Source organism: Armigeres subalbatus, chromosome 3, assembly GCF_024139115.2.
Source record: "Armigeres subalbatus isolate Guangzhou_Male chromosome 3, GZ_Asu_2, whole genome shotgun sequence".
Classification (NCBI taxonomy): domain Eukaryota; kingdom Metazoa; phylum Arthropoda; class Insecta; order Diptera; family Culicidae; genus Armigeres; species Armigeres subalbatus.
Genome location: NC_085141.1, coordinates 246558187 through 246619166, shown reverse-complemented (window position 1 = coordinate 246619166; position 60980 = coordinate 246558187). Strand labels below are relative to the sequence as shown.

The window sequence follows — 60980 nt, the reverse complement described above, 5'->3', positions numbered from 1 at the left end:
ATAAATTTCCACGATAATTTTAGCTGAATTTTCAATTTAAATTCTCTTAAATTTAGAAAAGAAGTTCGTCATCGGAAATTCTCCTTATAAAATTCACAAAATATTCTTTTAAATTTTCACTGAGAAGTCTTTCAAAAATCCACGGAAAATTCAAAGAGTTTCCCGGCGGATATTTAGAGTAATGTGGAATGATGGTATGCATATGTTATTCAGAATGAATTTAGAAAAAAAAACTGGTGCTAGCTCAAAGGTTGAATAGATTAAATTTTGCCGCAAATTAGATAGGTCATTGCGATCCGAATTGATCGAAATACCTTTTTAAAGACGCCGCCAAGAAAAATACAAACGAATACCATCGGGATTTTTTTCACCAGCGCACAGCTCAAAGTTAAGTGAGGTCTTAAATGCGTTGCAGTTATCAACCGGCTAGTGTGAATGTATTTTATGCTTGAGATTCTAAGCTCGAGACAAAGACTATTATAACTTTTGTAATATTTATATACCTAGTTTACATAGAGGTCGCAGAATTTATAAGCTTATCAGTCAGTAATGAAATTGTATTTTCTATTCGCTGGCTTATTGATTGTCTTCAAATAAGTAGACAAGTCTTGAAATATTTTGAAAAGTCTTCAAAATGTCTTCACGAAATAAATGTCTTCACAGAGATTCAAATGCCTTCAAATTGAAGACATGTCTTCAAATCTGGCATCTCTGCTTCTTATATGCAACATTGGTCAGAATGCTAGGAGCGGTGGGTGCAGTTGACCTCCACAAACGTCAAATCAGAGACTGACCCGCAGCCAATCTGGCGGCCATTACTATAGAGGTTGCTGACGTTTAATCATCTCTCTCTTTCACGCGCATAGAAAGGATAGGATTTGTTTTCATCGGGAAACGTTTCCCGATGAAAACAAACCCTGTCCATCGTATGCGCTTGAAAGAGAAAGGTGATTAAACGTCAGCAACCCTTATAGTTTAACGAATACAGTGAACAAAAAAACACTCAATTTGGCATCACTTTCATTTGATCGACTACACCGTCGCATGTTGATCGTCAAATTCACGTTCATTCATGTGTTATCGCGCGACGTTTGTGCTTGACCTCGCGAGTGAAAGTGCAGAGTGTCCAATCATTTTCTAGCGAGCGTGTGTTTCCGAATTAATCGCAGTTTTTGCGTGGAAAAATAATCTGTAAAACGGCTAAAATTTACGGTAAAAATACTGAACATCGTTAGTTCCCGTGCAGATGGTTCGATTGCTGCAACAGGCCATTTCCGGTCGGTGTTGGTTCTGGTGGAAAAAGTGATAAAAAAAACAAGCGAATTGAACGAGGAGTCTGGACGAAGGAAGACGTCCATCAGCAAAATCCACGACGAAAAAGCGAACCATCGCACAGTGAGCGCGGTTGAGGTTAGGGTAGGCAGTGTTCATTTTGCTTCGTGCGTGCGAGCGGATCACAACATCTGCTTCGTCGGCGGTTCTCAAAGTTCATTCTGGGTTCGCGTTCCGTCACATCAGCTGGCGCAGAGATTGTGTAAATATTTTGGTTTTTGGATGATAGCGCTGATTTGCGCTTATTGGACTACAGTAGCGAAGGATTGTGAACAATGGCATCCCCACCTGATCAGGTAGAAGTACTGCGTGGTCGGGATTTATCTCGGATTTTCCAGATATGGGAGGAAAGACATAGCGTACCAGGATACGACCCGGAGCCGGTGGTTACAAGGTATGCATGGGATCTGTGAAATTTAATTCCAATGATTATAAAAGCATATGTAATAATGTTATGAAATTTAGTTTTTGATGGCTTGAGAAGGTGTACATGGAACTTAATCCAAAGGATTGAAAATCATTAATTCTATCATTCGATACAATTTCTTTACATTTTGACTATTGTCTATTTACGAATCCCGTTACAGGCTAGCGGAAATCTTTGAAGAGGAAACCGAAGTGTACATGCGAAAAGATCCGGACCCATTCGATGAACGACACCCGTCGCGAACGGATCCGAACAGTGAGTTGGGTCGCATGCTCAAAACTCTATTTCGAAAAGACTACTTTATGACTCGGCTGGTAAACGATTACCTTCGAGATAATTTTTTTACGCGACAAAATATTCAGCAATGCTCCCAGCCACTGAACATCGCTGCCTGCCGCTTGATCCTGGTGATTATGCCGGGACTGGAAACATCAGCCGTCTTTCAGGCGGAATTCGATCATCTAATTACCAGGCTGTACGGTTGGGCTGAATCAAGTCCCGAACCGCTCCAGAGCTACGCCACTGGGCTGTTGGGTGCCGCAATGGAAGTGCAAGAAATCGCAGTTAGTTTTCGGGAGCAGAACATACGGCTTTTGCCGATAATGTTGCGGCGATTGCACGTCCTGCAGCTGGCTCACAGAAATCGCGATCGACTGGCGGAGGCCGGAGAAGGAATGTCCAGTACAGCGTTTCAGAGAATGTTTCAGGGTGAAGCCGAGCAGATATCCAAGAGGAATTCTACCGAAGGTCAGAACGATTCAGATATGTCGTCGGATGGCGATGTGGGTGCAAGCCCGAAGAGGCCTTTCGCCCATTTGGGACCATCCGACGGGAGTGGGGACCCACCCAATGGGGTCTCTTCGGTATCGAATTTGAACACTCTTTTTCAGAATGAAAACAGTCAAAACACGCAGGACGCCCAGGCTCGACTGGCGCACCGTAACATGATTCCCATCTACCCGGCCACAATTGCCACAAGTCAGATGCTGATTCTGCGATATCTCACGCCGATGGGAGAGTATCAGGAGTTTTTGCCGCATGTTTTCGAACACAACGCGATGAGTTTGATCTTTCGCTATATAGAAAATCTGGACGCCAAGGACACCTGTTTGGCGTTCGAGGCTTTGAAATATTTGGCATCATTATTGTGCCATAAGAAGTTCTCGTTGGAGTTTATCGCAAACGGAGGTCTGGAACGGCTGTTGAAAGTTCCTCGGCCCAGTTTGGCAGCTACGGGAGTGTCAATTGCGTTCTATTATCTGGCGTACTGCGAAGACGCCATGGAGAGGATATGTTTGATGCCCCAGAAGATTATCACGGAACTGGTAACGTATGCTTTGTGGTTGCTGGGATGCTCTCACGACTCCGGTCGATGCCATGCGACAATGTTTTTTGGTCTGAGCTGCCAGTTCAAAACAATGATGGACGAGTTCGACAAGCAGGATGGGCTGCGAAAATTGTACAACGTGATTGCCGTGCTTCCGATATTGCTGCCGGATGATTATCACCTAAACGACGACGAGGAATGCGCAGCTCGGCAGGTGGTTCGGCATGTCTGTGTTGCATTGAAGAAGTACTTCGAAAATCATCTGTACTATAAGTACAATCAGGTTACGAGGCAGCAGTGCCCATCGGGAACGTTGGCCCAACCGGTCTTCAAATCGGTAAAGAATTCTCCGGAGGTGATTAGTGATCAGATAAGGACACTGCAGGAGCTGCTTCCAATGAAGGCACGGTGGTCGCCGATAGATGAGTTCTTGGATCTTGGAGGAGTCAACCTTTTACTGCGTATCATCGCATTGGCTTATGAGTGGAACTACAGTGGGCGGTGAGTATTTGATTGTATTTGTTTGTTTATTGATTGTAAGACGTTTTTGCTGGTGATTCATGGCATGATTTTTTATCCTATTGCGCTCATTTTAACTCTCTGCTTTTCGTGCTATTTTTTTTATTTATGTCACGCTTATTCATTCTTTTCTTTGTTTGTCTTGAATGATTTATCTGAACGTCATTTAAAGAACAACTTATTTATGTAAAAGTTCTGGAAGGAAGGATCATTTGTTTTATTTAAAGTCAAGATGTTGCGAAATCTTTGTTTATTCCTTCTGTATTTCCGGCAACTATCATTCCTTTTATTTTCATTTTTTACCCAAATAAATTCAATTGCAAATAATTCATCGAAAAATATTGTTCGTACAATCAATTATCCTATTCGGACCGGAACCCGCTTATCGAATGTTAGTTTTTCCAGTGGTGAGACAGTGCGAGCCGCCCTGGACGTGCTGAACGTGTGCTGCGTGATTCCACGGGTGCATGCCGTTTTCTGCGAACGCATCGAGTTCCCCGAAGGGGGTTCCGCGGCCGGAATAAACATCGTGCTGGGAGCCGCGGAAGGCGAAATCGTTGCAGACGCCGAGGTACAGAAGTCATCCCTCGCCGTGCTAGTGCACACGGTTTGTGCCCCATTGCACCGACCGAGTGGATCGCTGGCCCGATTCGGGTCAGCCAAGAAACGAATGCCAAACAAGAACTCGGAAGAGCTGCTGCAAAAGGTGTGGGAGAGCGTCCGATCGAACAACGGAATTATAGTGCTGCTATCGCTGATGTGCGTCAAGACACCCATTACCGATGCGGATTGCATACGGGGGATGGCCTGTCGGGCGATGGCAGGTCTGGCCAGATCGGAAATGGTGCAGCAGATTATCGGAAAATTACCGTTGTTTGTAAACGGCCAGCTGCAAGGTATGTATTAATTGGTTGCTCTCTTCTAATTAACGTTCGCTTTTTTCGTAATGTCGTTGGGAATGTTGGAAACAACAGTTCTAGAGATAAACCCGTGGCCGTTAGTAATATTGCAATGTTTCTTACAGGTCTAATGCGCGATCCGATTCTCCAGGAGAAACGAGCTGAACACGTCCAATTTCAAAAGTATGCGCTTGAACTGCTGGAGCGTGTCTCAGGTAAAGCGAAATCGGCCAACAATCAACTGGACACTTCCCTGGCCGACATTCACAAGGCGAATGTGGTGGCGCAGACGAAAATTCAATTCAATGAGCAGCAGTTGCTTGAGTTGATCCACCAGCATCTGATGGCTCGGGGCCTAACCGAAACGGCAGCCACCCTGGTGCGGGAAGGTGGCATCAGCGTTCCGAATCCCATCCTCCAGCAGCACCAACAGGCCGCCATCTTAAGTCGAAACTTACATCACTCGCCATTTACCTTTCGGTCGCCGAATACGACCCTCATACAACGTTCAAGGATACGAAGTAAAACGACGGACGGCACATTCAGTCATTCGACGGCACAAGCCAATCTTCAGGCTGCGCTGGCTGCTGCCAGTATAGACACAGCTACTCCGACGAATGGCGGTTCCGGTGGTGAACATTTGAAGGTTGATACGACTGCCGGTGGTAACATTGGTTCTGGCATGGATTCTCCACCAGTAGATCCATTCACGCCCATAAAGCTTATCAAAAAGACGACCGCCGGAAGTGTGAGTGCAGGTGTACCAGCTGGAGGCAGTACCGCACACGGAAATAGTTTAACCACCCCAGCCGGCAATAGCAATCAGCGTCCGCTGCAGAAACAACTCTCGGCAACGACGGACACGGCCTCGTTCCTAGTTCCAGCATCAACGTCTTCCAAAACCACAACCATAGAACCGCTCGGGAGCTCCGTCACGCTGGACACCATCATAACCGAATACCTCACCAATCAGCATGCCCTGTGTAAACATCCAATGTCGACGTGTCCGCAGTTCGATTTGTTCATACCGCACAAGTGTCCGGATCCCCGCCCGAATAGAACGTCGGGGATGAACATCAACTTTGCCACCAGGTTTTTCAAACGGCATGCCGGCTATTCATCGCAGCGGTTCGATCGGCGGTTAGTCCATTCGAATTATTCCGCATCGCGGGTGCTACGACCGCAGGATTCGGAGTTTTTCTTTACGTGTTGCGATTTCACGGTAAGTATTTTTTTATCCGTTTATTAAAGTTTATTTAATTTTTTTTTTAATTTTTAAGTTTTAAATTTTAACACGTAATGCAAAAATTGGCATCAATCAACTCGTCGTTTGCTTTATTAATGCATTTTCAATATAAATAGTTCAATAAATAGTTGCTGAAGTAAAAACTCAGAAATTATGATCGGGTTTACTCAATCCGATGCTTGAAATTTTTGGTCGAATTGCTTCAGCAGATTGTATAACATTTCACCGAAAACTATTTCGCGGAATTCATTTTCGCGGTTGAACATTTCGCGGAATAACATTTGGCGGTTTGTAACTTTTCGCGGTACGACATTTGGCGGTTTGTACCTTTTCGCCGAATGACTTTTGGCGGAATGTACCATTTCGCGGAATGCACCATTTCGTGGAATATTAATAATAATAGCCTTTGTTCATTCAGCATTCCGACATTATTACCTGCGAGGTCTCTAAGCCAAGTTACCATTTTGTTTTGCATTTGTTTAACACGAGATTAACGAGACTATCCTTCAGCATAGGCTTGCTTTGCAGTCACGCATCTTCCCGCACGGCTAAGGAACGCCTCCCAGAATATTTAGAAGTAGTTTTCAAAATTTCAGTTGCCCCTTATACTGCCCATGATCGCATATTTGTAACATTTGCATTTTGGTTGATTTTGTAAATCGTTTGTCAATCCTTCCCACAAACACAATCATTTTCAGCTTACCACAGATAAGCAAGATAGTAAAGCCTATTTTCCTGTTGTGGGATTAGCATTAGATGCAGTAAATTAAGATTCCTTAACGATTCACAGGCTTTTTACAAAATGATCAAAAATGCGATCATGGGCAGTATACCGGGCAGATACATCCATTTAAAGAAGACGTTACCCCTCCTTTCGCCTTATACCGGGCAGATGCGTTCATCTAAAGAAGGCATTATCAACTCCTTTCGCCTTATACCGGGCAGATGCATCCATTTAAAGAAGACGTTACCCATCCCTTCGCCTTATACCGGACAGACGCATTCTTTTAGAGAAGGCCTTATCAACTCCTTTTGCCTTATACCGAGCAGATGTATCCATTTAAAGAAGGCGTTACCTCTGTCTTCGCCTTATACCGGGCAGATGCATTCTTTTTAAAGAAGGCATTACCAACTCCTTTCGCCTTATACCTGGTAGATGCATCCATTTATAGAAGACATTCTCCGACATTATCGACGTCAGGACATATCGTGGCGCTAACATCGACTCGGACCACTATCTGGTGATGGTTAAACTGCGCCCAAAACCATCCGTCATCAACAATGTTCGGTACCGACGACCGCCGCGGTACGACCTAGAGCGACTGAAGCAACCTGATGTCGTCACTGCATACGCGCAGCATCTCGAGGCAGCGTTGCCGGAAGAGAGTGAGCTCGATGGGGCCCCTCTTGAGGACTGCTGGAGTACAGTTAAAGCAGCCATTAACGACGCAGCGGAGAACAACGTCGGGTATATGGGTCGAAGTCGACGGAACGATTGGTTCGACGAAGAGTGCAGACAGATTCTGGAGGAGAAGGACGCAGCGCGGGCGGTCGCGCTGCAGCAAGGTACCCGGCAGAACGTGGAACGTTATAGACGGAAGCGGAGACAGCAGACCCGCCTTTTTCAGGAGAAGAAACGCCGCCTGGAAGAAGCGGAGTGCGAGGAGATGGAACAGCTGTGCCGTTCTCAAGATACACGCAAGTTCTATCAGCCCAGCCAACCAGCCCCCACCTTGAGGGAAGTTAAGGATGCCATTCAACAGCTGAAGCCCAATAAAGCAGCTGGTAAGGATGGTATCGGAGCTGAGCTCATCAAGATGGGCCCGGAAAAGCTGGCCACTTGCCTGCACAAACTGATAGTCAGAATCTGGGAAACCGAACAGCTACCGGAGGAGTGGAAGGAAGGGCTTATATGCCCCATCTACAAGAAAGGCGACAAACTGGAGTGTGAGAACTTTCGAGCGATCACCATCCTTAATGCCGCCTACAAAGTGATATCCCAGATCATCTTCCGTCGTCTGTCACCATTAGTGAACGAGTTCGTGGGAAGTTATCAAGCCGGCTTCGTTGACGGCCGCTCGACAACGGACCAGATCTTTACTGTACGGCAAATCCTTCAAAAATGCCGTGAATACCAGGTCCCAACGCACCATCTGTTCGTTGATTTCAAGGCGGCATACGACAGTATAGACCGCGTAGAGCTATGGAAAATTATGGACGAGAACAGCTCCCTGGGAAGCTTACCAGACTGATCAAAGCAACGGTGGATGGTGTGCAAAACTGTGTGAAGATTTCGGGCGAACACTCCAGTTCGTTCGAATCGCGCCGGGGACTAAGACAAGGTGATGGACTTTCGTGCCTGTTGTTCAACATTGCGCTAGAAGGTGTCATGCGGAGATCCGGGTGTAACAGCCGGGGTACGATTTTCAACAGATCCAGTCAATTTATTTGCTTCGCGGATGACATGGACATTGTCGGCCGAACATTTGCAAAGGTGGCAGAACTGTACACCCGCCTGAAACGTGAAGCAACAAAAGTTGGACTGGTGGTGAATGCGTCAAAGACAAAGTACATGCTTGTGGGCGGAACCGAGCGCGACAGGCCCGCCTGGGAAGCAGTGTTACGATAGACGGGGATATCTTCGAGGTGGTCGAGGAATTCGTCTACCTCGGATCCTTGCTAACGGCTGACAACAACGTTAGTCGTGAAATACGAAGGCGCATCATCTGTGGAAGTCGGGCCTACTACGGGTTCCAGAAGAAACTGCGGTCGAAAAAGATTCGCCACCGCACCAAATGTGTCATGTACAAGACGTTAATAAGACCGGTAGTCCTCTACGGACATGAAACATGGACAATGCTCGAGGAGGACTTACAAGCACTCGGAGTATTCGAGAGACGGGTGCTTAGGACCATCTTTGGCAGTGTGCAAGAAGACGGTGTGTGGCGGCGAAGAATGAACCATGAGCTCGCCCAACTCTACGGCGAACCCAGTATCCAGAAGGTAGCTAAAGCCGGAAGGGTACGATGGGCAGGACATGTTGCAAGAATGCCGGACAGCAACCCTGCAAAGATGGTGTTCGCTTCCGATCCGGCAGGTACGAGACGGCGTGGAGCGCAGCGTGCGAGATGGGCAGACCAGGTTCAGAACGACTTGGCGAGCGTGGGGCGTATCCGAGGATGGAGAGATGCGGCTTCGAACCGTGCATTGTGGCGTCAAATTGTTGATTCAGTGTTATCTGTTTAGATGTTAACTAAATAAATGAATGAATTATCAACTCCTTTCGCCTTATACCGGGCAGAAGCATCCATTTAAAGAAGGCGTTACCCTTCCCTTCGCCTTATACCGGGAAGACGTGTTCTTTGAAAGAAAACATTAGCATTTCCTTTCGCCTTATAACGGGCGATAGATACGGTTGAGTCGAACCCGTACCCGATGGGTTCGGGTTTGAAAAATTACTACAATATCGGGTTCGGGTCGGGTACGGGTTTGAGAAATAAAATACTGCAAATTATTTTATTCAGTTTTGTTAATTGTGAGGCTAGTTTGTTGTTTGGGCTTACATTTTTGTTTTTCAATTTTAAGAGAACCAGAAAATATTCTGGGAAAAAATGTGTGCGGGCTAAAATAATTAAATTAAGTCGGGTTCGAATCGAAATACTCGGGAACGGCTCGGGTTCGGATTTGCATTAAATGCAAGCAAAAAAATTGCCCGGATTTCATGTAATTAAGCAGAAATCGGTAATTATTTGCATGATAATTCTTCTAACAGAATTCCGCCAAATGGCATTCCGCGGAATGACTTTCGGTGAAAAGGTACATTCCGCGAAATGTCTTTCGGAAAAAAGGTGCATTCCGCGAAATGTGTTTCGGTGAGTTGATACATTCCGCAAAATGTCGTACCGCGAAAAAAAATTCCGCCAAATGGTTTTCGGCGAAATAGTATACAACCGCTTCAGCATACTCCTTCACTCTTTCTCTAGTTCAGCATGACATAGACCAATATTCTCCCGCAACTTTTCTAATTTAATTTAATCTAAAATCTTTCCTGCGGCCGTTGGTTAGCAAATCAGCAGCAATAAGTTCCGTGGTACAATACAGTAGTGACCCGATCTTGTCAAACCCTGATTTTGTCTACAACACCCGATTTTATCACGTTTCCGATGGTTGTCCGACATTTCGCGGTAAAACATTCCGCGGTAAACCATTTCGCGGTGTACCATTTCGCGGTCTGTATCATTTGGCGGTAATCTGTTTCGCGGTTCATACAATTTGGCGGTATTCTGTTTCGCGGTATTCAAGCTTAGCTTATCTTTTTAATTTTTTTTTTGTATTTTTAAGAGTTTGCCATTCTCTTCCACCAACTATTAATTTTCTCTTCTTCATATGGCCGTTTCTTTCATTGCGTTTCCCTTTCAAGTATTTTCCTCTTTTCTTTTACGCATTATTTTATGTTATTTCCAAAAGACATATACATTATTGTCAATATTAGATGTGTGAACTTTGTCATCAAGATACACTATATCATATGGTAAAGGTCGCTGTCTTAATACCTTAAAAGGCTATGGAATTCTGGTAGAACTCAGAAGATGGAATGACTGAAAATTATGCATAAAGCAAAATGTATCTTCTTTAAATGTTAGCCGATATTAGGCTAAATATCATGTGCTGTCTTCTTCAAATGTTCGCATTTGCCCGATATAAGACAATATGTGTTGTTTCGTCTTCTTTAAATGTTCACATTTGCCCGGTATAAGGCAAATTGTGATGTTTTACCTTCTTTAAATATTTGCATTTGCCCAGTATAAGGCAAAGTGTGTTGTTTTGCTTTCTTCAAATGTTTGCATTTGCCCGGTATAACGAAAAATCAGTTGTTTCACCTTCTTTAAATGTTTGCATTTGCCCGGTATAAAGCAAAATGTTACGTTTTGCTTTCTTTAAATGTTTGTATTTGCCCGGTATAAGGCAAAGTGTGTTGTTTCGCATTCTTTACATAACGTCATCGGGGGTGACAATGGGTCAAATGGGGGTAAGAATGGGTCACTGTTTCAATGCTTGTAGATTGGATTAAATGCATCTGAGGGCAAGTAGATTAAAATATAGAGACCTTTTTAGGCGATTTTGCTCTTCGACCTCCTGACTGCCGGTGAAAGCGATGACCCATTCTCACCCTCAGACCCATTGTCACCCCCGATGCGGTGGCGGTAGTCGTATTTAAAAATATGTTTTGCTTCAAAACATTTTTTTGTTGGGATTTGAATTTATATGAGTCTGATGTAAAGAACACATTATTGAACTACTTGTAACATTAGTAAAATTAAACCTGTAAATTGGTATTGACCGCGAAAAGTTTCACCGCGGAATAGTACTAACCGCGGAATGGTATACCGCCAAATAATATAAACCGCGAAATGTTATACCGCGATATGATACTGAACGCGAAGTGGTAGACCGCGAACTGGTACACCGCGAAATGGTTAACCGCGGAATGTTTTACCGCGAAATGTCGTCCAATCGTTTCCGACCCAACTTTGACACCCCCTCCCACAATTTTTAAAATCGTCGTCGTTCGTTTTATTAGCGTAGGTAAATAATACCGCAAACAACAATGATTTCCATGGAATAACTTCTACCATCTGTGACAGTGGCGTAGCCAGAAAATTGGTCTGAGGGGGGAGGGGGTGTTTTTCTGAACATTTTTTTTATTCGAGATTGTTCAAAAAAAAAATTTCTTCTAGAAATTTTGTCTCTGGGGGGGGGGGGGGGGTTATGTCCAAAACAACCCCCGTGGCTACGCCACTGATCTGTGATATATTATGAAGTATTTATGAGTGTCTTTCAAAGCTTTAATAAGCATTTTCGATTCAAAATAACAAGTATGGTAAGGTGGGCAAGATAGATCACGGGGTAAGATAGGTCATGTTTCCTACGTCGTCAATGTCGAGTCGAGTCTAAAGCTCTTCCCGGTAGTGATGATGGAAAGCAACATGCCTCCTACGCTTCTACAGATTTCCAAGGCCAACACATTTAAAATTCTAAGTTTACCGATTGCCGAGAATCCAACAGCCGAGATATTGGTAATAATTTCGACGAATTTCGGTAAAAATTTTACCGAGATTTCGGTAAACTTTACCGAGTCATCGGTAATCGGCAAAATATTGACGAAATTTCGGTAAAGGAATTACCGAATTTCAGTAAAAAATGTTACCGAGATCTCGGCTGTTGGAATCTCGGCGAAAATTTCGCCGAGGTCTACAAAATAATTTAAGTGTGAAGGATATCCCCAAGAGTCCGAGAAAAAGCTAATTAGCATTTCATTGCAGCTTGTGGATTCCTGAAGATGCTTTATCGATTTCTCTGAATGTGTAACAATAGTAGAAATAATCAAATCAATAATACATCACTAGTCAAGGTAAAATAAGTTTCAAGAACTGAAAATAGATCGAGGAAAAAATTAGAGATAGGTAACAAGCAATAAACATGAAGGTTATTATTATTGTTATTTTTATTAAAGTAATTTGCAGCAGTTTAAGAGATGAGCCAGCCTGGAACTGCAAACCTCTATTTTAAAAATCTCTATAGGGGTGATCGGGGCAATATGGGCCACCTAAAGAAATCGTTCCGAAAAGCGAATACGGGGCAAAATGAGCCACCATTAGGGGCAGTATGTGTTAGAGTTAACGAATCGTAGCAATCATAATCTATTGATGTAGTCTATATGAAATGAAGAGAACAAATAAATTAGTCTTTAGTTAACCGTCATTCAGTTCAGTCGAACTGTGTTTGTCTTCCTATTCCAATAGGTTATGGTCCCCAGTTACAGTAGGCCTTGCGCGAAACAGAAGTTTTCTTTTATCGTCGGTCCAGAAAGTTCTGGAAGTCATGGAAGCAAGCAAGATTTCGATAGTGAAACTGAATAATTCCAACTACTCTGTATGGAAATTCAAGGCGGAAATGCTGCTGACTCGAGAGGACTTGTGGAAGTACATTGAAGATGCCGCTCCGGAGCCGGTGACGGACGCATGGAAGGGTGGAGATCGCAAAGCAAGAGCGACCATAGCACTGCTAGTTGAGGATCAGCAACATACCCTGATACGCGATACGAAGACGGCTAAGGAAGCTTGGGATAATCTCAAGAAACACCACGAGAAAACTTCCCTTTGCTCGAAGGTTGCGGTGCTGAACGGATTTGCAACAAAACGTATAAAGACGGGGACGGCATGCAGAACCATTTTTCGAACTGGAAGAGCTATTTGCAAAGCTGTCGTGTGCTGGACTGGACCATGGTGAACCATTAATGGTTGCGCTAGTACTTAGGAGCCTCCCCGACTCATTTGATACGCTGACAACGACATTGGAAAGCCGTGGATGACGAGCTGAAATTGGAACTGGTGAAAAAAAAGCTTCTAGACGAAGTAGCGAAGCGAAGCAATGGACTTTCGGATTCAGCACTTGAAGCAAGTTTTGCGAAGAAAAAGAAGCCTATAGTGTGCAATTTTTGCAAGAAAAGTGGCCACAAGCAAAAAGAATGCAAGCTGTATGCAAAGGATACGGAAGCGGAAAAAGGTAGGTCGCCTAAAGCAAAAACGGCTCGTAGTGAAGAATCGTCCATAACATTCGCTCTGATGGCGGGAGCACATGAAGATTCCGGTGAATGGATCGTGGACTCAGGAGCGACCAGGCACATGTGTGGCTAACCAGAATTGTTCAAGAATATGATGGAAAGCGCAGTGAAATCCATCAGATTGGCGAATGGAAAAATTGCAAAGGTGGAAGGTGTTGGCTCAGATGAACTGTTATGTTACCATGACAACGGTGAACCTACGACGGTTACTCTTAGCAACGTGCTTTATGTACCAAGCTTGGAAATCAATCTCCTTTCTGTAACGAAGCTAGTGGATAAGGGTGCTGCTGTGATGTTCGATGAAATTGGGTGCAAAATTCTTGTTGGTGGTCAACTAGCAGCAGCAGCTGTCAAGACTGGCGGACTGTAAAAATTAAGAACAACGAAAGAAGTGCTGATGACGACCAGAGACCACCACAAAGTTGATTGTCAGCACGTATGGCACCGACGCTTTGGACATCGTGACCCAAATGCCCTTGATGAAATGGTAAGGAATAACCTCGTGGATGGTCTGAAGATATACGACTGTGGTGTACGCGAAGGGTGCGATTGCTGCCAGAAAGCGAAATTGAGCAGAAAACCGTTTCCGAAATCAGTAAGTAAAAGTCGTTCAATTCTCGATCTAGTGCACACTGGTGTTTGCGGGCCTGTAGAGAATGTATCGGTGTCTGGTTATCGTACCGTCATCGACGATTATAGCAGGTTTTGTGTGTTGTATCTGTTGCGGAAGAAGGAAGAGGTACCCGAGAAGATAAAAGAATATGTGGCCATGATGAAAACACAATTTGGGCGAACGCCGAAAGTGATCAGAAGCGACCAAGGTGGCGAATGTACGGGAAGCGAACTGAGGAACTTTAGCAAAAGTGAAGGCATACGGGTGCAGTATACAGCAAGCTACTCACCTCAACAGAATGGTGTAGCCGAGAGAAAGAACCGGTATCTAATCGAGATGAGCCGGTGTATGCTATTCGACGCTAAACTACCGGAGTGCTACTGGGCGGAGGCGGTAAGTACTGCCGTCTATTTACAGAATATTCTTCCATCGAAATCAGTTCCTACAACGCCGTACGAAATTTGGCATGGGGAAAAGCCAAACGTGACCCAACTGAAAATATTTGGTAGTGTTGCACATGTCCATATCGTGAAGCAAAAAAGAAAGAAGCTAAGCCCTGCATCAATGAAGCTAACTTTCGTAGGGTACTCGTTGGAGCACAAAGCATACCGTTTTTTGGACCGATCGACTCGGAAAGTAATAATCAGTCGAGATGCGAATTTCGTTGAGGAGGAGGAAAGCGTCGTACCCGAAGAAGTTGTCAGTAAGGAATTAGAAAACATGTTAAACTATGAGTTGTCCATGAAGCCAGCTGAAGTTCAAGCCACTCCACTGGTCAATGAAACTGAATCGTTGGATGAGTCGGACGTGGATAATGATAACCCAGATGAAGACGATTTTGATTATGACACTGCGACCGAATCTACGGTAATTGAATGTAGCATCGATGACAACCCAGGGTCGATTCGAAGATCTTCTCGAGGAACCAAGGGCATTTTGCCAGCTCGCTACCGTGATACATTGGGCATGGCATCAGATGTAGTTTCTGAACCACGAAGCTTTGAAGAAGCAATCAACGGCCCGGAAAGTGCATTTTGGAAAACAGCGATGGACGACGAATTCCGTTCACTGATGGAAAATGAAACCTGGGAAATCACAACGTTGCCGCCGGATCGTAAGAAAATTGGATGTAAGTGGGTGTTCAAACGAAAAACAGATGAAACCGGTATGGTAGTCCGATTCAGAGCCAGGTTAGTTGCTCAAGGGTACTCACAAAAATACGGGGCGGACTATGACGAGGTTTTCGCGCCGGTGGCTAAACAAGTCACTTTCCGTACACTGTTAACGGTAGCAACTGAACAGAGACTTCTAGTCAAACATGTAGATATCAAGACTGCATATTTATACGGCACACTAGAAGAAGAAATCTTCATGAAGCAGCCCCGTGGTTATGAAACTGGCAATCCAGCCGGTGTGTGTCGCCTAAAAAGAAGTTTATACGGACTAAAACAAGCGGCTCGAGTTTGGAACAAGACAATTGACGACATTTTCAAGCAAGCTGGTTTTGTGCAGTCATTAGCCGATATGTGTCTATACGTTCGAGTTAGGAAGTATCGGCGATCGTTTATCCTTATTTATGTGGATGATATACTAGTATTCTGTTCCAGTGAAACCGAGTTTGGTGAGATAGTGAACCACATGAAAAAATGTTTCAAGCTTACGGTGTTGGGCGACATCAAGCACTTCGTTGGAATGAAGATCACCAAGTTTCAAGGTGGATACCTTATCAACCAGCAGGCATACATAACCAAACTAGCTACTAGATTTGGTCTGTCAAATGCGAAAGGTTCGAGAATTCCGATGGACCCTGGTTACCAGCAAAAGGAGGAGAATTCAGCTGTATTAGCCAACAGCGACCAGTACCAAAGTCTGGTAGGTGGTTTGCTGTATATTGCAGTAAATTCACGACCGGATATTTCCATTAGCGCATCAATTCTGGGACGATCTGTTAGTCATCCCCGCGTTCGAGACTGGACTGAAGCGAAGAGAGTGTTAAAGTATCTTGTATACACGAGCAACTACTATTTGAAGCTAGGATCCACAAATAGAGAATTAGAAGTTTACTGCGACGCAGACTGGGCTGGAGATATGCTGGATCGAAAATCAACATCAGGATTTCTTATCTTTTTCGGCGGTGGAGTTGTGAGTTGGGCCTCCCGGAAGCAATCCTGCGTAGCCCTATCATCCACCGAATCCGAATTCATTGCTCTAGCCGAAGTATGTAAAGAAATCCAATGGATGCTGAAGCTGCTCAAGGATCTCGAGAAAATCGTGGATCATCCGATCTGCATACGTGGGGATAACCAAAGCTGTATACGACAGGTGGAGAACGAGAAAGTGGACCAACGTTCGAAGCATGTTGATACGAAGTATTGTTTCATCAAGGACCTGAAAACAAGAACGTCATTAGCTTGTTGTATTGTCCTACGGAAGATATGCTGGCAGACATGATGACGAAACCGTTAACAAGCGTGAAATTGGGAAAGCTACGTGAAGCAACAGATGTTTTAGCTATCGATGTCGAGGAGGAGTGTTAGAGTTAAGTTAACGAATCGTAGCAATCATAATCTATTGATGTAGTCTATATGAAATGAAGAGAACAAATAAATTAGTCTTTAGTTAACCGTCATTCAGTTCAGTCAAACTGTGTTTGTCTTCCTATTCCAATAGTATGGGCCACCCATCCAAAATGTTTTTCTTGGACAGAAAAGCGTTTAAATATGGATGAATATGATATTCCTACAACAGTTTAGAGTATTCTATACAAAATGAGATTAATAAACCGCACAACTCCGGACCGAACCGATCTGGAACTCTTCACCGTTTGCACAGACACATTTCAATTGGTGAATAGTCATTTTATCTGTTCCGATCCCAGTATTGCGGTGTTGTAATTTATCCGTAATGAATCTAACATAGATGATAATATTCTTGTATTCGGCACCTGGAATTTGAACTTGTTAGCATATTAAGGTTTAATATCTTGCTCTGTGCAGGTATGCCCATATTGCCCCATAGAGAGTGGTTTTTGAAAACACAAGTTTTATGATAAATTCAGATTTGTATCAGTGCAAACATGTGTGCACAATATTCAATTATAATAGATCTTTTGATTGAGATGCATTTTTGACCTGTATTTTAATCAATTTTGTGTCAAAACCTTATTTATAAACTTCAAATCTTATAATAATTCTGCCTATGCAGCAAAAATTTACATTTTCAAGTGTATTTTCATGTTTGAATTAAATTTTAATGCGGTTTTCATGTTGAGGCATATGTGGAGCATTCTCTTAAAGATCATATAACTTTTACATGATAAAACTTGTCAATAAGCTCAAATTGAGGGTGGCTCATATTGCCCCGTATGTTCATATTGCCCCTATTGCCCCTAATGAAAATAAACGATTTGTTAAAAGGTGAAAATGAAACCATCAAAAGCTTCAGACCAATCTCTTTGTTGAATTTTGATTATAAACTTCTTGCACGTATTCTTAAACAGAGAATGGAGAAAATTATGACAGCCAACGACATCCTAAACGCTAGTCAAAAGTGTTCAAATTCGAAACGAAATATTTTTGAAGCCGTATGTTCCATCAAAGACCTAAAGAGTAAATCTAAATTTTCTGTTCCATGTGATGCGTAGTATGCATTTTTGTCCGAATTTTGTGCCTATTGTTGAGAAAATTATGTCAATGTCCAATTCACGTGTACTTGTCAACGGAAATCTCGGCCCTGAGATCCAAATCCAAAGATCTATACGCCAAGGAGATCCTTTGAGTATGCATCTCTTTGTCCTATATCTCCATCCCCTCCTCCAGAAGCTCACATCCATATGCAACAATCCTTTAGAACTCGTCGTTGCCTATGCTGACGACATATCCATAATCGTCGTTGATGAAGCTAAATTGGCATTGATCAAGAAAACTTTTCTGGACTTTGGATTATACTCGGGTGCGAAGCTTAATCTAACCAAGACGACATCTATAAACATAGGACCTCAAAGGAAGAGAATGCAGTACGTGGAATGGCTTAACACTACGGAGTCGATCAAAATCTTGGGAATCGTCTACTTCAACTCACAAAAGCGCATCATTGATTTCAACTGGGCGGATGTTATAAGAAAAACTTCTCAACTAATGTGGCTTTTCAAGCAACGAGTTCTCTCTTGCACTTGTCAACACTTATGTGACATCGCGACTATGGTTCATGGCATCAGTAATCAGCATCTCTAACTACGCAGCAGCCAAAATAACATCTCGCATCGGAAGCTTTATTTGGTCTCGTTATCCATGTCGGATAGCTTTGGAACAACTATCTCTACCAGTGGACAAAGGTGGGCAAAATCTCCACCTTCCAATGCAGAAATGTAAAGCTCTTCTGCTTAATCGTTTTCTGAAGTGCCAGGAATATACCCCCTTCGCAGTATCGTTTCTGGAACAAATGCAGAATCCTCCAAACATCAATGGAATCCCAACACTGTACCCTTGTCTAAAGCGGATAGCCAAAGAGCTGCCCTATCTGTCTGAAGTCATAATCAGGACTGCATCAGCACCAGCAATACTATCTGTTTTCCGAAGCACTGTTAAGGTGCCTAAAGTAGTAGAACAAAATCCGAATGTGCTGTGGTGTGAAGTATGGCGTAATATCAGAAATAAACTTCTAACTACGGCAGAGAAATCCACCTACTATCTTCTTGTCAATGGAAAAATTCCACACGCTGCGCTTTACCATAGACAAAATAGAGTGAATAATCCAATGTGTGTAGTCTGTGTCCAAATGCAGAAGAGGATCTTGAGCATAAATTAACAGCCTGCGTACGAGTGAATCATCTATGGCATCATCTTCGTCCAAAATTGGAAACAATATTGAACAGAAGAATAAATTATATTTTTCTAAAAAAACGCAAAAGTCAAAGCGTACATATGATTTCTTTTCTACTCATACGATCGGAATAAGATAAATGAGCAGATGATTCCACCTTTCAAAGCACTCGATTAGCATGCATTTGGTTGGATATTATGATTCTAATGAGTAGACCGTTCCTTCATTCGAAGCACGCATTTGAAAAACAAAAACTTCGAAAGATCACATTTTTCAGGAATAAGGCAAATTAGCACATTATTTCTTCATTTAAATCCATTTACATTGAAATTTTACCCGGAATTAGGCGAAAAAGTAAATCACTCCTTAAAACACGCATATGCCCAGAATAAGTCAATAATACAGATGATATGGGAATGCTAATATCCTCTTCCAAACTTAGACGTACATGTTTATGATAGAATTAGAGGCGAAAGTATAGAATTGATAGGCAGCTAAGTTGGTTGCGACGAGACGGACGCATGGAGAAAACAGAACTGTGCAATAAAAATCCTATTCGACTAGATGCTGATGTCATATTAGAAATTTGGAGACAGTACTCGTCGATAGGAAATCCTTCCGCACGCGATGGCATATGAGCAACCCTTTTGCCTCCCCTTTTGCCAGTGGAGATATATCACCTCCCTTTTGCCAGTGGAGATATATCAGCTTCCACACTGATATTGACACAGTTGGTGATCGGCGGTGGCGGCGTGGCGGCGTAGGTCGGCGTGAACCAATTTAATGAATTAAATATTTTCCGAATTTTTCTGAGCAATTTTTTCACTCTCAGGAATTCATCCGGTAGTTCCTCTAGGATATACTCCGGAAGGTCCTTTAGGAATTCCTCCAACAATTCCTCTGGAAGCTCCTGCAGGAATTCCTCCGGAAGTTCATCCAGGAATTTCCCCGGAAGTTCCTTCAGGAATTCTTTCGGAAGTTCCTTCAGGAATTCTGTCGGAAGTTCCTTCAGGAATTCTTTTGGAAGTTCCTCCAGGAATTCTTGCGAAAGTTCTTCCAGGAATTTCTCCGAAAGTTCCTCCAGGAATTACCCCAGAAGACAGACAGAAATTCCTCCAGGAATTTCCCCGGAAGTTCCTCCAGGAATTTCCCCGGAAGTTCCTTGAGGAATTCTTTCGGAAGTTCCTCCAGGAATTCCTCCTGAAGTTCCTCTAGGAATTCCTCCTGAAGTTCCTCCAGGAATTCTTCCGGAAGTTCCTCCAGGAATTCCTCCGGAAGTTCCTCCAGGAATTTCTCCGGAAGTTCCTCCAGGAATTCCTCCGGAAGTTCCTCCAGGAATTCCTCCGGAAGTTCCTCCAGGAATTTCTCCGGAAGTTCCTCCAGGAATTCCTCCGGAAGTTCCTCCAGGAATTTCTCCGGAAGGTCCTCCAGCAATTTCTCCGGAAGGTCCTCTAGGAATTCCTCCGGAAGGTCCTCCAGGAATTCCTCCGCAAGGTCCTCCAGGAATTCCTCCGAAAGGTCCTCCAGGAATTCCTCCGGAAGGTCCTCCAGGAATTCCTCCGGAAGGTCCTCCAGGAATTCCTCCGGAAGGTCCTCCAGGAATTCCTCCGGAAGGTCCTCCAGGAATTCCTCCGGAAGGTCCTCCAGGAATTCCTCCGGAAGGTCCTCCAGGAATTCCTCCGGAAGGTCCTCCAGGAATTCCTTCGGAAGGTCCTCCAGGAATTCCTCCGGAAGGTCCTCCAGGAATTTCTCCGGAAGGTCCTCCAGGAATTCCTCCGGAAGGTCCTCCAGGAATTCCTCCGGAAGGTCCTCCAGGAATTCCTCCGGAAGGTCCTCCAGGAATTCCTCCGGAAGGTCCTCCAGGAATTCCTCCGGAAGGTCCTCCAGGAATTTCTCCGGAAGGTCCTCCAGGAATTCCTCCGGAAAGTCCTCCGGATGTTCCTCCAGGAATTCCTCCGGAAGTTCTTCCAGGAGTTCCTCCGGAAGTTCTTGTAGTAATTCATCCCGAGTAGCACACTTGTCACATATCAGTCACTGTGACTCATATGCGACCAAATCCAGTCACATTGGAGTTGCTGCAACCAAATCGATCTGAACTGTGCTACTAGGGATTCTGTAAACGTAAACGCTTCATCAATACCTCCTAGAATTGCGCCGTAAATTGTTCCAGGAATTTCTCAGGAAGTACCTCCAAGATTTGCTCAGAAAGTTTTTCCAGGTATTCCTCCGAAAAATCTTCGAAGAAATCTTCCGAAATTCTTTCACAAATTTCTCTTAAATCCAGAAATTCCAGTAGTACTTATTCTTGAAATTTCTCCGTGAATTCCTGCATTTCGATAACTACACAAGCTACCTTGAGAGATCTCCAGATCTCTTCTTCTGAATTTCTTTTAAAACTCATGTTAAATTCTTCCTAAAGCCACCTAAAGCCTTCCGTAAATGTCCTCATTGGGCTCCCACCGGAACCGGCTCAAAGTTGGCCACCTGAGGGTGACCAAACTCACTTGGAAGTACTCAGCTTAAGTTCCATTCGCTTATTCAAGAAAAAACATAAATTATAAGCCGTCGAACGGCACCAACGTCAACAAAACCAAATCGTTGGATGTAGACACGGTGACTCCTTCCAGTTTCACAGTAGCCAGGCAACCAGTGGAGAATGTTGAAAGCTTCCAATATCTTGGTAGCCAAATGGCGTCTGACGGCGGTACCTTTGCGAGTTTAAGAAATATCTGGAAAAACAGGTAGATAAGTGAACGCACCAAAATACGAATTTTCAACTCTAACGTGAAATCTGTGCTGTGATACGCTAGCGAAACATGGTGTGTATCATTGGAGAACACTCAACGGCTGCAGGTGTTCATCAACAGATGCCTGCGGTATATAATTCGGGCCTGATTGCCTCACAACTGGATCTCAAACAACGAGCTTCATCGTCGTTGTCACCAGAGGCCGATAGCAACAGAAATTCGGGATCGCAAGTGGGGCTGGGTCGGCCACACTCTACGTAGGGGCGGAAACGAAATCTGTAAACAAGCATTAGACTGGATCCCAGCGGGACATTGCAGCAGAGGCAGACCTAGAGGCTCTTGGCGGCGAAGCATCAATAAAGAAATAAAAGAATTCGACCGATAGCTAACCTGGCAACAGGTTAAAGCAATAGCTGGCAACGCTCATGATGGAGATCTTTCAAGTCGGCCCTTTGCACCACCGGAGGTGTACAGGATTCATAAAATCGGGACATGATAAAATCGGGTCAAAACGAGATAAAATCTCGGGGGTGGATAAAATAGGGGAGTAACAAAATCGGGTCAACGCAATATCCATTTCGGAAGTGTCCACTTTAGGTCCCTACCGGTACCGATATCAAGCAGCCATGTACCCGGAACCAACTGCTGGGTCCTAGAAATCTGAAATATAACATATGGTTGCATTTAGATTATCACCATTCATAGATTTTCCATGAACAAAATAATTTTTTCGTAAATTTCTTGGAAAAATTACATTCTGGGTTACTATAAGTACCCCACGGGGTTTTGGCCTCAATCCGCAACCATTACAAAAATTCACGTCCGCAAGCCATTTCCTGAAAATATATTAAATTTTCGATCGAACCATGCCTGTTTTGTTAAAATCGGTTGATCATTGACGAAATGAGAGCAAATTGAAAAATAAATTTCAGTCGTTTTCATCTGCTGGTATTATAAAGGTTAAGGACACCAGATGTTGTTTATCGTTCATAGATACCTTTACAAAAATCTCTCCAAATATGTTCAAACGCTGCCCATTAACTATAACCAAACGACTATAAATCCGTGCACCAAATTTATGCCTATGCATCATATTGTGCTGTGTTTTATCTAACCGTTCTTTTAATTTAGCTATCATCAAATTAAGTGAATTCATACTTTTGAGTTTTCGAATTTCATTTGATGTAGATGGATTCGAATGAAAACTTCACATTACATTCGAAAATACCTTGCGTGTACATAATTTCCTAAACAATCCTATAAAAACTGTAGCGATACTGCCGTGGTTCTAGGGATAATCATCCTTTGATTTTAAATCAACTTGTGATTTGGTAGGAAATTTCCTTAAGTTCGTGGACTTCGAAATTAGTTCTTAACATTTTGAAAAGAACTCCCAAAACCAATGATGCGTCGCGTCTATTCTAACTATGTAAGGAAGTTAAAAAACTATGGATTCCTTTGTTACAGCCTTGCGCAACGAAATTAATCACCGGTTCGCATTCCGGCGAGGTCAAAATCTTCAACCTCAGCGACAGCAATGAGGAGTTCAGCTATTCGTGCCACGAATCGTACGTAAACTCCATCATCTGCAGCAAGGACGGTCGTTTGCTGCTGACTTCGTGCGCTTGGCGGTCACCGATGTCGGCGCTGTGGAACATTGAGAACAGTCGGTTTACACAGAAACTAACGTGGGACGAAGAGGAGTACGTGGAATTTCCGAATCTAAAGCAGGATAAAGTCCTGGCGACCACAGGAGAGGTAACTGATCTGGTCCGAGTTTGTTCTTAGGTAATTGTAATATTTTTTTTTGTTTCGTCTGCCCAGGTCGCCACCATCTACGATATCAATACGGGTCAAAAAGTCCTGTCACTGGTGCCGAGCATCTACAACCAGTACACGAAAAACCGGGCCACGTTCTGCCCGTCGGACGAGCTAATTCTGTCGGACGGCGTACTGTGGGATGTTGCCTCCGGTAAGGAGATCCACAAATTCGACAAACTGAATCAAAACATTTCCGGGGTGTTCCACCCGAATGGGCTGGAGATCGTGTCCAACACGGAAGTGTGGGACCTGCGAACATTCCACCTGTTGCGGACGGTTCCGGCACTGGAGCAGTGCCACGTGAAGTTCTCGCCGCAGAATGTGATATACGGTATCTGTCCGGAGGTGGAATCGGAAGCGAACACGGACAACGTGTGCTTCGAGTCCAGCTTTAGGGTGCTGGACGCGTACGACTACAGCAGCATTTCGACGGTCGATGTCAAGCGGAACATCTACGATTTGGCCATCAATCTGTACGGAAGCCAGATTGCCATTGTGGAGAACCAGGGCGGATACAACTCGGTGCAGGAATCGGTGGTGCGCATTTACAGCGTTGGCCGGAAGAAGAACACCGAAGACGACGCAGAGGAAGAGGAAGAAGAGATGGAGAACTCCGAGGATAATTCGATGTCGGAAACGGAATCCGTCGGTAAGTAACGACTGATCATCATCGGTATCATCCATGAATGAATGCGCCGCGGTGTGCTTGGGTTATTGTGTAGTATTTTTTGACGGTTTTTGTGAGTAGCTTTTGGTAGTTTGATGGATTCTTTCTCTTGTACTTCATAGGTCGCTTCTTGCAAAACATTCTGGGGCAACATTTCACAGTATCACCACCAGAATTAGAACATTATAGAATGTTATCATTTCCAGCGTGGTAATAGTTTTTGGAAATAAACTTTTTTTTCTAATTTTTCATTTGTTGGAATTAAAATGTGTTTGAATGTTTTGGAAGAAATGGCTTTGGGTTCTAATGAACTCGATAATGCTAACAAATGGTGGTAAAATCCTTATCTAACTCGTCTATGCCAAACAATGCTTCTTAACTCTCTCTTTCCCACGACTTTTTTCAAAGTTTTCAATAGGAAGGAATGATCTATGGAAAAATTGCTAGAACAAAAGTTATTTGGCAGGGCTAAAATTAGTGGAAAGCGAAAAAAAAGTGTTTGATTGTAAATCAATAGTTACTTGATTGTTTTCAATAGTTTCACTATTTTCACTCAAAATTGATTATATTTGCCGTCTAATGAAACCATAAAGTTGTGCTAAATACTGCTCTTTGCTGTTGAAATAATTCGATGAATGTTGGAAGGTGCAAAATTTGATGGAGCTCTACACTGCCGCGATTCGCATAAGAGTCCCATGTCGATTTTTGATGATTTTGATTTTCTTTCAGAAATAAGCTTACAATGAACTCATCTTTAAGAAAAACTGATAAAATAATAGGCTTTGTTCTAGAAATTTGAAAATTAAAACCCACTTGTGTTGTTGTGTGCATAACAGTCACATTCCAGATTTTGATACACTCTCGCACAAAACATCAACGTAACAATGCTCCATTTAATAGTCCCATATCAAAGTATACAGATGAAGAATATTATGCCAAATTTTCAGAAAGATTGGTGGTTTTATCGATTTATTAGATTTTTTTCAATTTCTCCATGTAAAACGAGTTTGAAAAATTCAACGGCATATTTCTCAAGTTGAAGAAAACTGACATGGGACGCTTATGCAAATAGGGGCAGTACAGCTACCATGGAAGGAAGGGTTAAAAAGACGTCTATGCCATTTGAATATTTTGCGTAGTAAATATATGTTTTTATAATGAATTTCAAAGAAAACAACTTTGCTAGAATACGGTAGATTAGTGGGAACTTCGATTATATGAGAACTTACGCAAAATATTCGGTTCATTGAATTGTTTCTTGTATGGGGTTAGATCAACTGACGTCTCATCTAATGAAGATTATTCTAAATAATTTTAACAGCAATTAAATTCGATAAAAAAGCATCGTTAATCATATGACATGGCGAAATAAGCGACGAATTGTCTGATAGGACAATAAAAAATCTAAAATGTGGCTACATAGTAGAATGCTTATTGTAGCCCGATTACTAACTTCGGTATCCGGGCAGGAATCCCCTTAGAATCCGGGCAGGATTGCCTTTGGAATCCGGGGAGGATTTCTTTTCGAATATGGAAAGGATTCCTTTCCGAATATGGAGAGGATTCCTTTCCGAATATGGAGAGGATTCCCTTCCGAATCCTGGTGGGATTCTCTTCGGAATCCTGGTGGGATTCCCTTCGGAATCCTGGTGGGATTCCCTTCGGAATCCTGGTGGGATTCTCTTCGGAATCCTGGTGGGATTCCCTTCCGAATCCTGGTGGGATTCCCTTCCGAATCCTGGAGGGGTTTCCCTTCCGAATCCTGGTGGGATTCCCTTCCGAATCCTGGAGGGGTTTCCCTTCCGAATCCTGGTGGGATTCCCTTCGGAATCCTGGTGGGATTCCCTTCGGAATCCTGGTGGGATTCCCTTCGGAATCCTGGTGGGATTCCCTTCGGAATCCTGGTGGGATTCCCTTCGGAATCCTGGTGGGATTCTCTTCGGAATCCTGGTGGGATTCCCTTCGGAATCATGGTGGATTCCTTCGGAATCCTGGTGGGATTCCTCTGGAATCCTGATTCCTTCGGAATCCTGGTGGGATTCCTTCGGAATCCTGGTGGGATTCCTTCGGAATCCTGGTGGGATTCCCTTCGGAATCCTGGTGGGATTCCTTGGAATCCTGGTGGGATTCCTTCGGAATCCTGGTGGGATTCCTTCGGAATCCTGGTGGGATTCCTTCGGAATCCTGGTGGGATTCCTTCGGAATCCTGGTGGGATTCCTTCGGAATCCTGGTGGGATTCCTTCGAATCCTGGTGGGATTCCCTTCGGAATCCTGGTGGGATTCCTTCGGAATCCTGGTGGGATTCCTTCGGAATCCTGGTGGGATTCCTTCGGAATCCTGGTGGGATTCCTTCGGAATCCTGGTGGGATTCCTTCGGAATCCTGGTGGGATTCCTTCCGGAATCCTGGTGGGATTCCCTTCGGAATCCTGGTGGGATTCCTTCGGAATCCTGGTGGGATTCCTTCGGAATCCTGGTGGGATTCCCTTCGGAATCCTGGTGGGATTCCTTCGGAATCCTGGTGGGATTCCTTCGGAATCCTGGTGGGATTCCTTCGGAATCCTGGTGGGATTCCTTCGGAATCCTGGTGGGATTCCTTCGGAATCCTGGTGGGATTCCTTGGAATCTGGTGGGATTCCTTCGGAATCCTGGTGGGATTCCTTCGGAATCCTGGTGGGATTCCTTCGGAATCCTGGTGGGATTCCTTCGGAATCCTGGTGGGATTCCTTCGGAATCCTGGTGGGATTCCTTCGGAATCCTGGTGGGATTCCTTCGGAATCCTGGTGGGATTCCTTCGGAATCCTGGTGGGATTCCTTCGGAATCCTGGTGGGATTCCTTCGGAATCCTGGTGGGATTCCTTCGGAATCCTGGTGGGATTCCTTCGGAATCCTGGTGGATTCCTTCGGAATGCTGGTGGGACTCCCTTTCGGAGTCCTGGTGGGATTCCCTTCGGAACCCTGGTGGGATTCCCATCGAGATCCTGTTGAGATTCCCATCGGAATCCTGTTGGGATTCTCATCGGAATCCTGGTGGGATTTCCATCGAAATCCTGGTGGGATTCCCATCGAAATCCTGGCGGGATTTCCTTTGGAATCCTGGTGGGATTCCCTTCGGAATTCTGGTGAGATTCCCTTCGGAATCCTGGTGGGATTCCCATCTGAGTCCTGTTGGGAAGGGTTCAGAATCCTTGTGGATTTCTCATCGGAATCCTAGTGGGATTCCCTTCGGAGTCCTGGCGGAATTCCCTTCGGAATCCTGGCGGGATTCCCTTCGGAATCCTGGCGGGATTCCCTTCGGAATCCTGGTGGGATTCCCTTCGGAATCCTGTCGGAATTCCCTTCGGAATCCTGGTGGGATTCCTTCGGAATCCTGGTGGGATTCCTTCGGAATCCTGGTGGGATTCCTTCGGAATCCTGGTGGGATTCCTTGGAATCCTGGTGGGATTCCTTCGGAATCCTGGTGGGATTCCTTCGGAATCCTGGTGGGATTCCTTCGGAATCCTGGTGGGATTCCTTCGGAATCCTGGTGGGATTCCTTCGGAATCCTGGTGGGATTCCTTCGGAATCCTGGTGGGATTCCTTCGGAATCCTGGTGGATTCCCTTCGGATTCCTGGTGGGATTCCCTTCAGAGTCCTGGTGGGATTCCCATCGGAATCCTGGTGGGATTCCCATCGGAATCCTGTTGAGATTCTCATCGGAATGCTGGTGGGATTCTCATGGGAATCCTGGCGGGATTCTCATGGGAATCCTGGCGGGATTCCCATCGGAATCCTGGTGGGATTCCCATCGGAATCCTGATGGGATTCCCTTCAGAGTCTTGGTGGGATTCCCTTCAGATTCCTGGTGGGATTCCCTTCGGAATGCTGGTGGGACTCCCTTTCGGAGTCCTGGTGGGATTCCTTCGGAATCCTGGTGGGATTCCTTCCGGAATCCTGGTGGGATTCCTTCGGAATCCTGGTGGGATTCCTTCGGAATCCTGGTGGGATTCCCTTCCGAATACTGGTGGGATTGGCTTCTGAATCCTGGTGGGATTCCCTTCGGAATCCTGGTGGGATTCCTTCGGAATCTGATGGGGTTCCTATCGCAATCCTGGTGGGATTCCCTTCGGAATCCTGGTGGGATTCCCTTCGGAATCCTGGTGGGATTCCCTTCGGAATCCTGGTGGGATTCCCTTCGGAATCCTGGTGGGATTTCCTTCGGAATCCTGGTGGGATTCCCTTCGGAATCCTGGTGGGATTTCCTTCGGAATCCTGGTGGGATTTCCTTCGGAATCCTGGTGGGATTCCCTTCGGAATCCTGGTGGGATTCCCTTCGGAATCCTGGTGGAATTCCCTTCGGAATCCTGGTGGGATTCCCTTCGGAATCCTGGTGGGATTCCTTCGGAATCCTGGTGGGATTCCCTTCGGAATCCTGGTGGGATTCCCTTCGGAATCCTGGTGGGATTCCCTTCGGAATCCTGGTGGGATTCCCTTCGGAATCCTGGTGGGATTCCCTTCGGAATCCTGGTGGGATTCCCTTCGGAATCCTGGTGGGATTCCCTTCGGAATCCTGGTGGGATTCCCTTCGGAATCCTGGTGGGATTCCCTTCGGAATCCTGGTGGGATTCCCTTCGGAATCCTGGTGGGATTCCCTTCGGAATCCTGGTGGGATTCTCATCGGAATCCTGGTGAGATTTCCATCGGAATCCTGGTGGGATTCACATCGAAATGCTGGTGGGATTCCCATCGAAATCCTGGTGGGATTCCCATCGGAGTCCTGGTGGGATTCCTCTTCGGAATCCTGGTGGGATTCCTTCGAATCCTGGTGGATTCCTTCGGAATCCTGGTGGGATTCCTTCGGAATCCTGGTGGGATTCCCTTCGGAATCCTGGTGGGATTCCTTCGGAATCCTGGTGGGATTCCTTCGGAATCCTGGTGGGATTCCTTCGGAATCCTGGTGGGATTCCTTGGAATCCTGGTGGGATTCCTTCGGAATCCTGGTGGGATTCCTTCTGAATCCTGGTGGGATTCCTTCGGAATCCTGGTGGGATTCCTTCGGAATCCTGGTGGGATTCCTTCTGAATCCTGGTGGGATTCCCTTCGGAATCCTGGTGGGATTCCTTCGGAATCCTGGTGGGATTCCTTCGGAATCCTGGTGGGATTCCCTTCGGAATCCTGGTGGGATTCCTTCGGAATCCTGGTGGGATTCCTTCCGGAATCCTGGTGGGATTCCCTTCGGAGTCCTGGTGGGATTCCCATCGGAATCCTGGTGGGATTCCCATCGGAATCCTGGCGGGATTCCCTTCGGAGTCCTGGTGGGATTCCCTTCGGAGTCCTGGTGGGATTCCCTTCGGAATGCTGGTGGGATTCCCTTCAGAGTCCTGGTGGAATTCCCTTCGGAGTCCTGGTGGGATTCCCTCCAGAGTCCTGGTGGGATTCCCTTCGGAGTCCTGGCGGGATTCCCTTCGGAATCCTGGCGGGATATCCATCGGGATGCTGGTGGGATTCCCTTCGGAGTCCTGGTGGGATTCCCTTCGGAGTCCTGGTGGGATTCCCTTCGGAGTCCTGGTGGGATTCCCTTCGGAGTCCTGGTGGGATTCCCTTCGGAGTCCTGGTGGGATTCCCTTCAGAGTCCTGGTGGGATTCCCATCGGAATGCTGGTGGGACTCCCTTTCGGAGTCCTGGTGGGATTCCCTTCGGAGTCCTGGTGGGATTCCCATCGGGATCCTGTTGAGATTCCCATCGGAATCCTGTTGGGATTCTCATCGGAATCCTGGTGGGATTCCATCGGAATCCTGGTGGGATTCCCTTCGGAATCCTGGTGGGATTCCCTTCGGAATCCTGGTGGGATTCCTTCCGGAATCCTGGTGGGATTCCTTCGGAATCCTGGTGGGATTCCTTCGGAATCCTGGTGGGATTCCTTCGGAATCCTGGTGGGATTCCCTTCGGAATCTGGTGGGATTCCTTCCGGAATCCTGGTGGGATTCCTTCGGAATCCTGGTGGGATTCCTTCGAATCCTGGTGGGATTCCCTTCGGAATCCTGGTGGGATTCCTTGGAATCCTGGTGGATTCCTTCGGAATCCTGGTGGGATTCCTTCGGAATCCTGGTGGGATTCCTTCGGAATCCTGGTGGGATTCCTTCCGGAATCCTGGTGGGATTCCCTTCGGAATCCTGGTGGGATTCCTTCGGAATCCTGGTGGGATTCCTTCGGAATCCTGGTGGGATTCCCTTCGGAATCCTGGTGGGATTCCTTCCGGAATCCTGGTGGGATTCCTTCGGAATCCTGGTGGGATTCCTTCGGAATCCTGGTGGGATTCCTTCGGAATCCTGGTGGGATTCCTTCGGAATCCTGGTGGGATTCCTTCCGGAATCCTGGTGGATTCCCTTCGGAATCCTGGTGGGATTCCTTCGGAATCCTGGTGGGATTCCTTCGGAATCCTGGTGGGATTCCTTCGGAATCTGGTGGGATTCCTTCGGAATCCTGGTGGGATTCCTTCGGAATCCTGGTGGGATTCCCTTCGGAATCCTGGTGGGATTCCCTTCGGAGTCCTGGTGGGATTCCCTTCGGAATCCTGGTGGGATTCCCATCGGAATCCTGGTGGGATTCCCTTCGGAATCCTGGTGGGATTCCCATCGGAATCCTGGTGGGATTCCCATCGGAATCCTGGTGGGATTCCCATCGGAATCCTGGTGGGATTCACATCGGAATCCTGGTGGGATTCCCATCGAAATCCTGGTGGGATTCCCATCGAAATCCTGGCGGGATTCCCTTCGGAATCCTGGTGGGATTCCCTTCGGAATTCTGGTGAGATTCCCTTCGGAATCCTGGTGGGATTCCTTCGGAATCCTGGTGGATTCCTTCGGAATCCTGGTGGGATTCCTTCGGAATCCTGGTGGATTCCCTTCGGAATCCTGGTGGGATTCCCTTCGAAATCCTGGTGGGATTCCCTTCGGAATCCTGGTGGATTCCTTCGGAATCCTGGTGGGATTCCTTCGAATCCTGGTGGGATTCCTTCGGAATCCTGGTGGGATTCCCTTCGGAATCCTGGTGGGATTCCTTCGGAATCCTGGTGGGATTCCCTTCGAATCCTGGTGGGATTCCTTCGGAATCCTGGTGGGATTCCTTCGGAATCCTGGTGGGATTCCTTCGGAATCCTGGTGGGATTCCTTCGGAATCCTGGTGGGATTCCTTCGAATCCTGGTGGGATTCCCTTCGGAATCCTGGTGGGATTACCTTTGGAATCAGGGTGGGATTCCCTTCCGAATCCTGGTGGGATTCCCTTCGGAATCCTGGTGGGATTCCCTTCGGAATCCTGGTGGGATTCCCTTCGGAATCCTGGTGGGATTCTCTTCGGAATCCTGGTGAAATTTTTTTCGGAATCCTGGTGGGATTCCGTGTGTGATTGGAGCGTCTCCACGCTGGTTGCACTGGATCGCCGCGCACCGATTTGAACGTAACTGGCAGCGAACTGATGGCTTCCTGGAGTGGAATCTCGATGTCGTCTTCCAGTTGAATCGATGCGATAATGAAGTTCTCCTCTGGTTTGACGTAACCGTTGATGAGGCGGGACAGTACGTCGGCATATCCAAACTGCGTGGTGGACACGTACTCGATGTCGAAGTTGTAACACAGAAGCGTCAGTGCCCAACGTTGAAGGTGGTTGGCCGTGTGAACCGGAATACCCTTCTTCTGTCCGAATATCCGCAGGAGTGGCTGATGGTCCGTCTGGAAGGTGAACTTGCGTCCGAGCAGCATCCGATGGAATTTCGTTACGGCAAACACCAGTGCAAGACCTTCCTTCTCGATCTGTCCGTAATTTGCCTCCGCGGGGGTGAGTGAGCGGGAAGCGTGTGCAACAGCTTTGAGTGAGCCATCGGGGAACCTGTGTAGAAGGCAGGCACCGATTCCGGACTGCGAGGCGTCGGCAGCAACTATGATGTCTAGTGATGGATCCTAGTGTGTCAGAAGCAAATCCGACTGGAGTACTTCCTTGAAGCGCCTGAACGATTTCTGGCACTCGCTGTTCCAAACGAATTTGGCATCCTTCTTCAGCAGGGCGTCGAGTGGCCGCCGCAGTTGGTGCATCTCCGGGACAAACTTCGCGTAGAAATTCACCGCACCAAGGAACGACCGTAGAGTTGTGACATCTTTGGGCGGTGGCATCTTGACAATGGCTTCTACTTTGGATGGGTCTGGACGGAGACCGTTCTCGTCTACGATGTGCGCCAAATACTTTACCTCCGGCTGCAGAATGTTGCACTTTTCTTCCCTCATAACGAAACCGTAGGCTTGAAGGCGTTGAAACAGTGCGTTGAGCATCTTGTGGTGCTCCTCTTCGGTTTTGCTGGCCACGAAGATGTCGTCCAGAAACGTGTCCACTCCTTCGAGATCGGCAACCATGCTGTTCATCAACTGCTGGAAGGCCCCGGAAGCGGATTTTACTCCTGGTGCGAGCAGGTTGAAGCGGAAGAGACCTCGATGCGTGTTGATTGTGAGCAGCTGCTTCGAATCGTCGTCAACTTCCACTTGAAGATAGGCGTCACTCAGGTCGATGACGCTGAAATACCGGCACCCATTGAGCTTGGTAAAGATGTCATCAGGTACCAGTAGCGGGTAATGGTTGGGCTCCAGGGCAGCGTTCAGTCCAGTTGAGTAATCGGCACAGATTCGTACTTTTCCTCCGGGCTTCTTCACTACGACGATCGGAGCCGCCCACTGCGAGAAATCGACAGGCGTGATGATGCCCAGCGATTGAAGTCGGTCCAGCTCCGCATCGATCTTCTCCATGGACGTGAAAGGAACTGGGCGCTTCGGCTTGAAAACGGGTTTGGCATCGGGCTGGAGATAGAGTCGGACCTTCATCTTCTTGCAGTGTCCGAGGCCGTTCTTGAACACTTCGGGATACACAGCTTTGTACACTTGGATTTGATTGACTTGATCATCGGCAACGTGGACCTGGTTGCAGATTGCAGATAGCGGGGTGTCCCACAGCTTGAACAGCTCGATCCAGTCCAGACCGATCAGGTTGATGCTGTTGTTGGTCACGTAGAAAGTTGCGGTTTTGGTGACACCTCCGAGTCTGATTGGGTATCGGAGTTCACCAAGTAGATGAAAAGCGTCACCCGACGCATTCCGGGCAGTCCGTGTTGTGGGAGTCAGCGTTGGCGAGCCCAGGTTCTTCTTCCACTGCTTCTTCGAAACGATGGTGATGTCGGACGCGGTGTCCAACTGCAGAGTGACTTGAGACCCGTTGATATCCACCGTTAGGAACTTCCGTCTAGAAGTGCAGCTGACCTGGTTGATGGAGAAAATTCCGTTCACGTGCTTCTTCTTCTTGAGTGCCGCCTTCGATGTGTAACTGCCACAATACCCTTCTTTGTGGCCGGTTTGCTTGCAGTCCCGACAAACGTGCTTCGTGTAGGTGCAGTCCCGGACGTAGTGCATCCCGCCACACTGCCAGCAGGGTGTTTTTGGACCTTCGGACTTCGTCTTCTTCTTCTCTTTGGAACTCGGTGTCATCGATGGAGGCTTGTTCTGCTTGACTGCGCAGATTGTACTCACCGATTTCTTGTGTTCCACCATGGCCGTGTCGTGCTTGAGGTTTTGCAGACGTTGGCACTCCGTGATGAGCGATTCCAGAGTGCATTCATCCGCCGCGTTAGCCTCAAGCTTGGATATGAGTCTCGTTCGGATGCCTGCGTCCTTCAACCATCGGAGCCCACAGGTGAAAATCAGGCTCTTGAATTGGTCCGCCGTGATCTTGCTGAGCTCGAAGTCTTACAGCATCGGTTGACCGTCCCAGCGTACGTTAGAAAGTCGTCCGCGTCGTGCTTCGTTAGCTGGAAGCATTGGTACCGCTTGCTGAACAAAGAGATTCGGACGCTGAACAGCTCTGTCAGCTTCTTCACCGTCTCATCGAACGAGTACTCACGGGGGTGCTTTGGGAGCACGAAGTTGACGTACTTGTCGTGCACCGTCACGCTGAGGCTTCTCAACAGCAACCGCACTTTCGCCGCATCGTCCAACTTCGCTCCGTCCTTGAGGAAAGGTCTTCGTACTTCCGGTACCACCGGTCGAAAACGAGCCCGTTGTCTGGATCGTAGACGAACTCCCAGATGTTGGAGGCCAGAGATTCAATGATGAACTCCGGGCTGCCCGCCGACCGATTGGAAATGTTTTCTTAATTGCCGAAACGTTCCATCATCTCCATCAGTCGGGTGTTTTGCTCCGCCATCGCTTGATTCTGCCGCAGGATTTGCTGGTAGATTACTTGAAAGTCGCCGGATCCAGGCATCTTGAGAACTGCAGCTCTTCCTCCAAAGCGTTGAATTCTTGAAAAAATTCCTCGTCGCCAAAATGTTGTACTTTAAATACGACTTTATTCTAGGATGGTTGGGTACAAAGTGATCAATTTTCACATTTGTTGATTATCCAGTTGCTATGGCTGAACTAGTCGCTAGGGTCGCGACTGGTGGTAATCATTGACTATGTACTATGTTCGTGGCTAACAAAATCCTGGTGGAATTCCCTTCGAAGTCCTGGTGGGATTCCCTTCGGAATTCGAGTAGGATTCCCTTCGGAATCCGGGTAGGAATTCCTTCGGAATCCGGGAAGGAATCCCTTCGGAATCCGGGAAGGAATCCCTTCGGAATCCGGGAAGGATTCCCTTTTGGAATCCAGGAAGGAAACCTTTCGGAATCCGGGAAGGAATCCCTTTGGAATCCGGGAAGGAATCCCTTCGGAATCCGGGAAATACGGGAATGAATCGTCTCGGAATACGGGGAGGATTTCCTTCGGAATACGGGGAGGAATCCTCTCGGAATACGGGGAGGAATCCTCCCGGAATCCGGCGAGGATTGCCTTCGGAATTTGGGGAGGATTCCCTTCGGAATCCGGGGAGGATTTCCTTCGGAATCCGGGGAGGATTTAAAATAGTACAAATATATGGATTGCTTGGAAAAGTTGACCTTTAATAAGTAAAGGAATCAAAAAATGATGCAATATTGTTTTAATAGAAAGGTGCTGCATCCTCTGGTCCTGGTGTAAATGTCTGATTTGCTTTTTTTCTAACCACAAAAATGGTAGAATCATAAATAACATTTGATTTTTACGCTTCATCGAGTAGATTTTTAATGAAACATAACAAAATATTACCTTAGAGATTTCCCCGAGGCTGCATGTATGACTGTTTGTGTGCGAATGTGGATTTACGATAAACTTTGTGAACTAAACCGCTTAGTGCTGTATGCCTGGGCTCGCTTTCGTTATTCGGTGCACAAAATTCCCCCTCATTCTGCCTATTCCAGTATTTCACGGCGCTCGCGGAGAAAACGGTAATCAGCGTCGTCGGCGGAGACGGGGAATGCGTATCAATGTACTCGATGATGACGATGATATCTTTCAACCAGGTTCTTCCTCGTCCAGCGAGGACGACGACGACGACGAAGACATGGATGACAACGACGACGGCGACGGCGGCGATGAGGACGGGGACGGAAACGCCGAAGGCGACGACGACGAAGGGGGCAACAATAACGACGACGAGGAGGACGCCTCGTCCTGGACCACGACCTCCGATCTGGAGGACTTCCTGCTCATGTAGGGCGGGCGGTGGCTGTAGGGTAGAGTCACAACTTGCAAAAATTCACAGTTGTAAAATCCGGCGGGCGCGGTCAGCTGGTTCTTTTCGGCGCCAACTCGAACACGATTCGTTTCCTGCGTATCTTCTTTGTTATTATTGAGTACTTGCGTTCTCTCCTGGTACGTTATTGTATATAGATGTCTATTAGGATAAAGGCCGGATTACCTTTTCTCTGTTAAGATCCAAAAGCTTTAATTTTGCACTAGCCATTTGTTCGGAAAGTAAAATCGTTTTGGAATTGAAAACCTTCAAATTGAAATTTTTATTTATGCATCTTAAATTTTCAAAAGTTTTGAGTATTTGTTATGTAGGCATTTCATTTTTGTATAAGTCTGGCTGACGATTTTTACTACTTTACAACAGATGACAGAGGAATTTTATTTTTCTCGGTTTTCGTCAACTTGCTTCATTTTTCTCACGGGATTTTTCTGTGAGCTGTGAATGATGCTGCACTACGTTCATAACGGCGATGGAAAATCGGTCTGCAAATGTATAATAAATACTAGCTGAATAAATAAATTTCATATTAATAAATGCAGTTTTACCCTTAGAGTATCCGAAAGGCATTGTGCACCAAATGTAGGGTAGGATAGGGCGGGGCCCAAGGGGGTTCGCCTAAGGCGAGCCCTCAATGCATAAAAAAAACATTTTAATTAACCTTTTCAACAATAACATGAATCTATAAAAATAAATCATAATGTGTATGCCAAGGGTATTGCTTGTTTGTGGTTTTCGGGGTTGTTTACAGTTCCAAAAATGTGCAGCAAGGTACCCGGCAGAACGTGGAACGTTATAGACGGAAGCGGAGACAGCAGACCCGCCTTTTTCGGAGAAGAAACGCCGCCTGGAAGAAGCGGAGTGTGAGGAGATGGAACAGCTGTGCCGTTCTCAAGAAACACGCAAGTTCTATCAGAAGCTCAACGCATCCCGCAAAAGCTTCGTGCCGCGAGCCGAGATGTGCCGGGATAAGGATGGGAGCATCTTGACGGACGAACGTGTGGTGATCGAAAGCCGAAATGCCGCTTACAAAATGATTTCCCAGATCATCTTCCGTAGTATGTCACCATTAGTGAATGAGTTCGTGGGAAGTTATCAAGCCTGCTTTGTTGACGGCCGCTCGGCAACGGACCAGATCTTTACTGTACGGCAAATCCTTCAAAAATGCCGTGAATACCAGGTCCCAACGCACCATCTGTTCGTTGATTTCAAGGCGGCATACGACAGTATAGACCGCGTAGAGCAACGATGGATGGTATGCAAAACTGTGTCAAGATTTCGGGCGAACACTCCAGTTCGTTCGAATCGCGCCGGGGACTAAGAGAAGGTGATGGACTTCCGTACCTGTTGTTCAACATTGCGCTAGAAGGTGTCATGCGGAGAGCTGGCTGTAACAGCCGGGGTACAATTTTCAACAGATCCAGTCATCATGTTTCGCGGATCATATGGTCATTGACTGTACTGCCGTAATACGCATATTTGCCCCATGTTTGCTGGGATTCGTATGTACATGGGACAGTTATGCGTATAACGGCAGTGTACACCCGCTTGAAGCAACAAAAGTTGAACTGTGGTGAATGCGTCAAAGACAAAGTACAGCATCCATTCGCTAACTGGGCTAAAATATCAGTCCAGTTAACGAGCGCCGCTTTTTAACTGTGCTGTCACGGGGATGACAAGCTACGCCATCTTTGTCACATCTTTTCTGAGTCACCAATACGAGTGCACTGCGAATGCAACACAAACAACTTCCAGGGTGAAAATGATATAAAACGAACGAAGGCATAGACAGTGCCTTACGCAAGTAGCATTCTAAAGAATTGAGCAAATAAGTTGAACATTCTTAAGTTTAAATCATGGAATCGAGTCTAAAATAGTTTTAATTTATAGTTCGTTTATTTTTTCTCTATTTTCTCATGATTGTATCATGTTGCATTATTGAGTGAAATGGGCGTTTTGCATCATATTCTCCTGTAAAAACGTAAACATTCCAAATTCGCGCACATACTATTGCAAAATAAATCAGTATTGGGGTGATTTGACACTGGGGGATAAATTTATCACCCAAAAAAGCACGAACAGGCGAATCTGTCAAAATCCATAGTGAAAAAATTGGGTGTCGTTCCCCTGTGTGCTGTCGAGGGGATTTACGATGCATTGTTATGATCAATGTTTTACATGGAACGACAACAAAATACCATTTAGACTCCCCTCGCAGCCTAGTGTTTGTTTTTTTTTTGACGGAAAACTGCTTTTTAACTGGGCTTTGGCCCAGTAAGCGAACGCCCAGTTAAAAAGCAGTCCAGTTAAAAAGCGCCCAGTTAGCGAACTGTTGCTGTACATGCTTGTGGGCGGAACCGAGCACGACAGGGCCCGCCTGGGAAGCAGTATTACGATAGACGGGGATACCTTCGAGTTGGTCGAGGAATTCGTCTACCTTGGATCCTTGCTAACGGCTGATAAAAATGTTAGTCGTGAAATACGAAGGCGCATTATCTGTGGAAGTCGAGCCTACTACGGGCTCCAGAAGAAATTGCGGTCAACAAAGATTCGCCACCGCACCAAATGTGTCATGTTCATGTACAAGACGCTGATAAGACCGGTAGTCCTCTACATGAAACATGGACAATGCTCGAGGAAGACTTGCAAGCACTCGGAGTATTCGAGAGACGGGTGCTTAGGACCATCTTTGGCGGTGTGCAAGAAGACGGTCGACTACGAGCTCGCCCAGCTCTACGGCGAACCTAGTATCCAGAAGGTAGCTAAAGCCGGAAGGGTACGATGGCAGGGCATGTTGTAAGAATACCGGACAGCAACCCTGCAAACAGATGGTGTTTGCTTCCGATTCGGCAGGTACGAGGCGGCGTGGAGCGCAGCGAGCAAGGTGGGCACACCAGGTGCAAAACGACTTGGCGAGCGTGGGGCGCATTCGAGGATCGAGAGATGCGGCCTCGAACCGTGTATTGTGGCGTCAAATTGTTGATTCAGTGTTATCTGTTTAGATGTAAACTAAATAAATGAAAAATGAATGAATCATTAGGCGCCTGCTTTGGCAAAAAAGTATCAGCAATCTTAATAATATTATAATATAATATAACTATAATAATAATATAATAACATTATTTTTTTTACGTGCAGATGGAAGAACTATGAAAGAAGAACTCAAAAGCAGAAGGTATAACGAAGGAGGAAGAACTATGGAGGAAGAACTAAGAAGAAGAAGGTAGAATTAGAAAAACATTTATAAACTTAAAAAAGGAAGGTAGAACGAAGAAGAAAGAAAGAAAAAGAAAGAAGGAAGAAGAAACAAAGAAGGATTGAAGAAGAAATAAGGAAAAGAAAGAAAGAAGGAAGAAGAAAAAAGAAATAAGAAGAGAGGAAGAAAAAAGAAGGAAGAAGAAAAAGGGAGAAGGAAGTAAGAAGAATAGAGAAGGAAGAAAAGAGAAGAAACATGAAAAAATAAGGAAGTTATCTTTCGAGTTTCAGCCTTATGTGAGATTTTTACTTTTTGAGCCTTTCGTGTCCAGCCTTAGGATGCAGCTTTATGTGGAAGTCCCATGTTCGACAGTTCTCCTGCTCGTTTAGAACGGGCATTTCCATGGAACTGACAGATGATTCTGTTCCAATTTTGACACTTAACGACACTGTTATTACAGTCACTGTACACAGTCTGCGCTGGTCTTGACGATCAAGCTAATTCATTCTGCTGGTTAAGGTTTGTACCAGCAAGTTGGTGCCTTACCAGCAAGTTGGTTTTCCTGGATGGTAAATGGCCGTAGACCGGAACACTACTTCTTTCGTGAAAAGGAAAACTTGAAGAGAGACAAACTAGGAATGAATTTTATTCAAATTTAAAATACTAATCTATGGTTGCTTTGATTCGTTGTCGCCAACTAGATCCGCATCACCAACACTCCTCCTCGACGGAAGAATCATAGCTGCAGCTCGGAATCTTGACTGCTTGACACGTGGAAGAGGCTTCGTCATCATGTCTGCAATCATTTCATTTGATGGTAGATATTGTGAATTGATGATTCCATGCTGCTTCAACTGACGAGCATAATGGAATCAACGTACTCGGCTTCCGAACTGCTCAGCGTGACGCACTCCTGTTTCCTGGAACACCATCCAATCATTCCACCTGCATACCGAATCAAAAAACCGGTGGTTGACTTGCGATCTTTGGTGTCGCCAGCCCAGTCCGCGTCTACGAACACCTCCAGTTGCGTGGAATCGGCTCCCAGGATCAGTTCATGATCGATAGTACCTTTGAGGTACCGCAGGACACGCTTTGCCTCTACCCAATCGGCCTGTGATGGGCAACTAGTTTTTCTTCCCAGAATCGAAACTGCTGCTGCGACATCAGGACGAGTACACATGGCCACGTACAACAACCCACCAATCAATCTGGCATACTGGTAGTTATTGGGCAGCGGGATCTCCTCCTTTGGATGTAGGTGGCCGGGATCCAGTGGAATGGTAGAAGGCTTTGCATCTTGCAGACCAAACCTGGACAGAAGTTTCTGGATAAGGGTCTCTGGCTGAGCGCAATGTGCTTCTCGGAACGGGTTACTTGGATACCGAGGGAAAACTTGATGTCCCCGAGAGACGTCACCGTGAAATGTCGGTTCAGCTGCTTGACGATGTCCTCGTATTCGTGCTCCGTCTCACACACTATAACAAAATCGTCAACGTAGACACCAATGTAGGCGAGCTTACCTTTTTTTCTCCTGACGTAGAGACAGCAGTCATTCTTCGACGGCTTGAAACCTATTTGTGAGCGTGTCGTCCAATTTGTGGTTCCAAATACGGGCGGCTTGTTTCAGCCCATACAATCCCTTCCATAAACGGTATACGTCCATTTCATCTTCCGCTACACATCCTGGAGGCAACCGCATGTAGACTGTTTCTTGAAGATCTCCGTTCAGGTAAGCGGTCTTGACATCAGCATGCTTGATCAGGAGTTTCCTTTGATATGCAACGGAGAATAGAGCCCGCAACGTCGTTTGCTTCACGACCGGAGCAAAAACTCCGTCGTAATCGACTCCATACTTCTGCGTAAAGCCCTACGCGACTAGACGCGCTTTGTGGCGAACGATCCTGCCATTCTCGTCCATCTTCTTTTTGAAGATCCAGCGGCACCCGATGGTTTTCTTGCCGGTCGGCAGCTTGGCTAGCTCCCACACGTTGTTCTCGTATAGCGCCTTCAACTCTTCCTGCATGGCCTGCCTCCACAAATCAGCTTCTGGACTAGCCACAGCTTCTTGATAGCTGCGTGGCTCATCATTATGACAGCATGCAAGTTTTCCATCAGCACCGTAATGATTTGGTGGGATACCTTTGGTCACCCTAGTCGACCTTCGCGGTGTACCAACCGCTCGCTCTTCGTCCACCGGCATCGGCTCTACGTGTGGCTCTTCGTCGGGATCGGTATCCTCGTACAGGCTGTCATCCGAATGGTCTTCATATCCGTGGAAATCTTCTTCGCTCTCGCTATCGCCGGGCTCGGCTGCCAGGCCGGGTTGCGCAGGCTCCTCCTGTTTCTCCATCTCGCTACGGTTCATGTCAATTAGCGATAAGGGAAAGAATAACGTACCTTCATCCTCCATGGTAGTCTCCGGATCGATATTGGCTGGTAGGAAACGAGCATCCCGACTAATTGTCACCTTGTTTGTCTTCGTGTTGATGAAACGCCACGCTTTGTGTTGCAGCGAATAGCCGACAAAGGTTAACTTTTCGGCTTTGGCTTCGAGCTTCGTTCGTTTGACATCAGGAACAAAAACGTACGCTGCCGTTCCGAAAACTTGCAATTTCGAAACATCCGGTTTGACTCCGTGCCAAATCTCGTAGGGAGTCACTTCAACCGCTTTCGTTGGCAGCATATTTTGGAGATAGTTCGCCGTGCTGATTGCTTCGCCCAGTAGCGGTTGGGCATACCTGCTTCCAGAAGCATGCACCTAGCCATCTCCACTAGCGAACGGTTCTTTCGCTCTGCGACACCGTTTTGTTGTGGCGTATAGGCCGCCGTGAACTGCTGTTGGATGCCTTCACGCCTCAGATACGCCACCAATTTCGAACCTCGGTATTCACCTCCTTGGTCGGACCTCAAGACTTTCGGCGGCTTGCCGAACTGCGTCTTCATCTTCTGCACGTAGTCCTGGATGGCATCAAACGTGTCGGATTTCTTCTGCAGCATATACACCGTGGTATACCGGCTGTGGTCGTCGATAAGCGTCATGAAATAACGTCGACCACCCGGTGTCATTGTCCGCATTGGTCCACACAGGTCACTGTGAATCAGGTCCATCACATCCTTACTGCTCTTCTTTGCCTTTTTTGGAAATGGCAGTCTTGCCATCTTACCCTGCAGGCAAGTTTCGCATGGCAAAACCAAACCGCATCGTGGCCAGTTGTCGCTGTTCCAACTCCTGTATGGCCGTCACGTCTCGATGACCGAGTTTGCGGTGCCAGTCATGCAAACAGCTTTTCGCATCGCAATGCTCCTTCACAGCACCCACGCGCTCCACCATTCGTAGATGATAGAGACCGTTGCTATGTGTCGCCACAGCGGCAATTCGTTCTCCACTGGAAATCGTACATCCAACCTCGTTGAAATTCACGGCTGCACCTTTTTGGACGAGCTTTCCAACAGAGACAAGGTTCATGTCCAGCTCCGGAACGTAGAGCACGCCGGTCAGCACAATCTGCTTCTCTTCACCGTCACGCCTAGGGCTGTGCACAATGGAGGTTTATCGATATCGACGATATTCATTTGGTGATATATCGGTATCGGCGATATATCGGGTTTGAAAATATCGGATATCGGATCGACATCCGATAAAATAAAAAAAATACAGTTTTTACCCGAGTTTGTCTACTACCGATTTTATCACGTTTCTAACTCTAATTTGTCACCCCAAAACAATTTGAAAATTTTAGTCGCTTTTATCCATCTTGGAAAAATACCACCATTGACAATAATTTTCATGAAATAACTTTCACCGCCTGTGGTTTATCAAGAATGATTTTAGATTTCCTGTCGAGGGTTTTGTAAGCTTTATCGTTCATGCGTTTTGCCTTTCGTCTTAGTGGGTACTGATGTGCCCAATTTCTCAACACCAGACACAATAGACATTTAAAAAAATGTGATTGACTTGCTACATATGTTTTAAAGGACGTAGTCAGCGAGCCAGTGTATGTAGTTTTTATTTGATTTAATTGGGCATCATCATTACATCGATTACAAAAATTTATCGATATCGGAGATATTTGAGTTCAATGATATCGGATATCGTATCGATAAATTTCATCCGATAATATCGATATTATCGATTTTATCGATATTTGCACAGCCCCACGCCCGTAACGGTGAATCTGGCAGTTACCTACACCTTTCACTGCAGCTCTCTTCCCATCAGCAACCGTGACAAACTTTGGAGTATCTCCTTGAGGGCTTTCCACGGACACGAAAAACTCCCGATTGGCGCACATGTGCGAGCTCGCACCGGAATCCACAATCCACTTCGTCACTGGTCCTTCTCGTGCGCTGAACACGAAATTTTCTTCAGTCGACGCTGCTTTTCTTGCCTTCGCTTGTTGCCTAGCAACGTGTTTGGTTTCCGTGGCAACCGTTTGTCGCTCTCGAAAATTTTCTCCACGGTTTTGCTTCTGCCACAATGCACAATCTCGCTTCTTGTGGCCAACCTTTTGACAGTGGTGGCATACGATCGACTTCACTTTTCCGTCCACCTTCAGCACCGCTGAATCCACCGGAACCGCCTCGCTGCGCTTCTGCATCTCGTTGATAATTTTATCTTTCACGAGTGCCAGCGTCAGCTCGTCTTCCGACCGGTTTTCGAGCGTGGTGGTTAGTGCGTCGAATGTGCTTGGCAAACTGCGAAAGACAAGAATAACCTGCAAATCATCGTCGAGCTTCGTACCTGCGTTGGCCAATTTCTCGAACAAGCTTTCGAACTCGGCCAGGTGGTCCTCGATGTCGTCTCCGCCCTGGAACTTGAGATCGCAAATCCGCTTTAGAATATGAACCTTCGACGTCAGCGACTTTTTCTCGTGTTGCTTCCGTAGGTTATCCCAAACTTCTTTGGCGGTCTGCGTTCCTCGAATATGGCCATGTTGACTCCTGGTTAGAAGCAACCCGATGGTCGCACGTGCTTTTTGATCACCTTCGTCCCAGGCTTCCAGCGCCGCCGCGTTCGCACCGTAGCTGCTGGCTTCACGCCGGGCACGATGTACTTCCAAAGGCCTTCTCGCACCAATAGGATCTCCACCTCTAGCTTCCAGGTTTCGTAGTTTCTGTTGGTCAGCTTCGCGATTCCAGATCTTTCCATGTTGACTTCTCCTGGGCCCAAAACCTCTTGGATGGTAAATGGCCGTAGACTGGATCACTACTTCTTTCGTGAAAAGGAAAACGTCTGAACTTGAAGAGAGACAAACTAGGAATGAATTTTATTCAAATTTAAAATACTAATCTATGGTTGCTTCGATTCGTTGTCGCCAACTAGAACTGCATCACATTAGCGTTAAACACATTAGCGTAGCTGGATTTACTTTGTGCTGCTTTCAGTCTGTTGTTGACTGTTGAGATTGGTCTTCTGCCCTAAAAGCTTCTTATTTTCGACACATGTACTCCCTGGATGAGATGGGTTAGTACAGTGTCGACACCATTCAGGCAGATTTCGGTAAGAAACCAGGGGTGACATTGCGCATCTCGAATCGAATCACTCGATTCGTACGTTTTTGCATTCGTTTCGAAAAAATTGCGGCATTATGTATTTCGTTCGACTTCATTCAGTCGCAGTACAAGATTTCGAATGGTGCTGTACTAGCTCAATCGAGTATGTTCTGTCAAACGAAATGTAAACAGAGAGAATAAGAGATAGCTGTCTCCGTGTTTATTATTAGGTTCTGCAGCGTCTGTATCTAACCTCAAACCGATGACTGATTAGTAGTACTTCGCGTTGGACTCGGGGGCAGCCAACCAATCACGAACTCGATCCTTGTCGGAGTCAGTGGAAAGTACTACTGAACTGTCAAAAAAGTTCATTCGACGAGGACCGAATTCATTCGTGACGTCATGCTGCAGAACCTAATGCCGCCCGCTGGAGAGGCAACCTTCAGCGCACTGCGAATGTGAGTAAACAAAGAGAATAAGAGTAATTTCATCTGCGTGTAGCATGTTGCCTGTTGGAAAGGCATCCTTCAGGGCATGAATTGGCAGTTAATTTATAAACAAGCAAATCGTGCTCAATGACTATAAAAGCAATATTATTTATTGAGCAGTTGAAACCGATTAAAACATTATGCCGATACGACATGTTTTATAAATTGAGATATAGTTACGACACAAATTATAAGTTTTATTATTAATTGCATATTATTCGGCAACTCGGCCGTACGAAAACCATTTTTTTTGTTAAATGTCTTGGCTGTGCATATGCACAGCACATGTTTCTAAATGGACAAATTGATATGAAATTTGCGGAAAAGAATCCACGTGTCTAGGAGGCACTCGAACCCTCAACCTCCTACTCTCTAGATAGGCGTGATAGCCCCTACACAACAAGACCACTTAAAGGTCACGTTTGCGGAAAAGCCATCAAAATCCAAATTCCAACCTCAACCTCTGTTAGCTCTTTTTGAAAATTGAATATCTTTCGGATGCTTGATTTGTCCAATCTTCACATGTGCTTTACTGTTGTATATCCACTGTCAAGCGCAAGATGAATACACCACTAGGTGTTCCAATCTGCCAAATTCACGATTCAGCCATCTTGGATTTTAGTATGGGAGAGCCAGCCGGTTTGTTTATGTTTTGCACCGAAAATGAACTTTTCACCCCCGCCTTCTTCTCGCCCATTAATTGAGCAGATTGAAATACCTAGCTGTGTATTCATCTTGGTCAAGCGAGTGCACATTATTTATTAATCGAGAGGATCACACTCTATGCCCCCAACAACGGGCTGGGCGGATTTGTGCCAAATGCTTGCTTGGCTAAGGCATTTGATTACTTTGATTGCTCTAATTGTAATCAAGTGTCGGTCTTCCACCGTCATTAGTCGTCTGAGTACACGAGACCGCATGCGTAGACCAATCAAACTCATCAAATGCTTTAGCATTTATTATATTTATTCGAGTTTATGCCACAGACCCAATTTTGGGCTAAATAATTTAAAGCTAAAGAAGGATTCGATAATAAATTACTTTGATGTTTCCATGTGTTTTAGTTAAATGCACTTGGGTCATCTCTTGCGCGTTTTTTTATTTTTTATTTTTATGACTCAACTATGTTTACGTAGATTTTGGAATATATACGTTTTTACGCAGATTTTCCCCATAGATTTTTCACGAAATCGTCAAGAAATACGTGAAAACTGCAAAAAACGATTTAAGTTTTTTTTACGAGGATTTCGGGATAATTAGAGATTGCATATTGTCTGGAAACTATAAAAGTAGGTATACTAATGACATTTTTTCCTTCAAGATACAATATTGAAACATTTATTCTCTTCCCGTAGAGAAATAATAACAAATATAATGAAAAACTTTCAGCAAGAAATGACTCTCGAACAACATTCGAAAGCTATAAAGGTGACGAGTGATTTTCATTCGACTTGAGTCGTTTTTCAGTGTGCTATCGAGTCTCCATAATGCCAAAACATCTCGTTATTCTTGTACCTCCTCGAGCATACTCGAACGATGAGTCGTTTTCGAGATCGAATCGAAAGCCGTAATGCCAAACATGTTCGACTCGATAGAATTACGTTCGAATCGAGATGCACAATGCCACCCCAGGATGTCTTCGCCACTAATTGTCACAAATGATTTGATGTGATGGTATCATTACTGCAATAGCGCTCCTCGTCTTGATGATTTGACTATTATAGTTCTATTTCTCGGGAATGTTGATTTTAGTCTTGTTTGTGTTGGCCAGCCTTTAAAATGCGAGCTGCGTTTAAAACCCACACCTCGTAGCCACTCGATGTTTAGCCGACACGTGTTGTACAACTTTGTATATTTTAATACGAACGTCGAACAGATCAATATCATTGGAAATTACCCCCTCCCCCCACAATTTATAATTGCTATTGGTGCATTATCAGCAATTCAATTTAATAACTTTCTACACAATTGATACTCTAACAATTGATGGCCATACTTTCGAACCCTCTATTTCACGTTTGATAAGCATTGAGAATGGTTCTGTGATTCGTTTCAACACTCCGAACCATTGATTGTGCAACCATCGGATGCAATCGAATTGTTGATTATGATTTCCAAATCACTTTTATCATATTTAACCGTCATGCTGCCTTTGGTTTCCACTACCGTGCACTACGGGAGCTGTCCCCGTTACGATGCCTTGGAATATCCGGACGCCGTTCTGCAAAGTTTCGAAGGTGATCTTGCCAAAGTGGTCTACTTTTCCAACGTACGTTTCGAGCGGCTGTTCCAAAAGCCCTCATTTCGTGAGATGTACGTCTCCAACTATATGATTCAAGTGCGCCAATCCGACGACCCAGATGAGGAATGCTTCTATCCTCTTCGTTTGGTACCACGGGCTATAAATAGTTCCAGGTCGTCTTTCCGCGGGGGGTACGTTACTTTAATCAACACTCAAGTATTGGAGGTACGGATCAAGGATGGTACTTTGTTTGCCTTCTCCTGCGTCGAGGACGGTAATCGAAAGCTGGAGTTTGTGTGGATTGTTCAGCGTGTGCGAACTATGAAGGTTAAATTGGTGACTCTTCTGGAGAACTTCGACAAGTGGTTAAAGAATGGGGCCACCAAAACCACAGATCTGGTCGACTCCCATCATCAGCTCCCGTTCTGTGTCGACGGATATTGGACGACTGCTGCTTATTCTGTTGTTGGATTGTTAGCCGCGATTTTGATAGTTGGAGGTTTAGTTATCTTCTGGATGCAACAATGTCGGGGCGACTCAGTGAAGATAAATGACGGATCTGATGTCGAAATGAATGACTATCAACATTGTTCAAGAGTTCGTAACATATCGGCAGGTGTGGCCTGAATAATTATACAAAACTGTGTTTTCTTGTTTTAATTGCGTATTTTGAAACTCGGATTTTCAGTGATTGTTACATGTATCAAATTTCCAGCAGGAATGATGTATTGTAATACAAATAAATTTATGTGATGTGGCACAAATGTTCAAAGATATATTTCCACCAATTTGTTCAAACTTACAACGCACCCATATTTGCTATCCGGAAAGATACGGAAGGCAAGGTGTGTTGTGTTGCAGAAATACCGATTTTGGTAGCCGCTGGTGAGCAAAATAAATGAGTGGATCAAACACTAGTTTTAATTGAAAAATTATTTAAGCTCTTTTAATGGAATGTCTTCAACTGTTTAGTAGACGAGTTTAGTATTTTCCATTTAATTCCACTACGTTTTGTTATCTTTTTATATACGTATTTCAATCTCAATTGCGATGCCGTCTTCAGTGTCTCGTACTTGACTCGACTTGGGAAGTCTCACAGTTGAGGTCCAAATACGTATCTGAAAAGAAACGTAGTGGAATTAAAAGGAAAGTACTAAACTCGTCTTAGACAGTTGTCTAGTTTTAATATTTTTAAGTAATACACAAAATATCTCACTCACTCGCTCAGGTGTTCTGAGCACTCCTAGGAATGCATATGGCCAACGTTAAAGTTCTTTAACCTGGGTTGCTGTTAATTTCAGCCTTGACGTGGACCCAGGTTAGATTCCTGTTGATTATTTTCCTTTATTTCTTTGTTGATGGTACGTCGCCACGAGCCCCTGCATCTGCTGCAATGTCCTGCCGGATTCCAGTCCAGCGTTAGCTTGCAGATTCCGTAGTGTGTGACCGATCCATCTCCATTTACGCTTTCGAATTTCTGTTGATATCGGTTTTTGATGGCATCGTTGATGGAGTTCAGCATTCGTGATTCAGTTGTGAGGCCACCAGGCCCGAATCATAAAACGTAGACATCTTATTTATGGATCCTGTACACCTTCGGTGGTGCAAAGGGCCGACTTGAAAGATCTCCATCCTGAGCGTTGTCCAGCTATCGCTTTAACCTATTGCTAGGTTAAATTTCGGTCGACTTCTTCAATTTCTTTATTTAGGCCTCCCCGTCATGAGCATCTGAGTCTGCCTCTGCTGCGATGTCCCGCTGGGTTCCAGTCTAATGCTTGTTTACAGATTTCGTTTCCGCCCCTACGTAGAGTGTGGCCGACCCAGCCCCACATTCGATCCCTAATTTCTGTTGCTATCGGCCTCTGGTGACAACAACGAAGAAGCTCGTTGTTTGAGATCCAGTTGTGAGGCCACCAGGCCCGAATTACCCAAGCAGCACAAGTCTAATGAAACTAGTTACAGCAGCCTAATTGTGACTAAATCTGGTCACACAGAAGCTACTGTGATCTATGTACAACATGTGTGCTGCTCGGGTACACAGTAAAAAATAAAAAGTAATATCACATCAGATTTTATGCACATCATCGCCGTCGTAAATATAATGTTTTATTACATCTGAATAACGTAGCCAAATGTTGACGTACTTTATATTTCGTCTTCAAATTGAATCAATGTAATTAATTTTCGACGTAATATTTCCGATGTAACTGAAAAAGCGACGTAAAAACTATAGACACTATAGGTTCCATAGACGAGCGGAGGAACGGTTGGGTCATTTCGATTAAGTGTGTTTTTCCACTTTTTCACAGTGTACCACGTGAATTTGACGTCACACGCTCCGTTGCTTGGATTGCAATCGTGACGTCATGCTCGTTTGGCTACACTATAACTGACAGTTCGTTTGGCTACACTCGCCTTCGCCTCAGCTCGTCTATGGAACCTATAGTGTCTATAGTAAAAACCGGTCAGGATGGATCCCGCTTTTGGCAGCGGGAGTAGTGGTATTCGGATTTTTTCTTTCATGCTTCATAATACATTTTCAGATGCAACAATTTCAAATTTTATTTATTCAAGACGCATTTTATTGTATGCATCCACAAATACTTATACAGTATTGACCCGATTTTGTCACTTCCCGATTTTTTCTACCCTCGATTTCATCACGTTAACGACCCGATTTTCCCATCTCAATTTTTTTTGAAAATTCTAGTCGTTCTTTTAATTTTTGTAAATAATACCGCGAGCAACAATGATTTACATGAAATAGCTTTCACCTCCGTTGGTTTATTATAAATCATGTTTGAATTTTGTCAAGAATTTTGAAAGCCTTTTCGGCATGAAATTAAGAGTTTCGTTCTCGTATTTGGCTTCTCCAGACATAAATTGATGCATATTTGCGAAACAAATTTAAAAAAAATAAAAGAATCCGATTTTGTCACATTTCCCATTTCATCACCCCAATACTCACCAGTGATCGGGATATTACTGTACCATCAATTTTTAATTTTTTTATTTTTAAATTTAAAATTCCTCCGCAAGTTTCTCCAAGAAATCTTCCGGAAGTTCCTCAAGGAATTTCTTCAGAAGTTCCTCCAGGAATTCTTTCAGCAATTCCTCCAACATTTTTCCGGAAATTCTTCCAGAAATTGCTCCGGAAGTTCTTCCAGCCATTTCTAGCGAAGTTCCTTCGAAAAAACCTCCAGCAATTCCTCTTTCACGAATTCCTCCGGAAGTTCTTTCACGAATTTCTCCAGAAGTATCTCCACGAATTCCTCCGGAAGTTCCTTCAGAAATTTCTTCAATAGATTTTCCAGGAATTCCAACGTAAGTTCCTCCAGCAATTCTTCCGGAAGTTCCTTATATACCGCAGGTATCTGTTGATGAACACCTGCAGCCGTTGAGTGTTCTCCACTGATACACACCATGTTTCGCAAGCGTATAACAGCACAGATTTCACGTTAGAGTTGAAAATTCGTATTTTGGTGCGTTCACTTATCTGCCTGGTTTTCAAGATATTTCTTAAACTCGCAAAGGCAGCCCTTGCTTTGTTGATCCGTGTGCCTGTGTCGATCTTGGTGCCGCCGTCTGACGCCATTTGGCTACCAAGATATTGGAAGCTTTCAACATTCTCCATTGGTTGCCCGGCTACTGTGAAACTGGAAGGGGTCACCGTGTTTACATCCAACGATTTGGTTTTGTTGACGTTGATGACTAAGCCTGCCGAAGAGGAGCGCTCGGCAAGGTCGTTGAGCTTACTCTGCATATCAGAGCGCGTGCTCACCTGTGCCAGCGAACAACAGTGAGAGCTTTTACTTCATTTAGGGATGATTAAGAAATAATTTCAACATGAATACCAAGTAAAGAGACTCTTGGAATTCGTTGACCTGCTCCTAAATGAGACGGAGCGTGACAATATGGTCCACACAGGATCTTCCGGCACGGAATCCGGCCTGCTGCCGCCGGAGAGTCGCATCGATCTTCTCCTGAATCCGGGCTAGGATTACTTTGCATAGAACTTTGAGAACGGTACACAGCAACATAATGCCTCGCCAGTTATCGTATACAGTCAGGTCACCCTTTTTGGGTACCTTCACTAAGACACCTTGCATCCAGTCGACCGGGAAAGTTGCGGTGTCCCAGATATTACGAAATAAACGATGCAGTAGTTGAGCGGATGTCATGGGGTCAGCTTTGAGCATCTCGGCTGATATGCGATCGACCCCTGGGGCTTTATTGTTTCATGCTTTGGATGGCTTTATTCGGTTTCATGCTTTGGATGGCTGTTTGAATCTCTAGCAGTGATGGAGCTACGGTATTGACGCGTGTTACACGTCGCATCCTAGGCAGATCATGCCGAGATGGTGGTGGCCTGGCCGGCACTTGAAAAAGTTGTTCGAAATGCTCGAACCAGCGTTTCAGCTGGTCAGTTGGGTTGGTCAATAACTGATCATTCGCGTTTTCACATGCATCGTTGCATTCCTTTTCGCCCCGCTTAAGCGTCGTGAAATATCGTAGAGGAGGCGAATGTTCCCGGTTGCGGCGGCTCTCTCTCCTTAGTCGGCCAGAGAGTCTGCCCACGCTCGTTTGTCCCGTCGACATGAGCGTTTTACTTCTTTCTCAAGAGCCGAGTGTCATTGACGGGCTAAGACTTTGGCTCCTCTGGTTTTTGATCGCTCTATCGCGGCTTTGGCTTCTCTTCGCTCCTCTATCTTCCTCCAGGTCTCATCGGTGATCCATTGTTTTCTCTGGGTGCGCAGTTCGCCCAGATTGTTTTCGCTGGTGGCGATGAAGGCATTCTTGATGGCGGTTCATTGGTCTTCCACGCTGCCACCTTCCGGAATATTTGCATCACGACGTTCCAGTTCTTCAACGAAGGACCGGTTCACCGTGGCATCTTCCAGTCAGCGTGTGTTGAACCGTCGTCCAACTCTCTTCTCCTGCCGACGAATCCGCGCAATGCGCAGGCGTATTTAGCCGATGAGGAGGTGATGATCAGACGCGATATCGGCACTACGTTTATTCCGTACATCAAGAAGGCTTCGTTTCCATTTTCGGCTGATGTGGTCTATTTGATTTTCTGTAATATATAGACGTAACTTTGTCAACCGGTCGATGAGGAAAGAGCGATCCCCCGAGCACCATGTCGTTATTACCACAAAATTCTGCGAACAGCTCTACGTTTTCGCTCATTTCTCCGAGACCATGACATCCCATAATGCACTCATGGTTCGAGTTGTCGGATCCGATCTTCGCATTGAAGTCGCCCAAACAAATCTTGATATCACCCTTCGGAATTCTATCTACGACGGCATTGAGTTGACTGTAGAAGTTCTCTTTTTCTTGCAGATTGGCGGCATCGGTTGGCGCATAACATTGGATTATAGTAAGGTTTCGGACCCGTGTTATAAATCTGGCAACGATTATACTTTCACTTATAGGTTCCCACTTCATAAGCGCAGAGTGTGTCTGTGCGCTTAGTAGGAAGCCAACTCCGCGATGCCGGGGAGCGTGTTCACCTCGTAAACCAGAGTATAGCAGAACTTGTCCCGACGGCGTTCTGTGTTCTCCAAAGTTTGGCCAACGGACTTTACTCAGTCCCAGGATCTCAAGCTTCATGCACGCCTCATTGGCAGATTGTGCCAATTTACCCGTAATTTAAACGTAGACATCGGCTCATGAATACTTGCAGTTTCTCGTGATCTCTGCTGATGCGTATAACAACACAGATTGTACGTTAGAGTTGAATATTCGAAATTCAGTGCTTTGACTAATCTAATTGGTTCTCTATATATTTCGTAAGCTTTCAAAAGCAGGCCTCACCGAGCTTAATCCGAGCTCCTATGTTCGTCGTCCGATCTTAGTTCCGCCCAAGACACGGGGATGACAAGCTACGCCATCTTTGTCACATCTTTTCTGAGTCACCAATACTAGTGCACTGCGAATGCAACAGAAACAATTCCGAGGGTGAAACTGATATAAAACGAACAAAGGCATAGACAGTACCTTGTGCAAGTAGTATTCTGAAGAAATGAGCAAATAAGTTGAACATTCTTATGTTTAAAGTATGGAATCGAGAGTAAAATAGTTTTAATTTATAGTTCGTTAATTTTTTTCTCTATTTTCTCATGATTGTATCATGTTGGATTATTGAGTGGTTAGGCGTTTTGCATCATATTCTCCTGTAAAAACGTAAACATTTAAAATTTGCGCACATACTAATGCAAAATAAATGAGTATTGGGGTAATTTGACACTGGGGGATAAATTTATCCCCCAAAAAAGAACGAACAGGCAGACCTGTCAAAATCCATAGTAAAAAAATTGGATGTCGGTCCTCTGGCCCAAGATGAAAACAGTACTAGGTGCTCCAATCTGCCAAGTTTGTGGTAGAGAAGAAGGCGTGGGTAAAAAAAATCATTTTCAATGCAAAACGAAAACAAACCGGCTGGCTCTCCCATACTGAAATCCAAGATGGCTGAATCGTGAATTTGTCAAATTGGAACATCTAGTGGTGTATTCATCTTGGTTCCGCCGTCCGATTCTAACTGGTTGTCAAGATATTAGGTTCTGCTGCGTCTGGATGTAGCCTCAATATGGTGACAGATTAGTAGTACTTCTTGTTGGACTCAGGGGCAGCAAACCAATAATGAACTCGACCCTTGCACTATGGGGCGGCTCCATACAAGTAGGTGGCCGAAAATATTTTCATTTCATTTCTGCAATATTTCACACTTATATCGTAGATTATTGTCTAAAAGATGTGAAATACTTGTTTTGCAGGTCGTTATTACTTCTAAGGTCTCCACCCAAGCAACCAGAAGTTCAGATTTTACTTAAATTTACTCTTAACCGAACTAATTGGTTCACTATGGTTCACATCAAGTTCCAAGCATCCTTAACGGAACTTTAAAGTTCACTTTTACGCTCCCACCATACGAAAAATTACTTAAAATGAGAGCTGATTAAGCCAAAATAGCCCTTCTTATCCGAACTTCTGGTTGCTTGGGCAAACTCCCTGGAATACAGACCTTTGATCTCTATGGAATATATCCCTTTTATCTACGAATGTCTCATGTACACAGCAGTCTATAGATGTGTATTTTATTGCAGCGCAGACCTGTAGAGTTCAAACTAGAAAATTGTATACTGTTTTTATGTGAATTGAGTTGTACAGATGTTCTAAGTTGCACAAGGACTCCGTCAAATACAGGCCATTGCATCTATATACGTAACAGGTTGTCTTTGTAGGATTTTTCAGATTGGCTCAGGCTCTTAACCCGTAAAACAAGTAAAGGGAATACAATATAAAGCGCTATTAAAGCTAAACGAACTCCATGCAATAAAAGCTTCAAGATATATAAGTATACTGCAACAATATTTATTTATTCATTATGTACATGAACATCCTCAACAAAATCATCATTTATTTCTTCAAGATCGATTAAAATATCTGCTATGGTATATTTTTCTGTACTCGAATCTGTTGTATTGCTAGAAGTTTCAGTCACTAAAAAACTTTGAACATCTTCTGGATATTCCAGATTAGATTTATTTGAAGTCGCTTACCTAAGTTGAGGGAGCTTATCAAAGGATCCGACGAGTTCATAGCACGAATGAAAACGTCATGTAAATTTTCTTCTCTTGAGGCTTTCCTGGCATGATGAGTCCGATTTTTTTTTAAGTGCTTGTGTTGACACTCAGCTGCTTCTTCAGCCAACATTCCAAGTGGTGCTGGTGAATGAATAATTATATCCCCAGCATGGGCAAGGACTTTATGCACCGTAGCAGGAATTTTATACCAATCATACAGCTGCAAATATAACCGGTAGGTTGCTTTACAATAACTGTCTAGCTTTTCAGGATTGATTGGCTCTTGGCAGTTTATCGCGATCAGAATGTTCCAGAACCGGTGAATTAGCTCTTCGTTGACATTTAATGCTTCACTTAACAGATTTGGATTCGAAAACGCTCGTCGACAAATGTTTCCAGTTGTACTTGATCCTGCTCCACCTTGCCTTGGCTGGTCGACTCTCACACCAAAGCTATCATAAAGCCTTTTCTGTATAAGTTGTTTTCTCTTCAAGTACGCTTCCTTTAATATCTTTGATACCTGCCACTTTTTAAAATCCATTCGGTAAGATATGTGAAGAAGGCACTCGAAAAATCGCATACATGCATGTAATGGAGATATTCCATAAATAAGTGTCCCTATCTCTGGTGTATATCCTTTTTCAAACTCCTAGAATATTTGAAAAACAAAACAGTTTTTAAAAATGTACAAGTATTTCTTTAAAAAAAATAATACCTCTAGGCTTGTCATTCCATTTGGAGTGGCTTTACAAATTGGGCAATTTTGCATAGATGACGTACCAGTTATGTAATTTAGAACTTTACCATCCATCATGCTCATGACAAAATCGAAGTCAACCAAAACATATTTCTCCTGCTCCAAATCGATCTTAACTGGAACTAATTCACTTAGTTCTCTCTCTATGGTGTTTTTGCAATCGATCACAACTTGCTTCGATTCCTTCACAAACTCTAGCATAATTGGTCTGCAATAACGAATACTTTGTGGGGTCAAGTTGTACCAGAAAATATGTTTACGATTACTTAGTAAATACAAATGTATTGGAGTCGTTGTCACTGAAAATACATCTGAATCATCTTGTTGATTCGTACCTGGGAATGATTGATGGTATTGCGAGTATCCCGTAGATCCGTCCATACCCCAACTACTCAAAAGGACCATTTCGACGAAGTCCTGGTTATTTTCATCCATATATTGATTGATTTCGTGTTTCAATGATTTCACTATTCGTTCTACAGTATGTTGCATTAGCGATTGTATTCTAACCTAAAAGAAAAATATGAGTACATATCTCGCGCTTAGTTTCATACGGGCGTAACTGTATTGATCGATTTCTCTTAATCGATTCTATATTTTGTAAATGACTCACTTGTTTCAAAAGCTACAACCGTGATTATTGATTCTGGTGTAAGATACAATCATCCTTTATCACACCAAACCATTAAATCATCGACAAACTAGCGCAATTCGGTACAATAATAAAAAGAAAACATCGATGATGAGAAATCGATCAATACAGTTACGCCCCTATGAAACTAAGCGCGAGATATATTATTCCATTTCAAGGGAGATGATCTATCTTTCATTACCTGTATTTTTGTTGCCGTTTTTTCGATGGAATCCAGCGGAGGAGAACATATCGCTTTCATTTTTTGTATCACTTTGTAAGTAGGAAATCTTGCAGGATTTTTTTATGTGTTTGTTCGTACACATATTTACTCATATCACAATCGAGAAAATATTCAAAAGTTTCTTCATCGGACATCATTCCATGAGAATCACTTAGAGTAGTGTACATTCTGGAAGCGTGATCTCGGTTTTTTAAAATATGGCCTATCACTTTCACCATACTCGTATCACTTCTGTTGTAGGCAGTTCTTCTTGCTCCCAGTAGCGCTTTTTCTATGGTATCCTCTCTTGGACCCATTAGCTCGTCATTAATTCTTCTGCGCTTCGTACGCTCACTTAAATCCTCAAAATTTGTTGATGGCCTTCCACGAGATGTTGAAGCCACTGGCTTTGGCTCAGCATGATAAAATTCTTCTAATTCAAATTCTGTGGTTATGTTACTTAGGTCCTTTTGAAAAGTTAAGCGAGAATTCATTCGTGGCGTCATGCTGAAGAACCTAATTAGGTTCTGCAGCATGACGTCACGAATGAATTCGTTCCTCGTCAAATGAACTTTTTTGACAGTTCAGTAGTACTTTCCACTGACTCCGACGAGGACTCCGACAAGGGTCGAGTTTGTGATTGGTTGGCTGCCCCCGAGTCCACCAAGTAGTACTACTAATCTGTCACCAGATTGAGGTTACATTCAGACGCTGCAGAACCTAATTGAAATTTTTTCGACCTTCTTCACTGCTTGCCTTGCTACCGTAAAGAAAGAGGGGTTGTATGTGTTTACATCCAACGATTTGATCTGACGTTGATGGTGAACCCGCCGTAGAGGAGCGTTCGGCCAGGTCGTTCAGCTTACTTTACATATCAGAGCGCCGTTGAGCTAGTAGAGCAATATCATCAGCAACATTAAAATCGTTTTGATGCTCCATAATAAGGTAATGGTACCAATAGTGGAGGTATTAGTAGATCCACAAAAGAAAATATTTTTAAAAAATCGTTAATTATGGGAAATTTGCAGCTTTAATAGCTTAGCCAATAGGGCAAGTGTACCGGTTTTGGCCACCTTAGTGCCTAATTGAGCCAACCAAGAAAAATGCATATTTTTTAAAAACTATCGATCAGTTTCAACAGTGAAGATGTATGAGGGATATATCTCCTGTTAGGGCTAGTAACACCCTCAAAGATTGCTTTATTTTTTGAGTTGTGCAGGAAACTGGCCAAATTAGGAACTTGGCAAAAACTGGTACAGTTCTCCTAGATAAACTTATATATTTGCTAACAAAAATGAAATTGGTGTTATTTACCATCAACAACTACCAAATCATTAAGAAAAATATTTTGAGCTTTTTGAGGAATGTCTTCGCTTGTCATAAGACGATTTTGTACCATCCCATTTAATTCCACCACTTGATTGTACCTTGACAGATACGTATTTCGACCTCAACAGTAAGGTCGTCTTCAGTGTCTCGTACTTAACTCGACTATGGTACAAACCCGTCTTATGACAAGTAAACTACCACCTTTTGAAGCATTACTTTCTGGTTGTACCGAAGGGACTATGGGCTTGGCGGCAATGGAAACGGTTTAGCGGGTCGGGGATGTAGTCCTGCCTCCCTCGTTTGCTGTTGGAGCTTCAGGCAACATTCGTAAAGGGGAAGTTTCTGATGGAATCACTAGTGGAGTTTTAGGATGATTTTCTGAAGCAATTCTGGAAAAAATGTGGAGTTATCGTAAGAACTCCAGGAGGAATTTCTGGTAGAGAAGGAATTCTTGAAGGAATTTCATGACACATTTGTGGAAGAACTTCAGGATGGAATTATGTAGGAACTGCACGAGGAATATCTATGGGCTCCTCAGGGGGAGTTCTTTGGCTAACTACAGGAGAAATTTTTGGAAGAATTGCTGGAATTTCCGTCTGAACTTCAGGAGATATTGTTGGAGGAACTGCAGAAGGAATTTCCAGAGAAGCTCTCTAAGACCCTTTCGTATAGTTCCGTGAGTAAGTGTTGTAAAAAACGTGGAACGGAATATTCCGGCTGATTCTCAGCGACTAATACATGGATTTACAATCTCCTATCGCTAATGAAATCCAGATTGTTACTGGAAAGAATCATGAGAATTGGCAAAGTTGCCGTTCCACGCTTTTTGCAGTTATTGTAGCCGAAAATATTGGCAGTTGAACAATGCATTGGTTGTTCAAAATCTGATGCCTGTTTCTTGATAATCAATTGGCTCAGAGTTTAATACAGTAGCCGTTCGATAACTGCAAAATGTTTACTTTTCAGTTAACGAATGCCGTTCGATAACTGCAACGCATTCTAGATGTCAAACGGTTGTCAATCGACGTCAGATGCAATAAAAGTGCATCTAAATGTGCAGCGCAATGCAGCTGTCATTGAGTTTGACATCAGTTTGAAGTTTAGCGGTCCGATAACTGCAAAACTGTTGCAACTATCGAATTGCAGTTAAAAAGCATTGCAGTTAAATGACTTGCAGTTATCGAACGTCTACTGTAATACATTAGCTTTTAGTAGGTCAACTTGGATAACGCATCGCGGAAAGTCGATTTTCTATTTTCGGCCCCCTGATTCCCCATAGTGCCTTGGCGGTTTATATCCAGAAGTCGATAGTTTGTCGGGCAACAAACGATTTGTCAAGCTTCGATTTGAAAGAGTTTTTCGAATAGCACGAATCAACATCTTCTTCTTCGTCTACATTCCAACTGGAACTTGGCTTGTTTCCAACTTAGCATTTTATGAGCATTACCTCAGTTATTAATTGAAAGCTTTTCTATTTACAATGTTATGAAAACTCATATGTGAATATGTATATTAGTGGAAGATATTGATTTGAAAAATGTATTGGAGGTAACCACTTTCCCTTCGATGGGACTCGAATCCTCAACCCTTAGCTTTTCTATGCCCGCTATTGCATGAATATGTATCTTGTGTAGCTAGTACAATTGATACGCTATGTCCAGGGAGTAGAGAATGTTTTCCACCCAAAAACCTCCTGGAGCGGACCGAGTATCGAACTCGCTATCTTCGGATTGGCAATCCTACGACTTTGCTCGCAAGGCTAACTGGTGACATATCAACGTTTTTCAAATAAATTAACTGATCAATTCAGTCGATGAGTAACTGATCTGTTGCGTCCTGTTGGTATCTGGTTTCATCCTTACTCCACTTGAAAGTAGTGCGAACTGGGATAAAAAAAATATTGGAAATAGGTTTAGCAAAGGTCCGATATTATTATTATTATTTATTCAGACTAAGGCCGAAGTGGCCTGTGCGGTATATAAGAGTCTTCTCCATTCGGCTCGGTCCATGGCTACACGTCGCCAAACACGCAGTCTACGTAGGGTCCGCAAGTCATCTTCCACCTGATCGATCCACCTTGCCCGCTGCGCACCTCGCCTTCTTGTGCCCGTCGGATCGTTGTCGAGAACCATTTTCACCGGGTTACTATCCGACATTCTGGCTACGTGCCCGGCCCATCGCAGTCATCCGATTTTCACGGTGTGAACGATGGATGGTTCTCCCAGCAGCTGATGCAACTCGTGGTTCATTCGCCTCCTCCACGTACTGTCCGCCATCTGCACCCCACCATAGATGGTACGCAGCACTTTCCTTTCGAAAACTCCAAGTGCGCGTTGGTCCTCCAGGAGCATCGTTCAGGTCTCGTGTCCGTAGAGAACTACCGGTCTAATGAGCGTTTTGTAGATTGTCAGTTTGGTACGGCGGCGAACTCTATTCGATCGGAGTGTCTTGCGGAGTCCAAAGTACGTACGATTTCCAGCCACTATGCGTCTCCGAATTTCTCTGCTGGTATCATTTTCGACAGTCACCAGTGGGCCCAAGTACACAAATTCTACTACCACCTCTATTTCGTCACCACCGATGCAAACTCGCGGTGGGTGGCTCACATTGTCTTCTCTTGAACCTCTTCCTATCATGTACTTCGTCTTCGACGTGTTACTGACTAGTCCGATCCGCTTGGCTTCCCTCTTCAGTCTGATGTAGGCTTCGTCCATCTTCTCAAAGTTACGTGCCATAATATCTATGTCGTCGGCGAAGCCAAATAGCTGGACGGACTTTTTGAAAATTGTACTACCCGTGTTAATCCCTGCTCTTCGTATTACCCCTTCCAAAGCGATGTTGAATAGCAGACACGAAAGATCATCACCTTGCCGTAACCCTCTGTGGGTTTCGAAGGGACTCGAGAATGCCCCTGAAACTCGTGTTCGTGCATTAGCTGCCATAGCTGGTCCCGATCGATTGTATCATATGCTGCTTTGAAGTCGATGAATAGATGATATGTTGGCACGTTGTATTCGCAGCATTTCTGCAGTACTTGGCGAATGGCGAACACCTGGTACGTGGTGGAGCGTTCGCCCATAAACCCCACGAACTTCCTCGCAGTTAGTGCTAGCCGATGGCATAAAATTTGGGAGAGCACCTTGTAGGCGGTATTCAGCAATGTTATTGCGTGGTAGTTGCTACAATCCAGCTTATCGCCCTTTTTGTAGTTGGGACACACGACACCTTCCATCCACTCCTGCGGCAAAACTTCCTTCTCCCAAATCTTGGTAATGACCCAGTGCAGCGCTCTAGCCAGTGCCTCATCACCGTGTTTAAATAGCTCTCCTGGTAGTTGGTCAACCCCAGGGCTTTGTTGTTTTTCAGC

The 60980-nt window shown here is 44.9% G+C and overlaps 1 protein-coding gene across 6 annotated transcripts; it reads left to right on the top strand.

Annotated features, from left to right (window-relative positions):
* Nucleotides 1-1102: 1102 nt before the first annotated feature.
* LOC134223170 (protein mahjong) lies at nt 1103-36195 on the top strand. Of its 6 annotated transcripts, XM_062702316.1 has the most exons (8): nt 1103-1726; nt 1920-3587; nt 4002-4501; nt 4630-5726; nt 23023-23313; nt 23380-24025; nt 35331-35357; nt 35433-36195. In XM_062702316.1, exons 1-8 carry the CDS (start codon nt 1608-1610, stop codon nt 35624-35626), a joined length of 4542 nt encoding a protein of 1513 aa, XP_062558300.1. In that variant the 5' UTR covers nt 1103-1607; the 3' UTR covers nt 35627-36195. The 6 variants fall into 6 exon arrangements, with proteins under 6 accessions (XP_062558300.1, XP_062558303.1, XP_062558302.1 ...); XM_062702319.1 differs by lacking the exons at nt 35331-35357; nt 35433-36195 and adding an exon at nt 24166-24287; XM_062702318.1 differs by lacking the exon at nt 35331-35357 and having other exon boundaries at nt 1104-1726; nt 4011-4501.
* Nucleotides 36196-60980: the final 24785 nt, after the last annotated feature.

What these genes read in the sequence shown, in the direction of transcription:
- LOC134223170 (XM_062702313.1), top strand. Translation starts at nt 1,608, where the DNA reads ATGGCATCCCCACCTGATCAGGTAGAAGTACTGCGTGGTCGGGATTTA. An exon ending in CCGGAGCCGGTGGTTACAAG is followed by an intron (nt 1,727 to 1,919) that starts GTATGCATGGGA and finishes ATCCCGTTACAG; the next exon opens with GCTAGCGGAAATCTTTGAAG. An exon ending in TGTAAACGGCCAGCTGCAAG is followed by an intron (nt 4,502 to 4,629) that starts GTATGTATTAAT and finishes TGTTTCTTACAG; the next exon opens with GTCTAATGCGCGATCCGATT.